The sequence below is a fragment of the Camellia sinensis genome, unplaced genomic scaffold, assembly GCF_055761805.1.
Source record: "Camellia sinensis isolate YWXY unplaced genomic scaffold, ASM5576180v1 Unanchor4, whole genome shotgun sequence".
Lineage (NCBI taxonomy): Eukaryota > Viridiplantae > Streptophyta > Magnoliopsida > Ericales > Theaceae > Camellia > Camellia sinensis.
The window spans coordinates 10021853-10086569 of NW_028129277.1; the positions used below are offsets into that span (position 1 = coordinate 10021853).

Below are 64717 nucleotides of genomic sequence, written 5' to 3' on the forward strand. Positions count from 1 at the left end.
GAGCTCGAGCTCGGGCTCAGATGGTGGTATTGATGACGATGCTCTTGGACCTTCGTCCAAGAAGAGGAGGAGGACAGACCTTCAGGCCTGAGACCATTTGACGCTGATCCAGATTTCTACTACTTTTCTTTTTTGTTTTGCTTTACTTTTTGTTGATAGCTTGAGTACCTTGTACTGCCGCGGGCAGGTTTTTTTTTTTTTTCTCCAAAATTGTGTACTTGAAAAGATGATGAAATGAAACAAACTTTTTGTCTGAAAAAGTGTTATATTTGTAAATTTCATACTACGCATTGCATTGCATCATATTACACCTCAATGTAAATGAGATTGATCTCCTGTCTGAAAATCAAACACTTGTACTGCAATAACCAGGTAACGAACCAGCTATTAATAAAACAACTTGTATAACCCACTGCTCATTCTGAACATACAGCCCTTAACACATTGCTTGGTTTATTCTGCACACAGCGGATCCACACAGCTCATACAACGCACTGCTTGTTCTGAACACTGCTCATTCTGAACTCATAGCCTATAACACAATATTCTGTTCATTTGCACACGGCGGATCCTGAACAAACAGTCCAATCTGAAAAGACGGAATACAAAGGTGGAAGCTGCTGAAGCTGAAACACGCTCAGATGCAATCTGGAACCCATATGTTCACTGTTTCCAAGTGACCCAGGTTGAACCCCTGCGGTGTTACAAAAGAACCAAACCTGTTTTGCAGAAATGTGGAGAATGACACAGCACTCTGAGCACAAAACGATTTGAGAAAAGGGTTTTCAACCGGGTATTGAGCCTACGACTGAACATAGTGAAAAAGACTCAATAACGAAAAACAAAAGGTAAACAACCTAAACACAATGAGACACGCCCGGAACTGACTCAAAACAAGAGTTGAGGTAAACAAAACAAAAGACACGAGACACAGACGTGCTACAAAGGCGAGAGACCTCAGATCACAAGGAGCCAGTTTCTTCGAGTATTGCTTCCCACCCTTCTTATCTGTGATTCTCACATCACTCGGCCCTCAGGCTCGGTTTTTTTCTCTCAAAACCCTTTTCTTACTTTTTCTCTCATCGCATATCTCTCTGTTCTTCAATCTCTCATTTTTCCTCCCTCCCCAGGTATGGTCGGTGAATAAACAAGAGGTTGTGGGTTCATGCCCAACACTGTTAGCTCGCAGCTATTTCCTCCGGTGACATTTAGTCGATGTTCCTGATAAGGGAATGGAGTATCTTGATCCATTCCGGTCCGCGCTTCGCACTTGGCTCGATACCTCGTTGCTCGGAGGTTGAGAGAGCTTTCAACCCTTTAATGACAGCTTCAGCTGTGCCCTTTTTGGAAAGTATGATGCCCTTTCTGGTAAGTGCATTGATAAAGGGAGAAAAGACAGAAAACCTGACTCAACTATGCCCCTAATTCATTATTTTGACCATTTTTTGTTTTGGTTTTCTATTAAAATAATTTTGATCGAAATGAGAGTTAGATTAACATGTTTGTTCGATTTTTGATTTAAAATCATGCAAGTCAGGCTATGAGCACTGAAAATTTTCCTTTTTTGGGTCCAAGAAAATGGTCCAGTTTTGGAAAAGATGGAATAATTTTCGCGAAAATTAATCAACCTCAGTAAAAATTCTCAAAAACCATTTTTTGCGAAGGGCCACTGCTCAACGAGCACGGAACCTACTCTCGAGATGCACAACCTCGGATCGGAGGCAATGGAAAATTGCCCCTTGTCTCAGAGGGCACAGCACGACAATGGGAAGTTGTCCCTGGTTTGGACGGCGACTCATGGCAACGGAAAGTTGCCCCTTGTCTGGATAATGCCGTAGTATACTGTAGTCAGTCTTCATTAGTGATGATCGCAACCAAACTCTCGGATACAGAGAAGACGAAGATGGTCAAAACCAATATATGGACATAGTCACTTTGAAAGTGCGTGGGGCTGGACTTCAGGATGAAGTTGCCTACGTATCCCAAACATGGGAATCAAGCCTTACGTAGTTCCGGTTTGGGTTCACTCGTGTATTGACCCTCACCTTCTACGCTCTAACTTTTGCCAAGGCCGCCCTTCTGGGTTTTCAACCTTGCGAGCTTTGTTTTTCTTTTTCTTTTCAATTCTTCTCTTTTTTAGTATCTTTTCATCCCTTTTTCTTTTTTTTCTTCTTTTCTCTTCTCTTTTTTTTTTTGCATTTTTTTCTTTTCTCTTTTTTTTTTTCTTCTTTTCCTTCTTTTTGTATTTTTCTCTTGCTCTAACTTTTGCCTGGGTCGCCCTTCTGGGTTTTCGGCCCAGTGAGCCTCTCAAAGGGTAAAAGTGTAACAAGTTCATGTCAAATGGTTTTAGGGTTTTGAAGCCATCCGTATTCAGGAGAGTGGCTGTTGTATTGATTTACAGAAAGATCCATCTTCGACTCTTCGAGCACATCGGACAATTTTGCCCCTAGTTCGGGGGGCGCTTCTGTTCTAGCTTCACAAGCTTCTTCTGATGAGGTCTGATCTTCTTGATCTGACTTTGGTGCCTCTTGTTTGAGGGCTACTTCAAATCCGGCCAGACAGGTCTTGCATTGCGGTTGATTGTTGAACAGTCTGAACCCAAGGTCCAAGGTTTGAAAGCAAGGGCTCAAGTCTCGAGGCTGAGAGCGATCCTAAGCTGTACAATCTCAAGAGCGATTCCACACAGGTCTTCGCAGGATTGCGCAAAACATTTTGTGTTTGAAAGTTTTTAAGAAAGCGACAAATCGCTCGCGCTGAAGATAGTGCGGAACCAATCTGGATCAAGCTAAGGTCCTTCTTAGTACTCACGTTAACAAACATGATTTCAATCATTAAGGGCTTAGCATGCCTCTCTTTCTCTCAGTTTGATCAAAGTTTTGCAAAACCCGAGGAATTCCTTCCTCTTTATTTTCATCACCGCAGTGTTCAAAAAGTTTTGAAAAACTTAGGTCAATGCAATGAGTTTGGGGTGCAGAAGAGTAAGTGAGATGCTCCGCCGTTTCATTCAAATCCTCTGGCACAACTAGCTCAAGGTAGTAATAAACACAGAAAACATGATAGTCGCAGCCGTTTCATTCAGATTTCCCTGGTTGCAACTGGCTCCACAGCAGAGACAGACTCAAAAAAGAAAGCAAAAGATAATTACAAAAAAAATGATGTTCGAGGCAACAACTCCGGAATCACCTGACATTCTATACAATGGGACTGACTCGATACAACAAGACAGACCTTTGAGCAAAAAGACTGACTCAAGACAATGAGACAGATTCAAAACAAAAACAAAGAACTGACTCAAAACCCAAGCCAGAAATTACAAAACTGCATTCGCAAATGCTCCCAACAGTGTGTGCCAAACGCCACATCTGAAATACACCGAGCGCCGCCCGCAAGTGGTCCAACCCCTAATCACATACTTGTAGTATCCTCGAAGTCCAACAACTCAGTGGTGACAGACTTTGCTGAGGTAGGTGGGAGGATGACCTCATTGTCGATCAAATCTTGCACTTCGTGGCGAAGGCGGAAACAACCGTCGGTGCTGTGACCGGTTTGCTAATGGTATGCACAGTACAAGGTAGCATCATGTGTAAGAGGGAGATTCTTCGGGAGAGGTCGAGGTTCGAGGGGTTTAAGATGCCCTTTTTTAGCCAAAATTTGAAATGCCCTAGACAAAGGCATGTAGAGGGCATAAAAGACTCTGCGCCCTCGAGGCAGGTACTTCGAAGTCTGAGGGTTCTTGCTAGATGCACTAGCGAAAGGGTCGGCAGGCACTGCCTTGGCTTTCTGATCTTTCCCTGGTGCAGGGTTGGGAGCAGAAGGAACTGTTCTGGCATGACGGGGCCTATCCTAATGTTCCGCCTAGCTTGAACTGCCCTCGGCTGGAGTGGGGAAAGCATCATCCACAGCTTTAGTCATGACTGCGAATACTTGTTGCTTATTCATCCCCCTGGCTTTTAAAGCCTCGATTGCCCACAGCAGTTGTTCAACGGGATCAACATTTGTTCCCACTTTGTTCTTACCTCTAGCCTCAGCCTGATCGAGGGTTCGGGTTGTTATATCAGAACGGAACCCGGTTGTTGTTGACATGTCATTGCCATAGCTTGGGATAGCCTCAGGCTGGCTGAGCTTGATCACAATTAGTCCCAGTAGCGAGGGTTCTTGTGGTATGAAATTCCTGACATATGGTGCATTTGGTGGCGGAGCCGACATTTCGTAGGCCAGATCGGCCACAGATCTCTGGAGGTTGCCGATCATTCCCATCAATTCAAACGTTGTGGGCTTACGAGCTTGAAACAACTGGGGCGTCCAGATCGGGTGCGCAACAGGTGACCTAGGTGGATGCGGTACATCAACATTGGTCTCATCCTGCAAGATGATTCCTTGGTCTAATGCGGCTTCCATAACCACAATTTCCTCTGAACTTTAGGTCATCATAAGTCCGCTGAATTTGAACGGTGACTGACGGATCAGATATCTGTCTTGCCTCAGCAAAGGAGAACACTGGTTATTCTGAACTAACTCTCTGAACTGAAAGAGAAAACATGTAGCGTTTCAGCCCAATCAGAACAGACACAAGCATAGTTGAATAACTGTACTCTACTACTGATCACTGTTCCCCAAAATCACTGCCCCAAAACTGAGTCTGATACCCGCAGATATAACTGATTCTCAGAATACCGATACTGGTGCCCTCGGGCCTGGTATTTGAACTTGCAAACTGACATGCGCATTCCCTGTAGAGATACACTCTAAAAGCACATAGCAAGTAAATGAGAGCCAAAACACCCCTATGTTGGGGTAGGGTTTTCCTGTCCTATTTTGTCAGGAGCTAGGGTTTCACTACGCACGCAGCGGTTTCAAACAACTTAGCATCGGGTAAACAACATGTTCTAGTTTGGAATTGTCACTGCGGATTTCGAATATGCACTAGGTTGAATGGTCAAAAGGGTGCCCTGGTAAAACCGGAGTTTGTGTTCCCATACTGGCAGAACCCGTAATCGGTCAACCTTATGGCACGCAGCCTCAGGCTAACTGCTCAGGAATAGCAGACGGCAAACACGGTATCCTAGGCACACCAATGCACATGCAATGCAAAGAAACACATAAGTGTAGTCAAAACAAGATATCATGAGTTCGAGTCAAACTCTCTAACTCCCCAGTAGAGTTGCCAGAAACTATAGACGTCCCCAAACGTCCCGGGAGGATGATCCCGATTTGTTCGTTCTGGGCTTACTACAGTTCGGACTCAAATTGTCACGGTTCTTAATCTGAACCAAAGAGTCCAAATCCAGCAAATTGTTTTGGAAAACAGATTTTTGTAAAGAAGTGCTAAACATGGACTGCTTTGCCAGATACAGAGTCGCCACCTAAATATTTTATTTTGGGAAAATTTAGGAAACCCTGACTCGTATGCCTAAGGCCACGTGTCCGTCATCACCAAAGTTGCCTCGGCTTGGGAACTTGGGTACGATTGGGGAAGGTTAGCTATGAGCACCCCCTTTCGCCCGATCCGAAGATCGGCCTCTACTAACTATGATATCTAGTTTTAAAAACGTTATGCGTTCTTATACTGGTTATTAGCCTAGATTTACTATGTGATGCGCACAGCATGACAAATATAGACTGAGTCGCCTGAATTGGGACAAAACATTTCATGTTTGTTTTGAAAACAGTTTGCTACTCGCAAGTAGGCTAAAAGACAGATTTTGCCACCCTCGAGTGGGCTTAAGACTCGCATTCAACGTATTGTTCCAGTTTAAGTAACCCAACCTTCACCCATAGGCATTCAGGCAGTTATAACACGTAAGCACATAGCCTCATGGTAAGCAAGCTATCATGGCAACATTCACACTTATGCAAGGATGCTAAAACATAAATGCTTACCGAGTACTCCAAGCCAAAACAGAAACTAGTTAGTAATCATATGCATGATCCTAGTTCATGTTAAGATGGCTAATGCAACACATACAAGATGCAACTACAATGGGCTCGGCTATTCTAAGACGGCATGTGATGATGCTACAGCTAACACGTATTCAACTTGGAATTGAAATACAATGCAGTTAGTATGATGCGCCGAGCCCGGTGCATGCAAGACAAATGTATGGATGCACGCATGCATAGCATAAGGTATGCTAATTTAATCATGCCCTAGTACTAACCATTGAAAGCAAGTAAGTAAAAGGGAGAAAGAAGTGGGGATTGGAAGACATACACACACTCACACACACTTATTACAAATTCGCCCTCGCTCGGAGGGACCAAAAGAATAATACACTTTAATTAACCTACAAGCTAATTAAATAATTTACAGACCATCTAATTAATTAACAAATCAATTAGGCTAAGGAAAGCATTAAAAGGCCTCGGGAAGAGGGATGCACACGTGCTCGGATTGGCTTCGCCCGGAAATCCAATGCCATGCGCAAGCTGCCTCTGTTTTCCCTACTCTGCTCCTCTGAAAATGGCACAATTCCCAAGGTACACCTCATGAACACTGGGGAATGACACCGGCCATGAGGAATGGTCACCGGCCAAAGGAAAGTGGTCATTGACCATCTATGGAGCAATCGGCCATCCATAATTGGTCGATCGGCACTTAATGTAGTCGACTGGCCAAAGCTTCCTGCAGAACCTGTTTTGACAGCAGCAGAGGGCAAAACAAGGCATGGCAATGTATTTCAAGCAAATGTGTGCACCAATACACCCCTTATCATGTTTATGACTCAAAGGGGGATGGTACTCGATTCTTGGACCGCCAATCGCGCATTTCAATGCGTGATGGCCCAAGAAACCAAGTATGCATTTTGATTTCAAATGACATGCAAACCAAATAAACACATAAAGCCCAACCTCTATCATACTCAATTCAAGAGGCAAAGCATGCATGCTCAATGCAATACAATCTAAGCATGCTAGCTAAATGTGCAATAAGAGCATGCAAGCAAACAATGTATGCTAGGTACACAACATATGCAAATAAGCATGCAAGGCATGGACCACTATGCTAATGACCAATCATGCAAGATGTAATCTAAACAAGCAAGCATGTAAGGCATGCAACATGTTAAGCAACTTAATCAAGGGAGATTGCATGCCAAATGCAACATGATTCAAGCATGCAACACATGCGATAGTCCGAGCATGCAACAACACACAAGGTGAGCATGCAACAACATGCAAACAATGGACTTATACCAATTTGGGCAGCTCTCAAACAAACCCAAAATAGTGGCCAAATGCTAAGGAAATGAGGTGCAAATATACATACAAACATGCATGCAAATGGACCAACACTTAAGCATCAAAGAAGCAACCTTTAAGCACACTTAAAAGGGGATAATCATGGACAAATGGCATGCATAATAAGCTCTGAAATCATGTTATAAGAGGTGCTAAACCAAGTAAACAAGACAAGCCAAGCATGCAACAATGCCCAAAACTCAAGACAAGCCAAGGGGCTTAAACCAAAGCTATATGAAGCAAGCCCCAAAGGGCCATGAGGGCCTAAAACAGGTCCAATGCAGGTCTAAACAAGACCAAAGACGCATCTAGATGGCATCTAAATGGTCTAAATATGGAAGCATGCACAAAGGTCCAAACATGGAGCATAAGACACAAGCCTTTCAAAACATTAAAGGGGCATCGAATGCAAGCATACAAGCATACCATGAGGACTGAAATGACATGGTAAGTGGTTCCAAACCACTAAAACAAAGCAAGTAAAGCATGCTAGAGGGATCAACACTCAAGGCTCAAAAGGGGGATTACATGGTAGCTATACAAAGCAAAGAATGGATGACCTGAGCAACCAAAAACAGACCTTAGGCATACTAAAACATGTATAAAAGCTTCACAAAGCTAAGCCAAAACAAGTAAGCATAGTGGTCTAAATGCTAGGCACATGTTAAGGCAATTCATGGCATTACAAGACAAGTATGCAAGGCAAGCATCGTGTGTCTAAACCAATTAAAAACAGTGCTAAATCATGGCAAAATAAGCACAAATAACACTTAAGACATGACCAACATGCACTTAAACAAGATGCTCACACATGAGACTAAAATGGCCATTTTTGAAGGCAACAAGGAGAGGGGATGGCCCTCTCCTTCTTAGGACCTTAAAGCACCATTCCCAGCACTGAAATCTTGAGGGATTTCAGTGGTGAGGAGGCCCAAACAAGATGGTCCCAGAGCTCACCAAAATAGCACAAAATGGGGGCCAAACAAGGCCTAAGAGGGGTCAAACAACCCCAAAGCTCAAAGAAACCCTAAACAACTATTTTAAGCAAGTAAAAAAAGACTTTTATATGTTGTACACTAAGCTCAAAAATAGATGCAAGGTAGGCAAAAAGACTATGCAAAAATGGGGTATTTAAAGGTAAAGTTCTTACCCTTGTAGATCCCTTCAAGGACAGCACTCCAGCCGCTTTCCTTAGCTCAAAACCAGCTCAAAACTTCAAGAACAACCTAATGGCTCCTCAGCAACCAAGGTAAGGTGTAAAACTAGGTGTTTGTGCACAAAAGTAAGGACAAAAACACACTTATACACAAAGAGAGGGAGATATAGAGATAGAATAGATACACTATGGCTAACCCTAATCCAAACCTCTAGAACTCAACCCTCTAACCTCTGAGGAGGGAGGAGAAGCCCTTCTTTTATAGAGGATCACTCTTACAAAGCTTACAAGACAAGCTAAGCAAGAGTGAAATCGTGTATGGAGGGGGTGTAAAGTGTATGCTAGCTAGCACAGTTGGCATAAAAATATCTGCAAAAGCAGATGCACAGTGATCGGTCAGCCAAAAATGACAAATTGGCAAAAACAATGGTCGGCCGACCATCAATAGTGCTGACCAGCCAAATATATGGCCGATGGCAACAAAACAATGGTCGGTGGCCTCAAGCCATGGCCGGTGAGGTGTGGGGGTGGCCAACAAGCCATTCCCTATCCTCCAAAGCAAAAACACAAGTGTTTGGTGCAAAACCAAGCACAAAACAGTCGAGTCGAGCAATCTTTGGGCAAGGCGCGTGGCCGAGACCTCCGAGAACTCAAGACGAACGCGAACATGGATGATCATCGAGTGTTCAAACGGTGACGCCCAAGTCTTGAGGACGGTAAAAAATGAGGTGTCTACAGGTGGGCACATAGCCAAGACCAAAGGCATGCAAATTATACGGCACATCGGCCAATGCTGTGACGCTTTTCCGGGCACTTCTTCCCAACCCCATTCCTAACACATGTTGGAGTTTGTTCATGAAATACACATATTGGGCGCTGACATACATACCCTCATCTACTGCCAAGATGTTCTGCACCACTCAGGCCTCGGCCAGAGTAAACCCTGAAAGGAATACATTATCCTCGCCATGAACAATCTCTAGTACTGGTGTAGTTACCACTGGCGGAGGATACATGGACAAATTCCTTAACACAATAGCCACTCCCCTCCCGTAAGGGTATTTCAACATTTGATGGAGGATAAAAAAGACTGCTTTCACAAGGTTCCAGGGCCTCCCTAGTAGTAAATTGAAAATGGTCGGCACATCTAGGACATGAAACTCAATATCTTGCTGCGCTGGGCCCACCTGAACTCGGATTTGTACTGCGCCCATCACCTCGCTGTTGGTATTTGTAGACACCCCATTTTTGACCGTCCTCAAGACTTAGACGTCATCGTTTGAACGCTCGGTGATCATCCCTGTTTGTGTTTGTTCTGAGTTCCCGGAGGTCTCGGCTACGCGCCTTGCCTCAGGATCTCTCGACTTGCTTGTTCTGTGCTTGGTTTTGCACCAAGGACTTGTGTGTTTTTGTACCTGAGGGTAGAGAGTAGCTTGTTAGCTACCCCTGACCCCCATCAGCCTTGGCTTGAGGCCACCGGCCGTGTATTCTTGCTACCGGCCATTTGTGGAACATATCATTGGCCGGTCGGCACTTGGTGTGGTCGGTCGACCATCTGTTTGGCCGATGGCCTCTTTTGCTGGCCGGTACCACCTTTTTGCCTTTTACAAGCATAATGCATGCCAGTTGTGCCAGCTGGAATGCACGGACCCTCCTCCCCATGCACGAGTGTGGCTGTTTTACCCCTTTTACACCTTTTTGGTCTAGCTTCTTGAGGAAGCTTGGACCTTTGTCTTAACTTTAGCTTCCTCAAGAAGCTTGAACCTTATCCCATCTTCCTCAGGAAGCCTTGGCCACTTTGCCTTGGCTTCTTGAAGAAGCCTTGATCCTTTTAATTAGCTTCTCTTGGAAGCTTAACACTTTTGTTGGTCTATATAAGAGCCCCATCCTCCTCCTTTGGTGGGGGTTCAAAAAAACCAGAGCAAAATACATATATATATCTGATATACACTTTCTCTCTCTATATCTCCCTCTCTCTCTTCATTTGTGTGGGTTTGAGAGCCTAAATGTGTGTTTTCTTCTTAGTTTTGCACTAAGACACATAGCATTACACCATATTTCGACTTGGAAGGCCTTGAGGGTTTGTTCTTGAAGTTTTGGGTCGATTTTGATCAGAAGAAGAGGGCTGAGCTTGCTGTTCTTGGAGTGTTCTTCAAGGGTAACATTATTTACTTTATATTTCCCAATCTTGCACTAGTCTTTAGCCTATCTTGCTTACTGTTTTAGACTTTGTGTATAACTAAAAAAAGTCTTGTATTTGCATGCTTAAGATGCTTCATTAAGGTTGTTTTGGTATTGGGGGTCGACCTCCTTCTTAGGCTTTGTTTGGCCCTTTTTGTGCTTTCTTTGTTGAGCCTTGGTTATCTTTGTGTATTGGCCTTCTCACCACTAAAATCTAGTAGATTTTCAGTGGTGAAGAAGAGGTTTTGAGGTCTTGCATAGGGAAAGGACACCCCTCTCCCTTTGTCTCTCTTTTGTCCTTGTTTTTGGCTCATAAGGGTAGCATGCATGATTAGTTGTTCTTGACTTCATTTCAGAGGTTTTTGGGTGTTGTTCGGTCATATTATGCCTATGTTTTTGGTCGGATTAATGGCCTCTTTCATGTTTAATATACTTGCTTTGTATTCCTCTCTTTGGCCTAGAAGTGCATCATGCATTTAACCTACCATGCTCTCATGTTTTGGCCTAACTTTGTGAAGTTCTTGGCCATATCTTACCATGCTTGAGGCCTGTTGAGTGCTGTTTTGATCATATTTGCCATGTTTGGTATAGCCTCTTTGCATTTTGGCTTGTGAGCCTTGAGGGTGTGAGTCATGAGCATGCCTGAGTTGGGTTGTTTCAGTGATTTGGAGTGATTTCCCATGCTATTTCAATCCATAACCCATGCTCGTATGATTGCATTTATCATCCCTTTCATGCCTTGAAGAGTTGTTTTGTTGTGCCTTGAAATGAGCATTATGCATTCTTAAGTGTTTAAGTCTTTGGGGCTGCCCTATCAGTGGGTTTTGGGGGCTCATTTTGCATGTTGAAACTCTGTTTTTGGTTGTTTAATTCATGCCATGTGTGGTCATGATAGTGGTGGTAGAATGCTCCTTTTTTTGTGCCTTAGTCTTAGGCTCATTGATGTGCATGTTTGCATGAACATTTGTCCACCATTTACACCATCTTTGGCCACTGTTTTGGAGAGGGTTGAGGCCTTCTCATTTCAGTATAAGTCCATCTTCGCATACTTTGCATGTTTGGCATGTTACATTGTATTGGTTGTATGCTTACATTGCATTACATTTGCATGTTTGCATGTTGTTTAGCTAGTTGCATTGCGTGTTTGGACATTGCATGCTTGTATGATAGATTGCATTGCATTTGACATGTTTTGCATCTTAGCCTTATGTTGCATAACTTGAGCCATGTTTGTATACATGCATTGCATTGCTTGGTTTGTGGTGTCAAACCAAGCATGAGGAGTGAGGTGTGTTCGTACTCAAAGTGACAAAACACGTCTCAACCCTTGGGTCGCCAATGCCCTTGATCTCAATATGATAGGGTGTTGGCATTCATTTGTTTGTTCCATGCATTTACATTAAGAGGCAAACTTGGCCTCTTAGGCCATCACGCATCAAAATGTATAATTGATGGCCCGAGGGTCGAGGGTCATGCTCCCTTGAGTCCATTGCATGATAGGGAGTGTGGCCATGCTCACATTTGCTTGAGAATTCCATGCCATACACTGCTTGTCCTCTGCTGCTGTCAACTGCAGGATTCTGCAGGAAGAAATAGCCGGCCAGCTACTTGGAGTGCCGACCGACCAAATACAATTAGCCGATGGCTCAACCGATGGTCGATGACCATTCCCTTCGGCCGGTGGTGTTCCCACTTGGTCGGTGATGCTCCCCAGTGTTCAGAGAAGCATCATTGGGACTTACGCAAATTTTCAGAGGAGCACGGCAGTGTAAACAGAGGCAACAGTGCTATGGCAGCGAGTTTCCGAGCGGGGAGAGTCAAGCATACATCATTTGCGCATTCCAAGGCAGAGTTGCGGCAGTCTCTTTAGCTTCACATTTAAATCATTTTTGTGATTAATTCGTTAATTAATTAGAGGGTCTGTAATAATTAATTAGCTAGGATAGTTGATTCATTATTTGGACTGTATTATTCTTTTGGTCTCTCCGGGCGAGGGCGAATTTGTAATAAGTGTGGGTGAGTGTGTGCATGTCTTCCAACTCCGGCTTCTTTCTCCCTTTTACTTACCTGCTTTCAATGGTTAGTATTAGGTCATATTTAAATTAGCATACCTTATGCTATGCATGCGTGCATCCATACATTTGTCTTGCATGCACCAAGCTCGGCGCATCATACTAACTGCATTGTATTTCAATTCCAAGTTGAATACGTGTTAGTTGTAGCATCATCATATGCCATCTTAGAATAGCCGAGCGTATTGTAGTTGCACCTTGTATGTGTTGCATTAGCCATTTTAACATAAACTAGGATCATGCATATAATTACTAACTAGCTTCTGTTTTGGCTTGGAGTACTCGGTAAGCATTTATGTTTTAGCATCCTTGCATGAGTGTGAGTATTGCCATGATAGCATGCTTACCATGAGACTATGTGCTTACGTGTTATAACTGCCTGAATGCCTGTGGGTGAAGGTTGGGTTACTTAAATTGGAACAATGCATTAAATGCATTGAATGCGAGTTTTAAGCCCACTTGAGGGTGGCAAAATCCATGTCTTAGCCTACTTGCGGGTAGCACCATCAAACCATTTTCAAATAAACAAACATGAAATGTTTTGTTCCAATTTAGGCGACTTAGTCTATACTTGTTGGCTGTGCGCATCACGCAGTAAATCTAGGCTAATAACCAGAATAAGAACGCATAATGTTTTCAAAACAAGATATCATGGTTAGTAGAGGCCGATCTTTGATCGGGCGAGCGGGGGTGCTCATAGCTGACCTTCCCCAATCGTACCCAAGTTCCCAAGCCGAGGCAACTTTGGTGATGACGGACACGTGGCCTTAGGCAAACGAGTCAGGGTTTCCTAAATTTTTCCAAAATAAAACATTTAGGTGGCGACTCTGTATCTGGCAAAGCAGTCCATGTTTGGCACTTCTTTCTCAAAAAAATTTGTTTTTCAAAACGATTTGCTAGACTTGGACTCTTTGGTGATTTATCAATCTCACATTGCGCATTGTGAGATCAGATTAAGAACCGACACAAAAGGAATCCAAACTGTAGCATGAGGCCCACGGGTGCGTCTACTGTCACGCTCCGAACTTGCCCCTAAAAGTTTGGGCATGACCTAAACAGAAAATGACACTTAACCTGGTTCCATAGAGGGGCCTGCCCGGAAGCTATAAAACATAATTGATAAAAACCAGAAAGTATGACATCCATTGAGCTATTAAGTCATGCCAGGATCAAAAACATTTCACAGGACAAGTACATCAAAAGCCAAAATACATTTAAGAGTTAGTTATTTACAGGCATATACAAAACTAACCCCGAGATGGGGTATATAACAAAATCATTAAGTACATAACAACTTAAGCCAATAGCAAAAGTGTGAGTCATCATCTAACAACTCCACAAAAGTAGGGTCCCGACCCCAATCTTGGCTGTGCCTAAGCTGACAAAAGTATGACGATGCCGAGCTAAGATCGACCTCCTGGTTGATTACCTACAGAAACAGACATAACATAGGGTGAGCCAAGCTCAGTGAACAATAGTACTAGTATGCTTGTAAACATATTTAATGCTGAAATCATGTAATTAGTCTGTCTCTGTACGGCTTGTTGGGACAACATAATCGGTTTATAATTGTCATAATGCGGCCCCTGGCCTAAGAACTTCACATAATCAGAAAAGAGTCCTTGGGTTCATAATTTACAATTCATCACATAGACCTTTGGTTTTTTTGTTTCACAAGCTTACATTAGTATAAGTTCATATTTCACACATCGGTCCTTGACCTCATAAATTCATCATTCACAACGGCCCTTGGCCACATTGGTTCACAATTCACAAGTGACCCTTGGTCACGTAGTTTCACATTAGGCTCGTAGCCAGATTGACTCACAAATGGCTCTAAGCCACATTGGTTCACAAATGGCTCTAAGCCACATTGGTTCACAAATTCACAATTGCCTTGATACATTCCATTAGTTACAAGCTTCCACATAAGATGTGTACAACTTCACAACCTTTTTCAATGTTTCCACAATTTCGTATTGAATCACTTATAGCAAATATATCATTTAATGCCAACACAAGTTTGGTAGTGAAATTCGTAATGTCAAGATATAACGTCTATATATAATGTGATAAAACTTTCAACAAGGGTCACAACGTCAATAAAAATAAATACTGAGTAGGGATACATTGAAGTACTATCACTCACTGTGTTGTGGCGGTGCACTTCCTTTTGAGGTGTTTCCTACACACATGAAAGATCACATTAGTCCCTTTTTATCCTTGTTAAATCAATATTCGGTTCACTTACTTTGATTAAATTAACGAACATTCAAACAACATAAATTGCAGGTTTTGACAACATTAGAGGACCCAACACGCAAAACGGAGCATCCCAACTTTTCTGCCTTTAGCCGCACGTGCGGCTAGGATCTCCCGCACGTGCGGCACACCTCTCGCACGTGCGGCATTGAGGCCCCGCACGTGCTTTTTTTGCAGTGTTGAAGTCCGAAATTTTGCCATTTTCCCGCACGTGCGGCAGTGACTCCCGCACGTGCGGCTGAGGTTCCCGCACGTGCGGCCTTAGGCCCCGCACGTGCGGCGATTCTGCACCACAACTCTGAAATTCTGTACAATTTCCTCCTCTTGTAGACATGGTTAGGGCCTCAAAAATCTAATTTTAAATTACCAATATAAGCTCAAAGCATGTAAATACATGTGAACAAGGATCAAATTACATCTTTCATTTGAGTAAAAAAAATCAAATCATAAATTCACAACTTAAATTTACTCCAATTCACAAGATTTCTACTTGTTCTCACATCTCAACTCATAACACAAATTTATATTACATACTTGAATTCAAACAAGTCAAGTGAAGACATAGAGTGAGGTCTCTCGTAGGGACTTCAAATTGAGTCAAAACATGCAAGGTAAGGTCATTTTGCTCATTTACTTTTCATACTCACAACACCACAATTCCAACTCTTAGGAACAAGATCATAGAAACATCTTCACCTAAATTATGACAAGAAGGGTTGTGGATAGAAATTAGACAAACATGTACATACCTGAAGCCCAAATCTCAACCTTCTTGAGGATCTTCTTTCTCTATCCCTTCACTTCTCAAGTCTAGAGTGATGAGTTCTCTTTTTTTTTTTTTTTTTTGTCAAATGACCAAGATCATATATATGTACATCTATAAAGAGAGAATAAGACGAAAATCTATCGTTTACATGTCCGAAATTGAAATTTCACAGAAGTGCTTAATATTACCTAAAAATTATGCTGATTCCAAATATATGATCAATTTTGATTTATTAAGCTGCTAAGGCCCTCAATTTCTACTTTATCATTCGAGTAGTAACAGATACATTTCTTTCCTAACAGATACAATTCATTCCACAAGGCATTACAACATAGTTACTTGACCTTATTCTCTTATACAGCTTCATCTTAGTCATTTAATAGCACAGAATAAAGGACGGACATACATCACAAGCATATATGAGGGTCGGGTTGTTACATCTACAGTATTATCATATGCCTGAATCACTTGGGTTGTGGGCACGAAATCTGCTAGTTTCAAACCAATGGCATAAGTTGTACGAGACGGACAAACATTGATAGCTGACCCAGTATCGACCAACACCACTGGTACCCATTTTTCTCTACACTCAACAAATATGTATAGAGGTTTGTTGTGTGCTCAGCCTTCTAGTAGCAGTTCTTTCTCGAAAAAGGTTAGGGTTGGGCTAGCACCACCTGGGAAAACTAATCCCACAAGCTGTTCAGGGGTGGTGTCAATGGACAGTTTGGCTTTATCCATTGCTAATAGTACAGCTTGTTGATGCACTTGAGAAGCCATGAGCAGACCCCAGATTGAGATATCTGCTTGGATCTTCTTCAGTTGTTTCAGCACTGCCTCTTTTTCCAACTGCTTCTCTTTCTGCTTCTCAACTTCTCTATCTTTCCTAGAGGCCTCAGCTTGGTCTAAATGTGGGGGCTTAAAATACTGCCCACTTTACGTCATGTGGTCTATCTCTTCAGCATACCATGTGTTGTCTGGCATCCATCCATCCTAGTCCTCATCAGTGTGGGCCAGATATAGATCATCATCCTCCTACCATACACCTCCGGCAACCAACAAATAATTGTCTAGTTTTGTTCTAATCATTCTCATATCAGGAGTATCCCCTGCAGGGTATTGGGCTTTTCCAGCTTCTTGTTTGTCTTGATCCCTTTCTTGCACAAACTGCTTCAACGCAGCTTCTTGTTCGGTGTCCGTAGTACTCACAGTGCTCAATTCTTGAGCTAAATTCATGACGCCGGTGCTTGCTGGCAGTTTCTCATTTTCATCAGCCATTCCGGCCTCTGTAGCAATTCCGGTTCTCTTTTCTTCTGGTTTTGGTTCAATTCCTTCCTCTTGTCAGGTTCATCACTCAAACACCCAGAGTTGTCCGCCGACCCATTCAAATCGAAAAAGTCAATCTGCACATCTCCTTGATGTTGTTCATCATAGAAATGCAGATTGTCTAAGCCCTCCTCTAGCTCAGCCAGATCATCCAAACCTTGTTTCGGGCCATCCTCTCTAACCACATTGACCTCCACTGCAATACCACTTCTGGCTTGATTTGGCCAATCGACACAATGTAGCAGCTCGGATCATACTCCCTCTCAGTCAAATCCTCAGAGCACTCTGGCAGTAGACTTGTACTCTTCTCTAAGGCCAGCCTCTCTTCTTCTACCGCTGTCACCACCACAAGTTTTGGTTAAAGTACGGACGTGTCCATCATGCACTAATCTGTGCTTTCAAGGATGAATACTACCGGTTTGGGTAGGTGAGAAGGGGTAATATATGCGCTAGGGTCATAGGGAATGGTCAGTGTATGGATTATGTTTAGATTGTGAGGTGGGGGAACTTAATTGTGGGCCGGAAAAGGGTTGGTAGTCATATTTAGCTTTTCAGGTGGTGCGATCACCTTATTATCAATGAGATCTTGAATCTTATGACGCAGCTTGAAACATTGATCGGTGTCGTGATCGTGCTGCTGGTGAAACGCAAAATACTTGGCTGGGTTGTGTTTTGGTGGGAGTGGATCAGGTAGTGGGCGAGGCTCTAATGGCTTGTGGTGCGCTTTTTTGATCAGCACCCTCAGGGGTTGTGATAAAGGCATGTAGAGTGGGGTAACAGTCCTCTGGGATCGGGCCTGGTTGTTTGAAGTTTGTGGGGTTGTACTGGCAAAAGGATTGACGGTTTTGGTTGTGGTGGTGACAACACTTACATCAGATGGCCGCGCAGTTGTGCTTCCACTAGTGGTTGCATTGGAACTGCGCACAAAAGGCCTCTTGGCCTGCTCTTTCTCATCAGTTATCAACCCCTGTTTCATGGTGTCTTCAATCTGAACTCCCATCTCATGGAGCTCGATGAACGTGAACAAGGGTAGGACTATCATTTTTTGTAGGAATTTTCCATGCAGATTACGGACTACCATTCTAATCTAATCTTTCTCTGAAGGTTGTGTAGTCATCATTGAAGCCTTGGCCCTCCATCTTGTTAATAAATCTGAGAAGCCCTCATTTGGCCCCTACCGCGTCGCTTCGAGATCATGGGTTGTGACCTCGATTTGTATGTTGTAGGAGTATTACGCAATAAAGGCCTCAGCCATTTCCTCCAAACTCTACTTCACAGAATCCTCGAGCTTTGCATACCAAATAGTTGTTATTCCAGACAAGGTCCGGCAAAAAAGAGACAACTTTTGAAGTCTGGTAAAGCCCATCAGCCGCAAGATATCGGAGAACAACCGCAGATGAACCATGGGATCTCCAGAGCCATCAAACCGATTGATGTGCGGCATTTTGAATCAATCTGGCAATGTCACCGCAAAGTCGGTATATCCATCTTCGATGTCAGGGATTGAGTTAACACCCTGTGCCCGCTTAAAAATCTTCTCCAGCTTGTTGACCTTAAGTACAATTGGGTCAGCTTCAAATTCCAACAGAGCCTCAGTTCGGTACACTGGTGCCTTGGAGGCTTGTGGTGGGATCAGCTCTGTTGGGTTACCCTAATTCTCAGCTTGGGCATTAGCGGTATAGACTGTAGCTACGGGTGCTGGGATGTCCATAGGAGGTGCATGAGATGCAAAAGCCGCTGCCGACTGCGGTTGTTGTTGTTGCAGCCTATTGATGACCTCAGCCTGACGTGCCGTGACCTCGGCCTGACGAGCAACGTCTTGTTGCATGGTTTCAACTGTTTGTTGAAGGTAGTGGATTAGGTCTTCCATTCTAACCGGGGGATATTGTGCCATTGGAATAGCTGAATAATTTCTTACTGGACTAGATGTAGAAGACTGAGCCTGACTAGATGCAGGTAAACTGAAGAGTATCTGCTGGACTGGTGAATGGTGCCTAACTCTTCTCCATCTGGTAACCGGTGGGAGCGAAGCAAACACAAGTTGTCCCCTAACAAGATCTCCAGATCTGTAAAGCCTCCTGACACGGGTCCAGAGCGCTTGGGGGATATCCGAACTGTCCGAAGCAATTATGTTATACTACCTAGCAAAAAGAAATAAAGCAAAAGAAGCAAAAAAAATCAGAAACCGCACAGCAGCTTAGCTCAGATGTGAACAACACACATATGTAATCAAAGCTGTAGGATTGCACTCAACACTAAATTCTGCCCCTCCAAAATTGATACTCAACTTGCAGCTGATACGTACGTTCTTATATAGTTTCACAGTAAAACACATACCAGTTAAGTGATAACCAAAACAACCCTATCAGGGGATAGGATTGCCCTATCCTAGTTTCTTCAGGAGCAAGGGTTCACTATTCAAACAAAGCCGTTCCACATAATCCTGCATTCGGGTAAGCATCATGTCCTAATTTGGAACAGTCTTTATGGCTTTCGATATGCAACTAGGCCAAATGGTTGAAAAGAGTTCCTTGGCAAGACTACCTAATATACCTCTTACTCCTAACATTGAAAAAGTGAAAGGAGGATCAAATAGTACAGCGGTAGTCTAGATCCAAGGGTTGTGTCCCCATCATGGCAGAGCCTGTGACCGGTCAGCCTTTTGGCAAGCTTTTCAGGGAAGCCTCCAGAAACCCGTCCAGGAATAGCAGATGGTAAACACAGTGACTTAAACACACCAATGCAAATGCAATGCAAAGAAACATATAAGTGTAGATAAAATTTCATATCATGAATTTCAAGTCAAGTTCTCTAATTTTCCCAGTAGAGTCACCAGAAACTGTAGCTCGACTTTTTTGCGCCTCCCTTTTCGGAAGTTCAAAATAAGGCCTACAGTTCGGACTCCCGCGGCTCTGAATCTGATTCCACAAGTGCAATGCGAAATAGATAATCACCAAAGAGTCCAAATCCGGGAAATCTTTTGGAAAATCGATTTTGAATCAAATTGCCAAAAATGAACTACTTTGCCAGATACAGAGTCGCCACCTAAATATTTTTTGGAAATTTAGGAAACCCATGACTCGTGCCAAAGGCCACGTATCCGTCATCACGAAGATTGTCTCGGCTTAGGAACTTAGGTACGAGAGGGGAAGGTCATGAATTAAGCACCCCCGCTCGCCCGATCAAAGATCGGCCTCTACTAATCTTGATATGATTTTTATCAACATTATATGCTCTTGTTTCGATTTATTAGGCTAGCATTTACTTTGTGATGCGTGCATACAAGATATAGACTAGTTTGCCCAAATTGGAACAATTCAATTTCATGTTTGCTTTTCGAAAAGGGTTTGATTTTGCCACATAACAAAGCGGGCTTAAAGTTTGCGAATTTGTTACTTGACAAAGTGGGCTTAAATGTACATTCATTGAATCATTCCAATTCAAGCAACAAGCCTTCATCCACAGGCACTCAAACAGTTTAACAAGTAAGCACTTAGCCTCATGGCAAGCGTGCTAGTCATGGCAATCACTCACACTCATGCAAGTATGCTAAAGCACTAAAAACTCACTTAGTACTCCAAGCTAAGATAAAACAAAAGAGTTAGAAAAATATGCATGACACCTAACTATACAAGATGGCTAATGCAACACATGCAATAATACAACTAAAATAGGCTCGGCTACTTAACATGTTATTTGCAACAATTTCATAGCATGCGTTTAAACACGTATTCAATGAGGTAATAAACGACAATGCGAGTTTGACTGATGAACCGAGCCTCAATGTATGCAAGACAAATGAATGGATAAAAACATGCGATATGCTAATTGAAACGTGATGCCCTTAACCTAACCATCAAAAGCGGATAAATAAAAAGGAGAAAGACGTGGGGTTGGAAGACATACACATTATTACAACATTGATGCCCTCGCTCAGGGGGGTCCGAATGAATAAACTAGCTAAGCTAAACTACTTAACTAATTATTACAAAACTTGAATAAATAAGCTAGCTATCTAAGCTAATTAAATAGTACGACAATTAAATAATTAATTATGTTAAGCTAATTAATTAAATAACAATAATGAACTAATTTAATTAACTACTTTAAGCTAATTAAATAAGTACAATACGAAGCTAATTAGCTAACTATTTTAACTAATTAATTACAAAGCAACTAATTAAACTAGTTAACTAATTAATTACAACATGAATTAACTATCGCTAACTGGTCCCTAGAACGAGGGAGGCCCAATGCATGCTCGGTTTCCACCCGAAGAACATCCACTGTTTGCTCCCAAAGGCCTTTATTGCACAACCCTTGCACTGGTTTTCTTCTTCTAGATCAACTCTGCTCTACTTTATAAACATTCTGCTCAAAATTCACTGGTGGCCGGCCGGCCACCAGTAAGGGGTTGCCGTCCAACAGTGATGGCCTACGGACCAAAAGCAGTGGTCGGCCGGCCACTGATGATGCATCATTTCTTGCTGCAACATAGAGCAAACAGAGCAAAGAGAGGGTATTCTCATAAGTTGTTTGTACAATGTATCCCTCCTTATCATCAAAACAAGCTAAAATGAGTGATACACTTGGTTTAAAGACCATCAATCAAGCAATTTCATTGCATGATGGCTAAAAAACCAAGGTGTACAAGTTAATAAATGCGCAAACAAGACGCCAAACCTTCACCCTATCATGCATGATCAAGGGCAATGGTGACCTTAGAAAAATTGGCACATTTCGTCACTTTGAGTATGAAATGCCCCAATTTTTCTTGTGTTCAATTAACGTCCGATTCAACACACCAAAACACAACCAAATTCTTATCTTGCACAATTTTAGTTTCCATTTTTGGTTACTTATTTTAATTACACTTCCATTCTTTAACCAATTAAGTCCATTGGTGAATTAACTCCTCTAAAAGAGAAGGAAGTGTTAAACAAGGGGTAGTCTAAGGCAAGAGAGATGTGTCATGCCATTGATAATGAACCACCAAAAGAGGATTAAACAATTAAGCATGAACCTCTATCTCAAGCTTAAACAATCCTAAGGTTGAAACAACCCTCAAAGCAAACAAAGAGTCAAGAAATGAGGGAGGTTACAGAGATTATGCTTGCTGAAATTAAGTGAGAAAAGCGCTAAAACAATGCAATCAACTCAAACAAGTGGTGTCTAAAGGCCTAAAACACCAAGCTTGTGAGGACACCTACACCAGAAGCATGCAAAATAAGACTCAAATGCAACAACCAGCCAAAAATAGAGGAAAAACAGTCCAAAACAGAGGTTAAAACATGCTGGAATTGAGCAATAAAAGGCTAGAAAAATAAGCTAACACATAGAGCTATCTAGGCTAGCAAACAAGGCACAAAGAGAGGAGGCTAACCCCTCCAAATTTGGACTTCAAAACACGATTTTCACCACTAAAAATACTCTGAAATTCAATGTTCAAAAGCCCAAAAAATGATGGTTTGAAAGTGGTAAACAAATGTGGAAAGGCCTTACAAACAAGGAAGAAAGAAGGGTGAACCACCCTCTGACCTTAAATGGCCTAAAATCACAAATTTCAGCCCACAAAAATAGAGTTTTATAGCCCAAAAACAACCCAAAATCAGTGGAAAAGATAAGAAAACAAGTATGCAAAGCAAGTTTAAAACGCAAGTATTATACCTTTTGAAGCAAAGACCAATTTTAGACAACAATTTAAGCCAAGACCACCTTCTAAAGCTCCAAGAAGGCCTCAAGGAACCTTAGCTCAAAGATGAACAACTTTGGTTAAGGAGCTGTAAGCAAAAGTGTGGTGTATCTAAGCTATTATGCACAAACTTGCAAGAGAAAGAGAGAGAGAAATATATATATATATATATAGAGAGAGAGAGAGATAATTTTTTCTCCCAAAATTCTAACCCTCAAAAATGGGAGAGGAGACCTCCTACATATAGAAAAACATGCATTTGGCTGAGATACATCCCTCCATACACGTGTAGGGAGATGCAGCCAATTGTGATAACAGTTGGAACAACTGTCAACAAAATATCTGAAAAAAGACACTGATGGCCGGGAGGCCACCAATAATGGCCGGCAGGTCCCAGGGTCTTGAGTTTTGAAGCACTAAGGTTTTGGTCCAAAACAAGGCATAGAATGGATAAGGTTTAAAGGGTCAAAGACATGGCATTTCACCGAGGACTTCAGGCACTAAAACGAGCACATGCAATCATAATCATCGAGTACACAACCGATGACGTCCAAGTCTTGGGGTCGGTCAAAAATGGAGTGTCTACATCTGTCCTTTGTGCTTTATCTGATTTCCTTTTTATAGCTACTTGGTTCTCATTGTTATCGTCTATTTCCCTTCTGATCGGAAGGTTCTGTCCTTATCAGAGTCACTTGGGAAAGTTGCCAACTTGCTTTTGTTATTGATCGTCGAATCCATGCTCATCAGATAGTGAAAATGATGTTAGATCATAGTGACCAAGTTGCATTGCATGATGATCGTTGGATAGAGAATGATCAAACAACTCTCTTGTCTGTTAGATTTAGTCTATTCCGTAGCTCTTTTGCTATTAACTTTTATCAATTAGATTGGGACATAATCTAGCGATCTGTGTTACTTGTAATGATATTGCTTTTAGAAGAATAGCCCTGTTTGGTAGAGCTGTGGGAAAGTGTTTATAGCTTATGCCTAAACAGCTTATAGCTTATAACTTTCAGCTTAAGCTGATTTCCAGCTTATTCTTAAAGCATCTCCTGCCCCACTCAAAGAATAAGCTGATTTCTGACTTCCACAAAGCTATAAGCTATAAGGTATAAGCTAAACCAAACACATCAAAATAACTTAAATTTAGCTGAAAGCTGAAATAAGCTGTAAATAATTTCTGCCAAACAGGCACAATATCTTTTATCCTCAGAACCTTACGCCCTAACTTAAGATCCATTTTGGGCTAACACTCTTTTTGGGCCCTATTATCTTTCGGGCGTTGCTAGTTGGATTGGGATATATTCAATGTGTAAGAATTGCAGGATATATATATCAGGTATTAAAACACTATAATAATTTGATTAAACTAAACAATTAAAATAGATTTAAATCACTACTACAAAAACAGTTAAAGATCATACTTTGATAAATAAAAATATCTTACTTTTATTGAAGTGTGATGAAAAAAAATTAGATTGATATTTTAATCACACTTGATTTGATTAAGTGTGATAATATTTACTTTTTATGTCACTTTTCAATTAAGTATGATTATATATATATTAATCACACTTTCTAATTAACATGTAATTATATTTACTTTATACGTGACTTTTCAATTAAGTGTCATTATATATATCTTCTATACTATTATAAAGTGAACAGTTCTTATGGTGTCCTGAAGTTTTACTCTCCCCATGCCATGTGGCAGTATTTTTTTAAAAAAAATTAAACAAAGAGATCGGCAAGGCTTGAACTCATGATCATGGGTTTAAGTACAAGGACTCATACTACTTAAGCTAAATACATATTATAATATTAATTTCATTATTATTTTTTTTTATTCTTACTTATTTAAATTACACACACATCGTGTGTGCCACCCACTAGCGTGTATATATATATATTTTAATCACAGACTCTTTCTTTCCATTTCTCCTTGCCTCACTTTCTAATTCATTAGCCCTAATTTAGTTTTCTTAGTCTAATTTAGGCCCCGTTTGTTTTGAGTTATAGCAAGGGGATTAGGATTACTAGTACCTTGGGATTAGTATATGGGGTGTTTGTTTTGAGAGATAGCCTTGGGACTATTAATACCTTGGGACTAACTAATACCTTGGTATTACTAATACTTTGTTTGTTTTGAGAGATAGGGAGGGTACTACTAATACCTTGGTATTACTAATACCCTTGGGGAGGGGATTCATAGTGAGGAGGTAGAGATGGTATTAGAAAAATAGTGAGGGGATTAGAAATTTTTTTATTTTTTTTTATTTTTTATATATTGGAAATTTTTTTTAAAATATAATTTTTAATTTTTTATATTTTTTTATTTGTTTTATTATTTTATATAAAAATAATTTAACAATTCCTCACTACTAATCCCCTCACTATCAATCCCCTCACTACTAATCCCCTCACTATCAATACCCTTACTAACAATCCCCTCACTATCAATCCCCTCTATTCTATCTCTGAAAACAAACGACCCTCACTAACAATCCCCTCACTATCAATCCCCTCCATTCCCTCCATTCCATCTCTGTAAACAAACGGTGCCTTAGTTTTCTTAGTTTGCTATCTATGAAACAACCATATCTCTGGTCTCTGGAATCACCTCTCTCTCTCTCTCTCTCTCTCTCTCTCTCTCTCTATATATATATATATATATCGTAACCTTTTCTAAAAACATCTTCACAGGCATGGCCAAATCAGATCTCCTAAACATTCAACCCCAAATGGTACGATCAATTATCCCTAAATTCAACTTCAATTCCTTATCAATTTGATTGATTTCGATTTTGATGTTTATGATTTTGTTGATTAGATTTCTAATTATGTTGTGTTATTGTTGTTTGTGTTTAGGGTGAGAGAGAGGAAGAAGAAAGGTTGAAGTATTTGGAGTTCGTGCAAGTTGCTACAATTCACGTTTTGATGTGCTTGGCGAGGTTGTATGACTATGCCAAGGACAACTATGGGCCTCTGAAGCCTAGTGTTGAGATCGTTGAAGGCACCGTCAAAGGCACCATCAAGACTGTCGTTGGCCCTGTCTACGATAAGTTCCATGACGTCCCTATCGAACTCCTCAAGTTCGTCGATCGCAAGGTTCGTGATTTGCCTTCTTTTTTTTTTTTGATTCTGTGTTGGTATGATCGATTCTGGATAATTGGAGAATTATATTAATGCCTAATATCTTGTTACGAATAATAGGATTGATTATGATGATGATGATCATTTAAAAAAGTTGAAGTTTATGTTGCTATTTAGCCAGCATAGAATTCATGCCCTTTGTCAGGGATTTGAGGTTCTAATTCAAATTTTGATTAACGATTGTCTCCGAGTTGAATTTTCATTCATTGCTAATTCAACATAGAATCTTACCAACACAAGAGGATGATATATATTTGCATGTGGTTAACCTAGGAAGTATAGACACATATATGGGACATGGAAATTTTTTAAAATTTATGTCACCCACATGGTTCGGGCATGTCACACACAATTGAATGTTGATATTATATTATATAGTTACATATGTAAGTAGATCTTGCATCTAACAATCATATATAATTGCATCATTTTCTTATCCCCTGCCATCTACTTGTACTTCTTTTTTATTTTCCAACTGTTATATACATTGCATATTTTTAAGAATTGTACATTTTTTAAGAGTACAAGATATTTATGTCAAATGCTTTAATTTTGAATATCATACGTTAGCAAATGTACAAGAAGTGCTAATCTCATGTTTATATTTTAGTGATACACATGCCCAAGAAGAGACGGACATGTCGCAAAATGAGTGTCGGATACATATTCAAAATTAAGATTTTTTTTTTTTTTTGAAAAAAAATTATGAACACATAAAAAACATTGTCCAATATGTGCCCAACATGGACACGTCACTTTCTTAGAAGTGTTCGTACTTCTGAGGTTAAGTCATGTTCTGCAAGATACTCATATTGATAAATTCCACCTTCTTTGAAGTGTTCGTGCTTCTGAGATTGAGTCATGTTCTGCAAGATACTCGTATTGATAAATTGACAATTATTAGATTGTATAGTTGTTACAAGATCCAATTATTACTTTACTTAAATGATCAAACATGATAACAAGTTCATAATATTTGGGAGCCAAAAACTGAGATTATGGTTACTTTGGAAAGGTCAAAGACCAAAGCTTTGTTACACAATTATTGTTACATTGAAAATTTGCTTATTATATTGTCTTACATTAAGGCCAATGCTTTAGTTAGTAAATTTATGTGATCAACCTTTTGATGTGTGTGAATAGAAACAGAAGGAGCCTATTTCTGCAGTTGCTTCTATTGCTATGATTGCTTGGCTTACAATGATAATATTAGAGCTAAACCCCTTTTCATTTGGCTGGGGTGATTTGAAGAGAAAATAAAATAAAATAGTATCTTCTCCTAAATTACTCTTTTGGATGAGAGATTTGGAGAGGAAAGAAAGGGAGTTAATAATTACTACTTTTGGCCTTCATTTTTTTGCATAAAGATTATTTTTGTGGAACTATTGGAACTGGTCTTTGTTATTATGATTGAAGATCAACAGTAAAGAAAAAAATTGGAGCATCGATTACCTATGCGGTGAAGCTTGCAGATATATATTTTCATCGCCTGCTGCATCATCGACCATAAAAAGTCTGATCTATATTTCTCTCACTCTCTGGTTTTTTGTCAACATGGAGACTTCCAGTCTCAATCCTTAAAGAGGCACCCCTATTTGATCTATTAATTGTTTCTTTCTTCTTTGTAGTAGGTTCAAACACTCTTTGAGTGTTGGAGCTTATTATCTCTAGTTTGAGTGTGGTGAGTTTACAAATTGAGGGTCGAGTGATGGGGAGCAGACACTTTTTAGTGATATTTTTATGCCTAATTATTTGTCGTGCAGGTTGACAAGCTGGCCTACCTTTAGGAATGGAGGGATGAGTGTTTGTGGGTATATATTTAGATATATGTGTGAGTGTGTAAGGCTATAGGCCTAGTGATGTGAGTTACCATATTGTTATTCTAAGTGTTTATATGCAGGTACTTAAATATGCTGGTACTTTTGTTAAGGGAGTCCATTGTTATGAGTCAAGTGTTGGGAGCTCTAAATTTTTGGAGTGTTTTTTTCTTTTCATTCCCTTACTTGCTTTTGTTGCTGAGTGTGTGCATGCACCTTTTTTCTGTTCCTCATCTATTGTTTTCTTTATACCATGGATTTGATCTTGGCTCTTGCAAATGATTATTTTTGTTGCAATTTCTTACCTTTTTGTTTCTTGTGTAGTGGTGTAAGGCCTTTTGGTGTTTGACTGCTAGTTGCTGGCTTTCATGACAAAGGTCCACAACTATATTGGGTATGTCATTTGGGTCCTCATTGGATATTGACCTTAATTGTGTTGGAGTTGCCTAGCTGATTCATTCATTTTCATTTATGGTTGGATTACCTTCTTTATTTTTATACTTGGATGGATAACCAGCCCAACTTTCGAAGATTTTGGGATATAGCTTGTTCTATTAGATTATTTTTTAATGTGGGTTGGGATATCTCTAATCAAAGGCTATCCAATTTTTATTCTTCTTTCACATGTGCCACTACCCAGAAATTATTTTGTAGTCAAAGTGCGTAAAGCATAATAACCACATTATCTCAATTATTTCCAAACACACATCTTTGTGAATTTCTTGCCTTTATTTTGCCTTTAGCCCAAAATTATTTCTAAAGAAGAGGCAAATTTTGCCTCTAAATTAATTTGTGCTTTCATTTTTTAGATCAAAAATTGTTTGGAGAGATGCAAAATATAGTCAAAGAATTCAATAATTTTGTGCTTCAAATTTTTTCATTTTTTAATATATGTAATCATAGTTAAATTTTTTATTTTTATTTTTTATTAATTCCTTTGTATGTACTTTTGAACATTCAACTTTCATTTATGAAATATAACATTATTCCATTCAATATGTGATTGTGATTGAAAGGATAATATATAGTGTGTATTACATTCTTCAAATGCGTACAAAAATAATATTGATTATTCTTCAAATATATTGAACTCTTTTTTATCACACGCATTAACTGTGATGAGAAATGCATATAACGTGTAATCTTATTTCATTATTAATCACATGTTTTATTAGATATTAATCACGTTTAAAATATTTATTATCACAGGTTTTATTAGTTATACATCACACATAAAAAGTGTGATCTAAATGTTTATTATCACACTTAAAAAGTGTGATCTAAATATTTATTATTACACGCATAACGTGTGATGAAATCATCTTTTAATAATACTCAAAACGTGTGATTAAAAATGACTCTTTTTAATCACTCTTAAAGATCACACTTTCGTGTGATTAAATAACATACATCACACATAAAAAATGTGATCTATTTATGATTTTGTTGTAGTTAGGCCAAGTTTGGCATGATTGAAAAAAGACAAAAAGTCAAAAAGTCACTATCCTATTTAAGTCACATCATCTTATTTAAGTCACATCACCTCTCTAACACATCACTTCAAACCCAACCCATATTTCATAAAAAGTCAAAAAGTACACTTATTTAGTCTTCCCAAACTAGGACTTAATATATACCATTTAATCTCGTCATCACTATGAGATATTAAGGAATGGTCTTCACAATTGGAAAATCCTAATAGCGACTCTTCCCCCCCTTCTCCTAATCTTTATGTTGTCTTTGAATGGGGCTGACAACCTTTTGACCCACTTATATAAAAATATATATAAACCCTAATAAGATAGGAGAGGGGACCGGACCTAAATAAAATAATCATAAGGCCCTCCCATTAAGGAGCCCAAATAACTTGGAATAGGCATTACACCTCCATACCACATAGCTACATAAAATAATAAATACACTAAGATGGACCATGATCTAAAACCGTATGGATCACTATACCAATTTTGGGCTCATACTAGTCAATCCGTCTTAATCACTTTCAACCCATTTTTCATTGTGACAATTTGTTTTGGGTGACCGCTCAAACAGTGGAAAGACTGCTCGAGCGGAGCTAAGGTGCTCCCAGTAGTTTGTTTTACTGGTCGAGGGAACAAGTGGTCACTCTAGCGAAGATGAGAGGGTTCTCAGTATCTCATTTTGCAGGTAGGGATACTGAGAAATCTCATTCACCGCTCGAGTGGTCTGCGCGATATCAGTCACTTAAAAAGTGACTTTTAGATCATTTTCTTCACTTATTCTTTTCTCTCTTCTTTCGTCTCTCTCTAGCTCCAAAACCATTAGCTACTTCTCTCTAGAAATCTTCCATTTCTACTTAGATTCACAAACCCATTGGTTGATAAAGTTGAAGTTTAAGTAAGGACTAAGCTTTCTACTGATTGGATTGGGATTTCGCGAAGAGTTTGTTGATTATCTATCTTTTTGGTCTTGAAATTTAAGGTATGACTACTTTTAACTTTGTATCTCTTTGATTTGGAAATGATTATTTGGCGTTGCCATGACATTGTTGAGTTGATGGATGCTGAAGTTATAAAATGAAGTTTTTCTTTCAAAAATAGTATTTTCCCTACAATTTTCTTAAGATTTCTACTTTTAGCCATGGATTATGGAAGCTTTTGATGAAAATTAATATTATATATAGTGGAGGGGAAAAAGGCCCAAATCTTATAAAAACCCTAATTTTGAAATTTTAGAAATGATGTAATAAAGTGAAATTGACTCTTAATTCTTTAGATTGATGATTGGCTTACGATAATAAAGATGTATTTGAATGGAGAATTGTAAATCTGAAATCTTCTTGAGATATTGGATATCCTCACTTTATTTTTGCCATAATTGCTTGGATGTGAAAGATTACTTTTAATTTAATGAATGTATGAATACTTGGAAACTTCAGAAAAATTGTTATGGGGGGAGGTAAATAGCATGTGAGTCCGGGTAGAGAGTCAGTTTTTAGAAAAATAGTTGTGTTGTGTTGGTACCCGCGTAGGGAAGTTTAGGTGCCCAATTGCCCTGTCTTGAACTTATCACCGGACAGATATGGGAAACATTTTTGGGTGTCCTCTGGTCCTGCCGTGTTGTAGTTGGTAAAAGTGGAAAAAGAGATGATTTTAGGTGTCCATTTCCAGCTGTATTAACAGCCGACAAATGTGGGAATATTTTGGTTACGAACCTAGTTATATGTATGTATAGGGACTCTCCTTAAGGACTTAATGGCTTTTTTACCCTCAGTTTGGAATTATCAAATTTTATGGAAATGGTGGATTCTTGTATTCCCTTTTATAATAACACTAATAGTTGAATTAAATATGTTTTGGGTTGTGATGATGATGCCATATGGATCTCTAAATAACTAGTTACTTTGTTAAAAGTTTTTCTAATGGGTATCTAGCTCATTCCTATCTAACATTTTAGGACTTGTGGCCACCGCCCCAATGAGAAGGAGGTGGAAGTTTTGTGTTGACCGGAGCATGAACTCTCATTGATGTATTTTGTGGGAGCTCTAAGCATTATTGTTTTGGGACCGTGAGACCATTTTGTTGTAACAAGGCATGGCCTTGATATTTGTGAGCCACTGCGGCATTTTGTATTAACTCCTCTAACTTCTTGAACTATGCTAATGTTGATGTAACTAAGAACTGAACATGGAAATTTGTATTTTTGAAGTAATAGTTCAATGAGAAAGAGGGTACTGGATTAATGTTGTTGGTTGGTGATGAATGGATTAACATTTATTATATTGTGAGTAATGTTTTATGATTAATAATTTGGGGGTGTTACAAATTGGTATTAGAGCTAACCAGGTTTGAATACCTTGTGCTCGTGGGAAGTGGCTAGAAGCATAACGGGTTTGCCATGCTAGGCAAGGATGTTAATTTCTTAACATGATTATGTGTTTATGTGACTATGTGTGTATGGGATCAAACTTCTAGGATACAACTTGGATTCACTGCACTCATTGAAGTCCTTTTGGAACGGCACTTGACCAATACTTTTTCCACTTGGAAATCTTTGAGCATTGTGGAACTTGTTGATATCTTAGAGGGATGGTTCGTATGTGCTCTATGTGACAAGGTGCTTATGTGGTTTGCTCAATGTGATTTAAATGTATGTATGGTCTCATGCTAGTGCATGTGGTACGGGTGAGATTGTGGAAAGGTGAGTCACGAATTTAATTCTATCTCTATTTCTTATAGGATGTCAGGACGTGGTAGAGGTTGTGGTACACCTCGTCGGGATTGTCAGGATATTCCGGCTCCGACAGAGATCCCTCATTAAGAAGATTATGGCCGTCCAACCGGTCCAAGATGCAATAGAGGTTTTGGCCTGAGAGATGACAGGGGCTCTTAGAGAGTACATGGACATATTAAGAGCCGAACAAGTGGCTAGGAACGTAGAAAGAGAGACTAGAACTACTTTTCTGAAGAAGTAATTCTTCCGTTCCAACCCCACTGAGTTTAGTGGCGGTCCCGACCTTATGAAAGTAGATGAGTGGTTAGAATAGGTAGTCAAATCTTTTGAGATCTTGGACATTCATGAGGGTGAGCTTCAGGTGGCATTGGCAGCCTATCAATTAAAATGGAAGGTCGGGCAGTGGTGGAAGTATGCCAAGAATCGAATTGAGCACACCTAGGAGGCATTTTGTGACACCCCAAATTTTGGAAACATCGATAATATAATACAACGATACACCGGGGTTTAACTAGTGGATACACAACATTTTTAAGCACAAAATACAAATAATTACACTAAAAGAAAATATTAATAATAGTTATAGATAAAATTCTTCAAGCCTTTAAATATAGATCAGTTTCTTAATACAAAAAGATTATCCAAAATACAGGAAATATAAAATCTAATCTCTAAGGCAGCCATGGTTCCTCAAAGCTTTTAGGGATTCCGTTCTTGGTGTAAAACTCGCCTTCACTTGGCATAAAACGCCATGAGCTTGAAATGCCCAGTAAACACACACACCCTGTCCATTTTTCCATTCCAAATACACAAGTAAAATAACGGCATGATCATAACATACAGCAAAAACAATAATTAAGCAAAGCTTATAATAAATTTCAGTTCTCATGAATAACAGTCAATTTATATATATATATATATATATAGGAGATATTTGTATTTATTAGCATATAATAATAGGCACAAGTACATTAATTAATAAAATATTACAATTATAGTTTGGAATAAAATAAAATAGAAGTATATAGGGACCAAGTCTAAATTTATGAAACCTTGATATTTATTATTAATATATTAACATTAGAAAACAGTTAAAATAATAAATTCGGGTCTCGTTAAATTAAAGCGCAAAGAAATGCGAGAAACCGAGTGAAAATGGCATTATCGGGAATTAAGATTTTAAAGTAATTAATCTATAAGTATAAGGTCTAATAATTAATACCAGGGCTTTAAAGGTGATTATTAATCTACTGAGATCAATTAGGGTTTACTCAAGTTAATCCGCAATGCTTCCCGATTCTAGGGTTTAAAATGCAATTAAGCGAAAATTCAAGGGCTTTATTGAAATAAGCTCAAGGTTAGGGATTTAATGGTAATTACAAAAATTAGGGTCTCTACACATTTACACACCCCTTTCAGGAGAAATTTTAGGTTTCAAAGCAAAATCAAAATCTCATTTAACTCCATGATTGAACTCTTTTCATGAACTCAATGTTTTCAAAACTTTTTCTTTCTCTTTTTCATAGTATAAAATTGAATGACTTAAATTCCTTCAAAATTCATGCTGCATGCAAACATAAAACCCAATTACATCAAAGTGTTCAAAATCAAACTCAATCTAATGAAATCTTAAAATTATTTTCCGTGATTATTAACATAGCTCATGTTCTTCAATTTAGTCTTAATTTCTTCCAATTACATGACGTTGATTCCAAACTCATCTTTAATTTCAAGTGTAATACAAAGATTCTACAAAAAATCTAGCATAAATTTCATACCTTAAACTTTAATTTTAGCATGTTTGGTTGATTTTCCTCTATTTTCCCTTGTTCTTCCTTCAATTCACAAGCCTTGAGTTCCTCTCTCTCTCTCTCTCTGCTCTTCTCCAGCCAAGATGAATACACTACATTCCTTTCTTTTGTTCCATGTACTCTCGACTCTTCTCCAGCCAAGATGAATACACTACATTCCTTTCTTTTATTCCATGTACACGTTCACATACACACTCCAATACAACAAATTAGAAGACCCTACACACTTCTTCTCAATTGACTAAATGAATAAATTAACTTAGTTATTAATTTATGAATTAACTTAATTAAAATCCACTGAATTTTAACTAATTTTAATCAACACCACACTGATTCGTATACGATTGGTCGCTCGAGTGGTCTGTAACAGAGAACAAGAGCTTGTATTTGTTATTAGTCACGACCCAAACCACCCTATAGGTTAAGCATCATAACTCGTCATCTGATCAAACTTAACAGTTATAAGGTTATTGATAGAGTAAACCGCTCGAGCACTTTGTCAATAACCATATAACTGTTAAGTTTTAATGACTGTTCATGACCAACTACTCCAAATTTAGAATTACCTTTCTTATTTGTACACATGATACCTATCGGAAACTAAGATAATTACTATGTGATAATATTTCCATATAAACTGAAAATTTCTGTTATAGATTGACATGTGAAACTTTGTTTGAGAATACTACATTATATGCATAACTTTAAAAAAAAAAAAAAAAAACAAACAAACAAACAAAACAAAACAAAAAAACCCTTTGACATAGTCAATAAAGGTTAAATGACTGTTCTTTTGGGAAATAATGGATTACGAATTGCATAGGAATAATGTAAGGACCATTATTGTCAATAGACTTGAAAGACCAAGAACTTGTATTTGTTATTACTAATGCATTGATTATTAAATTCAATTTGAAGAATCTAGCATGTCAATAGAGAAGTACTTTGACTTATTTGAAGTTAAGAAGGATTATAAATATCATTTGTGATCAATTCTCAACTATTTGGAGACATGTGGGTTATTTGGAAATATGTGAATTATTAGAAGATACGTGGTTAGCTAAATAAAGGTATATGAGTTATGTGATTAATGTGTTTTATGTTATGATGTTATAAGGTATGTTATGATGATACGAGGTCAACTTCAAGATCCACTCATGTTATTGATCATTATTGAATGGCCTTTGATGATAATAGAGACTGTGATGAAACTTCAATTTGGGTTATTAACCAACAAATAAATAAAAATGAGTTGAACTCCTGTGATGAGAAAATCAAATGAGAAAATCAAATGGTAAGGAAGTTACTTGGAAAAGAGAAATGAAATAAAGCAAACCTATATGATTGGGTTTCAGGTACAAGTGCCTTAAGTTTGGAGGACCAAACTTTCTAAGGGGGAGAGACTATGATGACCCCACCATGTATAATAATTGGCATTCAATTAATTAAGAAGATTTAGGTTTTAATTGTCCAATATGTTGAATTAGTTTGGGATTTATAAGAATTATGGAGTCTAATTCGTATATGATATGATTAAGGATTTATTTTGGAATTAGAAATTGAATGCCTAAAATGCTTAAAAAGATAAAATTGATGAGTTGAATCAGTTTAATTGCAAGTATTAGACCATATGGGAGTTTAATTAAATATTTGATTCAGTTTAGTAAAATTAAGATTCGATTAATTGGGTCTGAATTGGAGTTAATTATGTTAATTAAGTTTGAGGATTGAGAATTATGATTATTATAGATTAAATTTACGTATAACGTGTCCAATTTGAGTATGTAATTTATTAACGAAGATTTTGAGTTTGATCCGAAATTGAAGGTTTTAATGTTTTGGGAAACCAAAATTGATGATGGTAATAAGTTTAATTTGATATTTGGAGCTTTTAGGGAGTTTGATTAAAAAGCTGATTCAGATTGATAAATTTAAATATAATGGGCAAATTACATATACACCCCTCCAGGTTTGACAAAATTACAGATACCCCCCTGAGGTTTGAGAAATTACGAATTCCCCCCTGAATGCTATATTTGCATAAGAAATTAGGGGGTAATTTGTTATGAAATATAAACCTCAGGGGGTAAATTGTTATGAAAATACAAACCTCAGGGGGCGGGATGTAATTTCCGAAACCTCAGGGGGGTATCTGTAATTTAACCAAACCTGGAGGGGTGTATATGTAATTTGCCCAAATATTTAATTAATTGAGCTTTAATTGAAGTCAATTAAACTAATTAAATTATGTGGGTTTTGTGATTAGTTATGATTAATTAAATTATATGCTAATCAAGATTTATTAAGACTAAGTGTTGCCTAATTAAGACAATCTTAATCATAAATGGAATTGTGGAATGGTTTATAATTCGAGGGTGTATGTGGGTGAGAGTGTGCTAAGAAATATGTGTGTATGCATATGAGTGATGTGTTGAATTCAAAGAAGTGTGCATGTGTGCTTGTGTGGTGTCAGGAGGTGTAGTGTGTGTATATGTTATTTGCTGGTGAGTTATAGATGAATTGTTCATTTGTTTGTGCTAATAGTTCACTTTAGAGAGAGAGAGAGAGAGACTAACTCTAGAGAGAGTGAGTTCCAAAATTGTGAAGAGAAGAAGAATTGTAGGAGAAGCTGAAGATTTGGCTACAACTCTTAAAGCTAAAGACTCTAGGTAAGATTTTAGTCCTTAATTCTTGTAGAGGAATCATCTAAAGGTTGAATTTATGAAGTAATTGGGTTTAATTACATGAAATTTGTTAAGAAATGTCAAAAAGATGATGAATAGTAAACTAAGTTCATATCCATGGTTGTATGTCTCGTGTTTCATCATTTTTTTAACTTGGTTTTGAAGTTCCTACATACATAAGAGCATATATCTTGCACGTTTTCAGAAAAATTCATGGCTCACATGTTTAATTTCATGTTTCGAAAATCAAGAAGAAATAGAATCCAATTGTAAGAAATTTTGCATATAATGAAAAGAAAAGAAAAGAATTAAGGTCAAGAACTAAGAAACTAATTTAGAAAATTTATCGATTGAGTTTAATTTGTGTTATTTTTCATGAATTTGGACTTCATCTTTACATGCATCAATGAATTTTTAAAAGATTTGAAGGATTTGAGATTATATTCATGAAATTAGAAAGAAATTGGGTTTTGAACATGAAATGGGTTTCATGCATGTTCATGGTTATGGAAACTAATTATTTTGGATTTGATTTTGAATATCTTACATGGGTTTGAGTCTAATTCCTACATGCATGTAAAAATTCTACAAATTTTGATACTCTAATTGTACATACATTAAAGATTTCTAAGAATTGATTCCATGTGTTGATGAAGCAAGAACTAAATTTTGGACAAATTATGAGTCTATGAAAAATGAGCATAATTTTTATATTAAAGGAGTTTTGATGTAAATGGTTTAAAAATGATCAAGTTTTCTTAATTATTTAAGGGGTTCTACATTTTTAGACAAGCCATGTTTAAACCTAAGTTTTGGAATTATATTTTGAAAGCTTAATTCATATTTTAGGACTTATGAGTTTGAAATTGGGTTTAATATAAAGGAAATGAATTAAATTTCAATTTGGACAAATTAAGAAGGTTTTTGTATTAAGAATTGGAAATTAGTCATGTGTTCATATTTATTAATGACATAACATGTTTAAATTGAGTCTTGCATGAGTCTAAACTTGAAATGAAATTTGGAAGCTAAATCTGCAGTTGTGAAAATCCAAAAAATTTACACACTGCTCGAGCGATCAATTAGTGGCTCGAGCGAACATTACAAGCTTCTAGTATTTTTACAGATAATACAGTCTGCTCAAGCAACCAAGTGGTGGCTCGAGCATTCAGGCTATTTTCAGCATGTTTTGAAAAATCACACTTTGTTCATATTGTCATCTCATCTCCTCCAAAACATTTCTAAGCAAGAATTATGACTCAATGAAGATTAATAAGCTAACAATCAACATAAATTAGTTGGTTAAAGAATAAATCATTAATTTAGTAGTAATTGATTAAGAAGCCAAGTAAGAAATCCGTCTATTTGGAAAAGAACGATTTAGTAATGAAAAAATATGTGAAATGAGAATATAATTCATTTGAATAAAGAAAGAATAAACATAGTAGAACTTCAGATTACTTAGATAGAAAAAGACAAGAGAAGTCAAGTTTGATCAAGGAGGTGATATTGTGTTTCAATGTGTATATATTATGTGTTTGTGTAGGTCACGTGCTATCGTCTGTCTAACCTATCTGATCTGCTTCTAGAGCTATCTATGAGTAGAAACTTTGTAAAGATATGTTTGATTATATGCATTTTCTGATTATACGTTAAACTCTATTTTCTAAAATGTTATTTTCTGATTAGAATGAATGATTGTCCAATTTCTTAAATGTATTCGTGGCATCCTTAGCATTATGTGTATCTATCATGTGTTATTTGTTATCTGGTACCAAGGTTTCACGTGGGTTTCATTTATGGAACTGATTAAGCATAATCAACTATTTGATTTGCATGTGGGTCTTTATAACCAATCTGAACTGTTACTCTGCACTGGGAGGTGAAAAGTCGAAATTGTCTCTGAAAAACTTGACATGACCCACTGGACCAATTCTTGTTCGGCTAGCTAATTTTGTGTCCGGCGGCCAAATAAGAGGACTAGCATAGTTCTTTTGTACAGGCAAAGTCTTGTTTTGCTCAAATGGTCTTTGTTTCTATCTAGGAGGAGAAAACAGTGTTCAAATCAATTTTAGAGGATCAATGTGCACTCAAAAGGTCAACTAAACAACGGTCGATTCCAATTTATACATAAGAAGTGTTATATTAAACACGGGAGGTTTACAAGAGATTCACAAGGGCCTCTAGCCCATTACAGTTGGTATTTCACAAAGGGGTTTCATTATACACAAGTTCTAGCTATCAAAACTATACAAGGAACCCTTTATCTCTGAGAGCAGAGAAAAGGCACTACCGAGGCTAGTCTAAACTGATGAGGCAAGGCTACAGTTCTCCAAAAGGTATATGAGGCCCCCCAGTGCATCTTCATCACTACTGGAATTACCCCAATCATTGGGGCTTTTCCAACATCAGAAATCACTTGCATCATGTCCCCGTCATTGCTACTACAATGGGAAGTCCGAAGTAGGAGGTTAAAGTAGCTCTACTTCTTCATCCTGGAATTAAGAAAGGTGTCCATGCGAAAAGAATGAAAAATAGTGGTATTAAACCAGAAATGGGACAAAGATGAAAAATTCAACGAAGTAACCTCCAAGAAGTTTGGGAAGTATAGAGGAAAAAACCTAGAGGTGGAGGGCCTTAGCCATACCCATACTTATGTCCTAGTGCTTGATCGAGTCCATAGAAATTACCTTGAGCCCGAGCATAACTCACAGATCGTCCATAGGCTTCACCGCGACCTTGGACCTTTCTTCCATCATTGTTATTGGTCTCTCTCGAGACGACTCATGGTTCATCCCTACCTTTACGGATGAGTCTTTGCCTGCCACCACAGCCTCTGGAACGAGCTCTTGCATGCTCTAAGTCTAAGTCTAGAACTACGACGTCACTTGAGCTATCATCAGAGGAGTCATCGTTGTCTGGGTAGTGAGGGAAATCAACCTTGAGAGGAGAATGAGGAGAAAGAGGAGGAGAAGTATTCCCAGCTATAAGAATATAGTGAGAGTAATGAGGCCACCCACAACAAAGGTTTCAAGTGGCCATAAAGAGCCTTCAAATGGTTTCGAGCCTTTTTCATAAACAGTCAAAGGTTGAAAATTCAAATCTTCCCCAAGGGCCACCCGAATAGTTTGACCAAATTGATGTTTGACCGACCGGACAGAATTGTGTTCGGCATCTAGAAAATCTCCTTGGAGTGATTCAATGTGCTTCAATATATAAATGGATCCAGTTTCAACTAGAGAAGGGAAAATGATGTGTTGTAGATCTCAGAATGACAATGTGTGCTCAAATTTAGAGCAAGACGAGAGCCAAAGGTCATCCATTTACAAAAAGTAGTTATATATATATTTATGAGCTACAACCACGAAGTTGATTACGAACAAATGGCTACAAAAGATGTTTTTTGCACAAAGATAAAAAAAAAAACATCTAACTATACAAAGGGATAAGAAGCGAAAAAGGATAACAAAAGTGAGACTGATCATATGCAAGAACTAAACAGCAGGCGCAGTTATCCTGAGGGATAACGGAGCGCTAACTCCATCGGGCCAGTCATCGTCATTGCTGGAATCATCACCGAGGTCACCACTACTATAGGAAGGGTCACTGAAGTAATCGTCAAGCTCATCATTCTCCTCATCCTCATCGCTACTGATGACAATCACCTCTGAAGGGGAAGCAACCTCATCATCCTGCAAAAAGAAGAAGAAGTGAGAACCGTTAGCAGAAGAACATGTATACAAGTAGTTCAGAAAAGGATCAGCTTCGGGCGTTAAAGAATTTAACCTCATCAAAGAAATCAGGGAAGTGTTAAGGGAATGGACTCGGAGGCAAGGGACCTCATCCTCATTGTCCCCTGCATCCTTGGCCTTGTCTCTCATCTAAAGCTTGGCCTGGCCAATAGTAACTCCCCCGCCACGAGCCTAGTTCTGAACAAGCTCATGACCTGCTGGCCATCTGTGATTCCTGCTACCATCACGAGCCCGTCCTAGACCATGCCTTCTTGCGTAAGTTGTGGCATAGGCAAGCTCCAAGTCCACATTCTCTGTTATGGCAATGGAGATCACTTCTGCCATAGTGTTCCCAGAAGGAGAACCACTGTCCTCCAGAGTATCTGGTTCATTGAAACCAATGGGCAAATATGGAGGAAAGGGGAGGAAATCATCATTGTCCATAGGTAATGCTTAGAAATGGTTTTACAGAGAGTGAGAGGTGTTTTCAGATGAAAATGAATGGAAGCTGGATGGTCACGCCTTTTATAAAATTTCAAAGATGTGAAAAGTCAGTTTTGTCCCTAAAATGGCCCCGACTAAGCCGACCGGTTAAATATATATTCAGCCAGATAATTTATGATCTGGCTAAACGATCATCAGCAGTATATTGAGATGAAGATGTTTAGAATAGTTGTTATCTCCATCATATTCTGAAATGCAGTCATTTAGTGGCTCCAATGAGGGAAAGGTTTGCCCTCATTGTGTTGTGTTTCTCCTACATTTGCCTCAGCGATAGGATGCTTCTGTTGTTGCAATCACCCTCTGCACGTGTGAGGTGTTTTGGTTAGCCACCCTTGGTTAATACCATCTCCTTCTCGGGTTGATGGTTAATACCCCGCTTGATTAATACCATCCCCTTCTCGGGTTGATTGTTAACACCACCCTCAATTAATGCCGTCTTCTTTTCGGGTTGATGGTTAATACCATATTTCCTCCAATCACGTTGTGGCGTGTTTGGAATGTTTAGGGATTCACCTTTGTTGATTACCAATCAGAATTGGAGTTCGCTATCGTTGTGACTGCTAGTCATGTACAAGTTTAACTTCAGCTCTCGGATAATACCATCTCCTTCTCGGGTTGATGGTTAACACTACCCTCGACTAATACTATCCCCTTTCCAAGTTAATGGCTAACACCACCTTTCCTCCCCTCGTATTGCGACGTGTTCGGGGTGTGTTGTGAAGTTTTTTGTCGCTGTGACTACCGGTCAAGTACGACTTTGGCGGAGGCTATCCTTTTGTTCCTCCCTGTGTCGCGGCACGTGTGTGGTTTTTTGCATTCCTTTCATTCGTGGAGCATACTTGTATTATGCATAATATTCTTTACTCTATCCATGGTTGTTTGCATGCTTTATGTAGTTTGCACAAGGTTCACCTCTTTTATGTGCGATCTTTGTAGCTTTATCACTGTTGCATCTTGTTGCATTGCATAGACCATTGATTTTCAAACTGGCGGTGTATTAGTAAGCCCAACTTTCAAACCAAAATTGGTTTCACGTGGTGTGTAAATCCAATTCTCAAATTGCATTTCATTTACATTTTGCACTTGAACTATACTGGTTTGATTCCTTGTAAAGGGATACATAGGCAACCCTCGGGTTCAACTGGCTTCACATGGCGTGCAAGTCCAATTCTCAAATTGCATTTTTTCCCTAAACTACACTAGTTTGATTCCTTAAAAAAGGATACATAAGTAACGCTCGGGTTTAACCAAATTTTAAATGCATTTTGTCTGTTTGCCCAAATCTTGTAGCCTCGTCAAAAGGGTCATCTTCGAGATTTGACATTCACTCATGTCACGAAATGACGCATCGAGATCTATCAAAGAAGGGCAACTATAGACACTCCATGTTTTACCAGCCTTAAAACTTGGGCGCACTTTCTTGGGTATCCAATGATGAAAACAAGATGTGCTAGTTCTATGGATCTATCAGCAATAAGTCTAAGGTTTAAGTCTTAAACCATCCAAACACCTATTTTGGCCAAAATTCTTTTCGACCAAATGGAAACCTTTTTCAAAATGAGTTTGGTCTTGTAGTTCCAAACATTACCAATATGTCTTGAGGTTCATTATTTCTCAAACTAGAGTGTCATTTACTTTCAAACAAACTAAGCAACGAACACAGTTGGAATGAATAGAAGAGGTGAAATCCTCTAAAATACCTATTTCTCCTTTCAATTTGTGCTACCTTGTTAATCCAATGATGCATTTTCCAACTGGCCAGACAACATTTCATGGCCGACTCAAAATACATTCAGCCGAAAACAAATGGTACGGCTGGCTGAATTGTCCAAGTACAGAGTATTTCGGGAATTTCAGCTTGTTCAACACACTTTCCACAAATATCTCAGATATTTACACCTGAAGCTCTATAAATAGAGTTTAGTGGCTCATTTCAAAGGGTTGAAAGTTTTTCCCAAGGCTAATACAAGGCTTGAGACCTCTCCTCCTCTCTTTTCTTTATTACCTACCTGCCTCCTCCAACTTTCAACAACCAAACACCATTGAAGCTTAATCCTAAGCTTCTTGCTGAGGTTCTTGGACATCTTAAGACATATTTAGAGGATCTTGAGGGAACTAAGAGGGAGTTTGTAAGACTAAAAGACTCATCCTCTTTAAGAGGTGAGATTATTGCACTTCCAACCATTTTTCTCCCTTTTTTTTTTCATTTTTAACTCTATTCTCATTATACAGTTGTTGTAATCATGTAATAAGTCCTCATAAATGTGGTTGGGAGTAGAAATTAGCCACTCAACTATTGATTGATAGTTTTTCTCTCTTTTCTTGCTTTCTCTAGTTAAAATCTATTGATATTGTGTATTTTGGAACTTTGTGGATGTGATTGGGAGTAAAAATTAGCCATCCATTCACAAGTTTGATATGTAGAATAGATTTTTTTTTTTCATACACATCTTCTCTTCACATATCTCATCATTTAAGCATATTTCCATGTGTCTCAACCCATGCTCAACATTAATGAGTGATAGGGGTTGTTTCATAGGATTACTTGGGTAATCCTTGGGATTTGATGTTGAAAAGATTGTGTTATTTCCTTCTATTGATTAGTTTGGAAGTAAAATATAAGAGATTTTATGTCAAGTGCATTGAGATCTCTCTTCTCAATCATTTGTGAACATAGAAAGGGGTGGAAACACCCTTGTTCCATGAATAGAAAAAGAGTTTCCAATAGCTTTTAATGAATCCCTTATTTTCAAAGCAAAGCTTCCACTAATAAATGATGTGCATTAATCTACTCTCTCAAATTAATAGCATAGAATTGGGCATTAACCTGCCCTTATTCACAAAGAGATGGTGTAAGTTTACATCTATTTCTTATGCTTGAATTTGGTCTCCCTTTAATCCCTTTAATTTGTTAATTTGTTGTGAAATATATGTTGCATTTATCTGTTTATGCTTTTGATTGAGGGTTGAGGCCCATCTATCTCGTCCTTAAGTAATTTCCGTGAATGGAAGTGGTAGAATGGACAAGCACCCCTTAGGAAAGGTCCTAGGCTTTTGTTTTGGATTTTCTGCACCAACCTGAATCTTACTTGGAAGAAGGGTTCGACTAGCAATGTTCATGTTCGGCCAGCCCATTTTGTGTCTAGCCGGAGGATCTTCCCAAGAACAGAGCATATAGTTTGGGGGGAGTGCTCTCCAGGGTGATTTTGGAGCTACTGGATAAATTATCTTGTTTATTTATTATGTTTTGTTAGATTCAATAGTAGTTTGGCTGAATTCATTTATTGATGTAATAATTTCTCCAACCCTCCGTCTTTTCTTTTATTTTCTATTCAATTGTTGTAACAATCTCTCTCTTCCCTCCCTTCTTATTCAAACTGTTGTAATAATATTCCAACTCTACATCTTTCTAACCCTTTTATTTAAATGTTTTCTGTATAGCATTGTCACGACCCAAACCCACCCCTATGGGTTTAGCACCGTAACCGGCCAGTAATCCGTGGATTACCAAAGGCCTCTGAACAGATTAACAAATAATAAGGGGCTGCGGAAGTAATAATACAAAATAGACAAGGTCCAATGAGTTGTGATAACATACATGGGACAGAACATTTTAAAACTTACTATAGATATATAAGCATGCCAGTCCGGATACACAATATTTACAAATATTTACAGAAGTGAACTTCCCAAGATCTGACTTTACAAATAGTTACAGAGACTAGCATGAAAATAAAAACAGCCTTGGCGTTAGACTTCAGACGGAACCTCCTCGGGAGGCACAACGGTTGGCTGACCAAAAACAGTACAAAAGGGTGTCAACTCTGGCCCTGGTCAAGTGTCGGCTCACCTACATACATAATATAAACTGTGAGCGAAAGCCCAGTGAATAATAACAGAGTAAAGGGGTTATATGAATGATGTCCAGCACAAGTTAGAATCCATCATTTAAATCAGAGCATAATCAGACTTCAAAACAAAAACAGATTCATATACATTTTCATATTCAGATTTTGCATCAGATCATACGTGGTACACCCATTAGCTATCAGAACAGATTAGTCCCGAGACCCATATACACAGTTGGTACCAACGACCACAAAGGTCCATAACTTACGCGCAAGTAGCCATGGTATTGTTACCCCCAGGCAAGGGCCACGTGCAGATTGGCCGCAGTATTGTTACCCCCGGGCGAGGGCCAGATGCAGATTGGCCGCGGTATTATTACCTCCGGGCGAGGGCCACATGAACTAAGGGTGCCACAATTACTTTTTAAGAAAATTGGACATTCATTCATCATTAGTAAGATAGCATTTAAGAAAACAAATTATACCATACCAGTCAGAAAATACTTAGGTTAAGCATAACTTTACAGAGTTATTACTCACAGTGGGCTTGGAGACAGACAGACAGAGCAGATCGATCAGACAGGACGCGGCACGTGACCTAAACGACACATAACAGATACACACTTAAAACACACGTTCTAAATGTACAAAACTTATGCCGATAGTTCTTAGTGTGTTTCTAACCTTAAATCCTCACTATAGAGTCTTAAACATGGCCTAGGAATGCCTAGGATGGAATGAGGATACAAAGATGCACTTCAAGACACTTTACAAAATTTTGCTAAAACAGGGGTCCCGTTCGAGCGTGGCCTTCTATGCTCGAGCGGACATGCAGACAAAAGGAATCCGCTCGAGCGTGGATTACTCCGCTCGAGCGGACTGCAAGCTACAGTAAAAGTACTGGATGCACGAAATTCACGCTCGATGGGCGCTCAATACCCGCTCCAGCGTTAGACATAAGTCCTCGCTCGAGCGTATATTACCCCGCTCGAGCGGACTGTAAACACATGCAAAGTACTGGATACACGCATTTCCCGCTTGAGTGCTACTTTCCCCGCTCAAGCGGACTGCATGAATTCAGTGTGTACGCTCGAGCATGGAGTTCCCCGCTTGAGCGTGAGTCCAAAATCTGGAATTTCCAGATTTGAACCTCAAGCTCAAAACTCAACTACAATGCATCAAATTCGATCTTTTTGGGCTAATTTTCTGGAAAACTTTTGTAAACTCATAATATGACATGTTTTGAAGATCAATTTGCTAAATCAAAACCCAAAGGTAGTTCAATTAAACACAATTTCAAGAAAAACTTCAAGAACAAAACAAGAGCTTACATGCAAGTGTTCATTTTAAATCCAATGTTCTAAAACATGACCAAATGTAAGATTGAACTCAAAATCATGATGAACTCATGGACTATAACTAGAATATGGTCTTGCATGCAAGAATTTCCATGAAAACACTTCAAAATGCTAAGATATGAACATGCATGCATGATACAAGCTTCAATTCAACATTTCAACCAATTCTTGTCTTCAACTCTAAACTTCCATGAACCATGCAAGAATTAAACTTAAATGCAAGCTCAAGAAGTTGGTTCTCCTACCTTAGACCTTGAATTACAAGTGTAGAAGCTCAAAAATGCATGACTCCTTCAATTTTTTCAAGTCTCCAAGTTAAATTTGATGAATTCAAGCCTATCCTCCCACTCTCTCTCTCTCAATCGGTTTGTCTCTCCAAAGAAGGCTGATGAGAGATGCCTCTAAATGTAATAAGGTGTAATGGGGAGTGGTCTCAATACAAGTCACTAAGTGGCATAAGTGTAATAATTCAAACTAGTGTAATTTAATGTTATTTAATCCAATTTAATCATACCAAATCACATTTCAACTAAATTTACCATAAATTCACATAAAATCTAACTAACATAAAACATTAATCAATTTCGAAATCGGGCGCCGATAAGGCTTTCAATTCGCAGTTTTAAGTCAAAGACATGAACAGATCATTTTATGGCAAACAGATAGAAACACATAAATAATGCAATACACATGAAAATAAATCCCAAATCCTTCCTAAATTACTTTTAAGCATAATTAATCATGAATTAGCATTAATTGGAGGTCGGGGTCATTACAAGCATCATGTTTTATTTATCACACCCATGTATTACGTCCACTTTTCATGCATTATAGTCCGGCTCATTTGCATTTGTGGAGTTTATCATTTATGAGCTAAATATATGTGCTACCTCATGTCTTGAGATGATATCCATATCATATCTTAGTATCCGGACCTATAGGTGCATGTTATATATGTATTGCATTTAGTTACCCATACATAGAATCATGCATATACTTTAATACTTTCTTTTGATTCACCACGGAGTACTAGGCGAGCATTTCTTTGCTTTAGCATACTATAAGTGCATGTTACTATTCATATGTATTGCTATACCATGAGACTAAGTACTTAATTGAAACATCTGTATGAATGCCAGTGGATGGAGGTTGTGTTGCTTGTATTGGAATATAATTGATTCTTATGCTTTTGAGTTTGTACACAAAAGGGCTTTTCCAAAAATTGCATGAAATCAAAGCATAACCAAAATTAGTGACAATCTATACTTGATTACCTCAGATAGTAATATTAGCATTATTAATAAATCAAAATATGAACATATATCAATCATAAAAGCCCCATCATGACTTATTAGGGGCCAATCTTTTGATCGGGTGAGCGGGGGTGCTCAATTAATGACTTTCCCCCTTCATCCCTAAGTTCCTGAGCCGAGACACTTTGGTTATGACAGACAGTGGCCTTTGGCATGAGTCACAGGTTTTCTAATTTTTCCAAAAGATTAGGTGGCGACTCTGAGATCTAGTGATATAGTCCATTTTTAGCAAATATCTGCAATAAAATAGGTTTTTTTTACAAAAGTTGCTAGATCTGGACTCTCATCTTCTATTTTCACATTGCACTAGTGAAATTAGGTCAGGAGATTAGAAGTTTGATCTGTCAGGCACGTGGGGTAACCCTCAAGGCATCCTATAGTAACCTAGTCATAAAGTCCATTGTTACATGTTCTCATTTTCATTCAGCTATTAGTAGAGGCTACAACATTCCTCTTAGTTTCTGATGTTCTGCTTTCACCAGTTGGCATGTAAGGCATCTCGCCACAAACTTAGCCACATCCTTTTTCATACTACTCCACCAATGCTGTCGCTTCAAATCGTGGTACATTTTAGTCCCTCTTGGATGTACCGCATATGCTAAGTGATGAAATTCCTTGAGTATTTAAGTATCTGTTTGGCACAAATAGCCTGCCTTGGTACCTCAATTGTCCATTCGAGTGAATTGACTAGTTGGGCACTGGTTCCCCTAATTCCAAGCGTGTCTTGATGAAAACTACTTCTTGATTGTGATCTTGAGCTTCCATGACTTTACTTATCATATTTTGTGCACCAAGGTATGCCTTCTCCTCTTGAACTTTGATTTCTTTGAGAGTTTTAATCATATCCCACTCTTTCACTGTCAATCTAGCTATCATTCCCTTACTCTTGCTACTCAATGCGATATGAGAGAGTAAATTGATAATCTTCGAGATACTCCTTCCATCGTCTCTGCCTCAAGTTTAGGTCCTTCTGTGTAAACTGATACTTCAAACTCTTGTGATATGTGAAAATCTCAAACTGCTCTTCATTCAAGTAATGTCGCCATTGTTTTAGGGCAAAAACCACGGCTGCCAATTCCAAGTCATGCGTTGAACAATTTTTCTCATGCGGCTATAATTGCCTAGAACCATAGGCTACTACATTTCTATTATGCATAAGTACGCAACATAACCCTTTCTTAGATGCATCACAATACATGGTGTACCTTACATCTCGTTCCGGAATGATTAATATTGGTGTGCTGGTTAATCTTGTCTTCAAGTCTTGGAAACACTTTTCGCAAGCTCCATTCCATTCTTACTTTACTCCTTCCTATGTCAAATGTGTCAATGGCTTGGATAATTTAGAGAAATCTTGAATGAACCTTCGGTAGTACCCAACCAATCCTAAGAAACTACAGATTTCTGACACAGTCTTTGGTTGCTTCTAATCCAAGACTGCTTCTACCTTGGTTGAATCTACTGCAATCCCTTTCTCAAATACTAAATGTCCCAAAAAATTTTACTTCTTTTAACCAGAACTCACATTTACTTGCGTTAGTGTATAGCTAGTTATCTCTAAGGACTTAAAGAACAATCCTCAAATGTTGTTTATGCTAACGTGCTAAATAATGTATATTAAACTCAGAAATTTGGATTGAAGGTATGCCTTTAGAAGTTATGAAAGATAGTTGTAGAGAAAGATAGTTTTGCACCGATTAAGGGAAAACACAAGTAAGGGTAGAACAAGGCTCAACTCTTTTTATTTTTGTCACGACCTAACCCCCTTCCCAATGGATTAGAGAGGTGATCGGTTAGTAATTCGAGATTACCAAAGGCCTGCTTAACAGTAATACAATACTAGGGGCTGGCGGAAGCCTTAAATAATAAATTATAATGTCTAATGAGGTGTAAAGACTTAAATGAACAAAATAACCCTTTATATATACATAAACATAAGCCCACGTCAAAATTAAGTACAAAAACATAACTTAGGGATTAAGTCCCAATAACAAATCAGTCTTAAACATATTCATAACACTTGTTCACAAATATAAAAGGGTGAATTCTAAACCACCCATGTAAAGCTTGACTCGGTCAGAACCTCAAAATGAGGCATAAAGGCTAGCTTGACAAAAAACAGAGTTCAGCTCAACACCACTAAGTCCAGTCTTGCACTTGATCACCTACATACATATATAAAACAGAGTCCAGTGAATAATAACGGTGTAAAGGGGTAATGAATGATGTCCTTTCAGTAATTTTAAACAGTCAATTTCATTAGTGAATCAGTATCTCATAACATATCAAATCATATTGAAATCATAGTAGTTATACGTCGTACATCCAATAGAAAAACAATACAATAGGTCATATAAGACCAGACAGTTATAATTGATGGCCATCCATATATTCAACTTCAAATTACTCCATAAAACTACCAATTAAGCTTGAATTCTTCTTAATTAAAATTAGATTCCATGAACTTATGAGTGAAACAAGTCAATTTCATGAAATTAGAAGAGAATTCCTACCTTGAGTTGATGAATTAGAAGATTAGCCTTACTTCTTCTTTGTTCTTCTTTCTTCCTTTTCTTGAGTTCTTTCTCTAGATGTCATGACCCGAACCCACCCCTAAAAGTTTGGGTCATAATCGGCCAGTAACTCGTAGATTACCGAAGGCCTCGAACGATCATATAGAATATTTATGCTAATGGGCCATAAACGGAAGCATATAATAATGAGAAGTCCATTGAGTTGTGCCAATCATGAGCAAAATTATAAAGATAACCTCATAACACATCAATACATTTACATGCCCAAGCAAAAATATAAGTGCCATAAGAAATTTGCACATATTGTTTATAAACCCAAGACCATAATGGAAAAAACAAAATAAGTTCAAGGTATGGTGTGAGTCAAAGACAAAACTCCATCTCGGAGGCATGACTCGATTGGGTCACAAAATAGCTTCTGAAGCTGACTCTAGGGGTGTGTTCCATGCTGCTTATCACCTATATGTGCATACATAGTATTGGGTGAGCGAAACTCAATGAGTAATAATATAGTAAAGCAATGTAAATAAATAATGATAAGGTTCTCACAATATCCATAGTCATATAACAATCGGTTTCGGGCCCAATCATATAACAAGCGGCCTCAGGCCCAATCATATTACATATGCCATATAACATTAGTCAATTTTCTTCATTTCGGTCAATTCACAATATCAGCACCATTCACCATTCATGGTTCGAGGTACCTAATAAAGAGCATATATGTATCATACTATTACTTATAGTGTGTTTGAACTCGCGGCGTCTCCTTTGCCCTACGACCTACACAAACATTTCACACATACATTTGATAAATCATTTGTTTCAATTTGTACACTTATTTTTCATAAATCACCACATTCTTTAATGAGTTTCTAATCATCATTTCACTCCCAAAAGGGTTTAAATAAGGTTGAGAATGCGTTCCGGAGGTCGGGGTACCAACACGAGAAAACAAGGTTTCCTTTCCTGCCTGGCCACACGTGTGGCCGGCCAACCGCTTGAGCAGTCTGGCTCTACTCGTGCTGAAGCTCGAGCCGCTTGAGCGCACAAAGTGGTCTGGTCCAAGCTTGGTTCATGGGCCGCTCGTGCCGAGCCTGCGGCCGCACTAGCGGTTTGGGCACACCTAGACAATCTGAAAATGGCACAAAGATGGAAACCTTCCAAACTCATTTCCAAGCCCAAATCAAAGCAAAACTCACTCGAAACATGATATATAAGCATGATTTAGGTATAATTCCATATTACATGCATCAATCTTGCCTCATCATTAGATTTATGGTCTCATCTTTTCACAAATTCATGATTTACATATACAAGTTTAAAATACATATATCCATGAATGATCTTCCCGCAAATCTTGTTTGTATAAACCATCTCAGGTTTGTTTCATGGATCAATCACGAAAATGAACTCAAATCAAACAAAGATGAAGAGATTAGGATTCAATTCCATGCATTTAGCTCTAGCCATTACATAACTCAAAACCTTAGCTCAAAATTCCTAACTCCTTTTTGATTCCGTGACAAAGATGAGCTAAAGACAAAGATTATAAGTAAACCAACATACCTTAACTCAAATCTAAGGTTTGCCCCTTGATTCTCCTCAAAATCCCTAGCTCTTCCTCTTCCACTTTCTCTAACTCACTCTCAAGAGCTTTCCACCAAGAATGAAGAACAGAAGGCTCAACACATATATAATCCAACTCATAAAACATGGTTTAATCATTACAAATCATAATTTTTCAAAATTTCACCATAAGCTGTATAAACCATGCTAATCACAGATATGAAGTCAGTTTTTGTTTATCACACCTCTAAGGCTTTCAATTTCAGTTCAAAGTTTCAATTGCAACAGATATTCTTACTTTCAACAAATATTTTTCTAAATTCACATATTTCCCATACTTAAACTTGCAAATTCATATCAAACGCATAATCACATGCATAATTAAGCATAGTACGAGTTGGGTTATCACACTAGAACTCTCTTTCTCTCTCTCAAGTTGTATATTCTCCCAACAAAACCCATCAACTTCTCATTTTCCTATTTAGTTAATGAATAGGCTTAGGTAGTATAAACAATTCACTAATTTTTCCTAAACCTCAATTAGTTATAAGTTTAAATTAATAAATTACATTGACTTTAATTACATCAAATTCACTTAAATTAAACAATTCTCATCATAATCTAAATTAAATTAAACTAAATTTAATCATACTAATATAAATTAGGCTCTAATTACCTATCCAAATATTTAATTTTAACCTTGTATAAATTACTGATTCAGACTAGTTCAATTCATATCCTCTACACATCTGTTAACAATAGCACACTACAAATCACACGTGGCACATATTAACACATAATCAATGCAAATCATATAATTAGCATAATTGATCAAGGAGGTGGCTATCACAATTGTTAACCCAAGAACACTATTAAAACACATCTAAAATTAATGGTTAGAAACTCGAAGACACGTATTTGAAAGAGGAAAATAGAAGAGAATGTTGTGTTGTGGCTTACTTGTTACTTAGATAGGATGTTTGCACAATTCTTTATTCTCCTTTCTTCTTTTCCACCACCAAGCTCTCTCTTCCTCTCTTTTCTCTCCCTCAATAAAATATATAGTGTGTCAGTGTGTAAATGTGTTCAGCAAATGGGGATGGATGATATATTTAAAGAGGATTTGGTGTGAAAAGTCCAAAATGCCCATTGGTTCCAATTTAATTGAACAGTGCCTTGATTTAGTTTGAATGTAATAGAATGAGGGATGATTAGGACCTTAATTATATTCTTAATCATGATCTAGTTAGGTTTTGGACTAATTAAGCGTTTCTAGTTACAAGTACATATATGCATATATATAGCAAAATCTATATTTGTACCCAAGATAATTGCTCCAAGAGTTAAGGCATTTTTGTTCTTAGTATATCCTAGTAATTCCTAATGTATCCTAGGGGGGTGGCCGGCCATCATGTGGATTTTGGAGAGATTTTTTTGATTTGTTTTTGTGTACAAACGATCTTTTATGCACAACTTATATATTTTGGAAAATCAGTACAAGTATGTATGCATATATATAATGGTACTAATCTTTGGGTCTTTTTGTGATTCAAGAAAAATATGATGGCTAAGGCCTTAATTTATGAATTGGAACATTTATTTAATTGTAGTATTTAATTTAATTAGGATTTGGAAATTTGGTTAAAGTTTCTTTGTTTCGAATCAATCGACGAATTGTAATGAGAGCTAGAAACCTAGGGTTTTGTGCAAAAAGTAGAATTAGGAAATTAATTTAATTATTATTAGGGTTTTGGAAATGATCCCTAAGTTCCCGGGTTTGATTAGGGTTTGTGAGTTTTTGGTTGGCACGCGTTTTCAACTCTAGGGTTAAAATTGAAATTAATTAAGAAATCAAAGGTCTTCATTGAAATAATTTAAAGTAAGGGTCAAAAAAAGAAATTACAAAAGTCAGGGGCCTCAGAAAAAGCCTCGACGAGATCTTCAATCTATCTCAAAGGACCAAGGTAAATGGATGACCCGAAGTGAGTAGATCTAGAGATTTAGGTGAAAAAGTTTGAGTTTAGAGAGAGACCATGGTGGTTGTAGCAGTCTAAAAATTTTCTCTTCGCTAAAGCGCAAGAGTGAGCGCTCAAGCGATCTTTTGAAAGGTTCAGTACATTGGTCTACAGTCCGAGATTCTAAGAGTTTGCAATGTTCACTCGCGTACAGATTCTAAGAGTTCGGAATGCTTAGGTATAAGTAGAGTAGCAAGTTTGAGAAGTGTCTTGGAAGGGTTCCGTGAGTGTGGAGTATCCCATATGTAATGGCGAGGCTTGTATGAGGCTTGTCTTAAGTTGATGGAAATTCCTCGGGGTTGAGGGTGAAACATCAAAAATTTCTTGGTTTAGTCTGCATGTAAATGAAAAGTGGTAACGATAAGTATGAACTGTGAGATGTGAAAGGGTGTGTGCTGAATCCAGATAGGGACAATTGGTGTTGGTTAGTATGCCAATTTTTGAATTATGAGAGTAGAACATGGGTGAATTGGATTAAGTCGCGTAGAGGAGATGAACCCTTGTAGTTGCTTCCTCTGATGGAACTTAATGATTGATTTGGGATAGTTTGGTCAGTTTTGTTTCGATTTGCAACCAATTTTAAATGAATGTTATTTGAAGTGAATTGACACCTAGTCAATTTGGGAATTGCTATGGTTTGGATAAATAGTGGTACGGCCGAATAGTACTTTAAGTGGTACTAGTAGACATGGAGTTTGTTTGTGTATGTATGTTGTTGATGTGAATTTGTGAAATTACCTTAATGGAATTAAAGTGTTTGAATATAAAACATTGTGAGCGCTGTAGCTCGACTTTTTAGCGCCCCCTTTTGGAGAGCTCAAATTGGTCCTACAGTTCGGACTCCTGTTACGGTTCTGGATCTAATCTCACAAAGTGCAATGTGAAACTGATAAACACCAAAGAGTCCAATCCAGCAAATCATTTTGGAAAATCGATTTTAAATCAAATAATGCCAAAATTGGACTGCTTTACCAGATTACAGAGTCGCTACCTAAATATTTTATTTTGGAAAAATTTAGGAAACCCTGACTCGTGCCAAAGGCCACATGTCCGTCATCACCAAAGTTGCCTCGGCTCGGGAACTTGGGTACGAGAGGGGAAGGTCCTGAAATGAGCACCCCCGCTCGCCCGATCAAAGATCGGCCTCTACTATCATGATATGTTGTTTTATAAACCTCATGTGTTCTTGTTCCGGTTATTTAGCTAACTTTATTGTGTGACGCACACAAACAAATATAGACTAAAATTGCAAATACTGGAACGAATTCAACTCATGTTTGTTTTCAAAAATGGTTTGAAGATGCCACCCTCAAGTGGGCTAAAACGTGGATTTGCCACCTCAAGTGGGCTTAACACATGATTTGCCACTTCGCAAAGTGGGCTTAAAACTTACACTCGTTGAATTGTTCCAATTCAAGCAACAAGCCTTCATCCACAGGATTCATATAGTTAACCATTTAAGCAAACAACCCCATGGCAAGCATGCTATCATGGCAATATGGCAATCACACTCGTGCAAGTATGCTAAAGCGTAAAAGCTTACCGAGTACTCCAAGCCAAAACAAAAACTCAGTTACAAAAATGCATGATCCTAACTATGTTAAATGACTAATGCAACGCATGCAATAATGTAATAAGATAGGCTCGGCTACGTAATCACAGTATTTGATTCATTTTGATAGCATACTTTGAAACACGTATTCAAATAAGTATTGAAATTGACAATGCAGTTTAAATGATGCGCCGAGCCTCAGTGCATGCAAGACAAATGAATGGATGCAAACATGCAAGCATAAGGTATGCTAATTGAAACATGACCCTAAACTAACCATCAAAAGCGGATAAATAAAAGAGAGAAGGATGTGGGGTTGGAAGACATGCACACACACAGGCTCCCTTATTACAACATTGTGCCCTCGTGAAGGAGGGTCTGAATGAATAATAGCTAAGCCAAGCTCAGCTAACTAATCTAATTAAACTAATTAGACTAATTATTACAAATCAAATGAATAACTAGAAAATTAATTACTGATTATTACAACACTTAACTAATTAGCAACTAATTAATTAAATTTCAACACAAATGTACATAAACTAATCATGCGAAATATTAAACTATGCTGCCATAGCTCTGCTTCGGAAAGCGGAAGATGCATGCACTCGATTTTCGCCCCGAAAAGCCTTCCGTTTTGATTCCGAGAGGCTTTGTTTGCAAGGTTGAGTACACTTCAAAAACTTTCTACTCCACCTTACCAATTCAATGTTGAGGATTACACCAGTGGCCTGCCAGCTATGGTTGATTGCTGCGGGCCCCCTGCCAGCCAAAAATGTGCCCTACTAGCCAAGAATGAGCCACTGTCGGCCACCAATGAGCCACTGCTGGCCACTGGTGTTTTGAATCACCACACTGTAACAGAGCACAAACAAAGGGAAATTGAGGGTTTTCCAAGGGTATGTTTATGCTGTACCCCTCCTTATCATCTCAAAACATCAAAGGAGTAACGCTCTTAGATCCAAAACCACCAATCAAGAATTTTCAATGCATGATGGCCAAAGATCCAAGGAGTACATTTTCGATAAATGCACAAAACAAGACTCGAGGCCATCGCCTTATCATGTGTGATCAAAGGCAATGGAGACCAAGGAGATTGGCTCATTTCATCACTTTGAGTATGAAATGCTCTAATCTTCCTTGTGTTCAATATAACGTCCGATTGAACACGTGCAATGCAACACAACATGCTTAACTTGCTCAAGTTTTACTGGTCCAATTTTATTTACACATTTTAAGTTACCAAACCATTCTTTAGTCAATTTGTCCAAGGTGAGTGTCCTCTAATAAGAGAGGGGTCAACCAAGGAAGATTTAAGGCATGAGAGAGATCATGCCGTTGGTTAGAAGAAACCCTCAAAAGAGGATTAAAACTATTAAGCACAAATCTCAATCTCAAGCTTAAACACAACCCTAAGGTCAACCAACCCTCAAAGAAAATGAAAAAAGTGATGAAATGAGGGAGGTTGTAGAGATTGTATGTGCTGAAATTACATGCAAAATGACACTACAAAATGCAAGCAACTCATGCAAACCATGTTTAAAAGCCAAAAACACCAAACTAGTGAAGATCACTACACTATAGGCATGCAATACAAAGCTCACAAGGTACAAACACTTCAAAAAAGTCCTAAAACAGCTTAAAAAGAGTCCTAAAACATGCTTGAAGTAAGCTAAAAAAAGCTAGAATAAGAGACCAACACATAGCACAAACTAGACTATTAAGCACAATTGCACTACAAGCATACAAAACAAGCCTCAAGTGACTTACTCAGTCCCAAACAGAGGTAAAACAAGGTAAAATAGTAGCAAAAACATGCTGAAATCAAGTTACAACATGCTAGAAAAACATAGTCACATGTCAAGTTATCTACACATGCAAACAAGACACAATGAGGGGAGGCTAACCCCTCCACTTTTAGACTTCAAAACAAAGTTTTTGCCACTGAAATAACTTTAATTTTCAGTGGTTAGAAAGGCCAAAAAGTTTGATTTAAAGAACTTTGAAAGATGGCACAACAACTTAGCAAGCAAGCTACAAGAATGGTGGACCACCCCTAACTCCAATCAAACCTCAAACCACCATTTTAGACCATAAAACAAAGATTTTCAGAGGTTAAAACTAGACTCAAAACAGTATGTAAAGATGGCAAAACAAGTATTTAAATTAAACTTAAAACACAAGTGTTCTACCTCTTGAAGACAAGCTGCAATCTAAACACCAAAATCAAAACAAATCAAGCCAATATCCTCTTCTAAAGCTCAAAGGGGGTCTCAAGTATCCTCAACTCAATGGTGATCAAGTTTGATCAAGGGCTTATATGCAAAAGGGTAGAGAATTTAGGGTTTAAGGCACAAAATATCAAGAGAGAGAGAATTCTAGAGAGAGAGAGAATTTTTTTGTCTTCAAAATTTTATAACCCCCTCACATGCAAGAGGGGGCTTCTATATATAGAGAATGCAAAATCCCCTCAAAGAGATCTAGCCATACATGTGCAAGTAGATGGCTCAATCTGTGCAAACAGCTGGCACAAAATATCAGAAAATATCTATTGATACAGTGATGGCCGGCAGGGGCTCATTGATGGCCGGCAAGGCACATCAATGGCCAACAAGACAAAATCCATGGCCGGTAGTGCCCAAACATGGTCAGCAGTGCATCAAAAACAACATGTTGAAAGAACCTAAACATGGTCCAAAAATGAGATAAAATTAATGCAGGGTTTGGAAAGCTCAAACCTATGGCGTTCCACCACGAATTTCGAGCGCTCGACGAGCAATCAAACTCATCACTGGATATACCTGCAAGAACATCCAAGTCTTGAGGACGGTCAAAAATGGGGTGTCTACAACCGCACTTGTGTTAATGTGTATTAATGACTATTTGTGCTCCCAATTTTTGGGAAGTCGTATATGTTTTATTACTCCTCTGATGTACCGGATTGTTTCTGTTCGTTGTTATTACAAATGTGTATGATAAAGATGCTGTGATGTCACCGGATGGGTAACGGAAATTATTAGGTGATGGTTGAAATTCACCAGGTAAATGTTAAGAATAATTTGAAAAATGAACGTTTTGTTTCTTTGTGTTGTGACCTGTGATGGCACGGTTAAACTAAATGCTAAGGATTTAATCAAAGTTGTGTTAATGAATAGCTTGTTGATTGAATGGAAACTAAATATGGACAAGTCATGAGGATGTAATTGGTTTAATGTTCTCAATAACACTTTTGATGGTAAATGTAATTGTTGTGAAAAATTTAGATTTGCAAATGTACTTTGATGGTAAATGATGTAATCTGGAACACCATTTGAGAAAGAAAATTTTATATATATACATATACATGAACGATTTTTATTGTTTTATCTTTAAATGTCGGGCTGTGTAAATAATTGGAAATATTGCTAAGCTTGGTGCGAATTGAAATTGTTGTGATGGACCATACATTGTAGTGTGCCGTTGGCTTTTGCTAGTGTTGGCCGAATTTTTGGTTTAATGGGGGTTTTCCTTCTCTTCCAAAGTGGGTATTGGTTATCCGGTGGTAGTGGTGCGTGTTGTTGTCGGTTGAGGAGTTGTTAATTTTCCTTGGACGTTGTAATAACCCAACTCTCTTCTATGCTTTAAGATTTTAATTATGTGTCTAATTATATGCTTGATGTGAATTTCTATGTGAAATTGTGTTAAATTATGTGAAGTATCTGATTACGGGATCATATCTGTCGGTTGTAGGAAAAATCTGTTGAAACTGAGACATTTAGACAAGAAATTGGAAGCCTTGGAAGCACGATAACCCAAAATTGACTTTATAATTATGATCAACATGATTTTTAGGACATAATATCAAGTTTTGTAAAAATTTAATTCGTAATGAATTAATTGGAAATATTTAGGCTCAACACTCTTAAGACTTTAACCTTGATAGATATAAAGGTCTTATAAGAGCCTTAGATGAGTGGGTATCAAAAATATCTCCTGCGAGGGAGAGAGTGCTAGAGAAGAAGAAAAGGGAGAGGAGGCTTCAACAAGAGTGAAGATTGAAGAAATTAAAAAGAGTTTTAAAGATTAGAATTCAAGGTATGTATAATTTAACTAGAATATCCTAACCTCTCTCTCTCTCTAATTGATTTGAGAAGGAAAACTTTACATTCATGTAAGCTAGGGTTTTGCAATGAGAGTCTTGCTTGGTAATTGGTTGATTTGAAGGATGATTCTTGAGTCTTGGGTTGCCTTAAGCTATGTTGAGAGGAATTACTTCTTATTCTTTAGCTTTACATGCTTTGAACTCACACATGCATATAGATGTTTATATATATATATATATATATCTTGATAGACCAAGTAAAGATGAAAATATAAAAGATTTGGGTTATAGATATGAATTTGAAAAGGGTTATGACCTAATTATGCTTGTAATTCATGTTTATTGTAATGATATATCATAATATAGAGATAATTTTCCCTATTTTGTACCTTGCATGTGTTTGGTCAGTTACATTTTGTCTAAGTTTCGGACTGCTCCAAACAGAGCATACGACTGCACGTGCAGGACCCATAGCCGCACGTGCGGAAAACATGGGAGGAGAGTTTGAGGTTCTGAAATTAAGGCGCGTGCAGCACACCTTTCCGCATGTGCAGTAGAGGGCTTCAGCACGTGCGGTCCAAGGAAAAAAATTATGTATGCTTCTTTTTCTCCGTTAGACCCTCTAGAACTACTAATATGTACATGTGGTCCTTCTAAAATGCTTATAATTAAATAAGAGGTGAACGAATCGAATATTGAGTAAAAGAAAAAGACTAAAGAAAAATGGCTTACTTATGAGTTGTATGCTATGTGTAGGTCACGTGCAGGAACGGACTGTTGCTCATCCACATCACAGTGAGTAATAGTAGTGTAATGTTATGTTTCATTTACTTCCGTTGATTATCATTTATTTATTGTTACTTACGAATGGCATATGTTCTTGATATTGTGGATGATTGGAACATTGAAATGAAATGATTGAACAATGGCATTAATGTGGACCCAAGGTCATTTTGCTTCCATTACAATAATGGGCCTGAGGCCGTTCTGACGTGAACTACTTATGATTGGCGGCCCTAAGGCTGAGGGAGATGGAGACATGCCGATGTTCCATCAACTCTATAATGATATAACTTGTCTATGACTCATGGCCTAAGGCCGAGGGAGGTGGAGACATGTCAATGTTCCGTCTACCCTCTAATGTTCCGAACAGCTGTTAATATATTGGGCCTAAGGTCGTCCTATATTATGATGGGCCTAAGGCCGTTCCATATGATATTGGGGCCAAGGCCGTTTTGGGAGTGAATTCAGAACCAAAAGAAGCACATGACTTATAATTTTATGTTCATTGTGTCTTATGCTTATTTATATGAACCTCCTTACATTGCTATTATTCACCGAGCTTTGCTCACTCTATATTATGTATGTTATGTAGGTAATGAACCTGGGGGCCAGCCCTAGTCTAACTCCAACAGCTCTTATGTCGATCCCGTTGTGTCAAGTCAATTAAAGTGAAGCCTTTTGCCTTTTGTAGAGTCCCTTTTAGAGCACGCAATGTTGGGTCATCAATACTTTTGTCAAACGTTGATTAACCTGTATAACTTTTAACTCTTTGACGTTTTTGGTTACACGCCCATTTATTGGGCTGGGCTTGTATATGTATGTATGTGGGTGTGATTTATGTATGTAATATCATATGTGATGAAAATGTTTTGCGATCCTGGCATTTAAACACTACTCAATGGGCGTCTTATTTGAATATTAAAATTGCTTCCATTTTAGGCCCCGGTATTGTATAAGATGTTTATGGATTATTTGATTATTTGGTTTTGATGCCTATATTCAGGCCAGTCATGCTCAACTTTTAGGAGCAAGTTTGGGTTGTGACAGACGTACTAGTAATTGACGTTGTTCCTTGTCTCTTGGACTCTGATAAGTATGTTGGTCGAAAGAGTGATCATGATCTCTTCCTTGTAGTTCTTCTTGTTCGGGTGTTCTCAGAGCGCTGCGATATTGAATCAGAATCTGGGAATCTATCCCAAATATGGATCTAGTTGTAGGTTAGAGGTTGTGTTTCCTATTGTGCTCATGCTACTTTTTGCTTGGCCTTCTTCAATTTCGTGGGTGAAATTTCCTAAGGTGGAGAGGTTGTAGCACTTGTACCTTTTAAAGCTTTTGGGAAGTGTATTTGAATCATTTATTTTATTTTGGGAATCTTTGGTGTTGCTATATCTTGGTTTTAGAGGAGTATAAATCGATTTAAATTTATTGGGATTGTTTGTTCACGCTTGTTTACGTTGAAAAGTTGTTTGGGAACTTAGAAATCTTGTTCTGGGGTCGGCACCAATTTTGGTGGTGTCGACACTTGCCTTTTGTTGTTGACCTCAAGGGTCGACACCGGTCTAGAAAGGATCGGCCCTTTGTCTGTTGCAGAATCTGGGGTTGCTTGCTGGAATTTAGTGTCGACACTAGCTTGGGAGGTGTCGACACCTTGTCCTTTGCACACAATGGTGTCTCAGCTTTTCTTCCTAAGGGTCGAAACCTGTGTGTAATTTTTAGATTTTTGGGTCGGTTTGGGCCCTACTTTTTGGGGGTTCTTGACTTGTTTTTTTCATTTGACTTTGGAGCTATTGTTCTATTATTATCTTGCTACTATGAATAGGCTCCAAACACTTATTCATTTCACTTTTTCCCCTCTTTTCTCTCTCTACATCGTGAGTTTCTCTTTTCTCTCTCTCAACTCAAACTTTTTCACTTAGATCTTTAGATCTACTCACCTAGAGTGATCTTTTCACCTTGATCCTTTGAGAAAGATTGTAGATCTCATCAAGAGTTTCCTTTTGATCTAAGAGTTTTGTGGTTTCATCGCCGATGATTTTTGGGTTGTCATCTCTCTTTGCTTCAAGAGGAAGGGTTGGAATAAAATGTGTTTTGTGAAGAGCTTTAATTTCTCTTAAAAATCCTAGTTTGGTCCATGAAGATAGATGATGGTTTTGCTTAAATTGAAAATAATATTATGAAATTGAGGCGTCAAATTACACATATACAAGTTTAATTGAAATTTTAATGAGTTTGAAAATCTATGTAAAAATTGCGATTGAACTCTTAATGTTGATATTTTAAATTATGTTATAATATGAAACCAAACTTAGGGGAAAGAAATTACTAATGGTATGGATGATATGAGCTTTGTGATGAAATGATAATGTGAAGGTTTAAGAGTTGTATTGAATTATGCCGAATTATATTGAATGGCGTCAAAATGGTTGTGTTGAATTTTGTTGTGTAATGTTGAATTGTATTAAGTTATGTTAAATTATGTTGAGTTTAGTTGGGCTATGTTGTGTTGAGTTTGGTTGAGTTGTATTGTGTGGAGTTGAGTTGTGTTGGGTTGAGTTAAGTTGTGTTAGGTTGTGTTGTGGTTGGCACCCGCGCGAGAAGTCGAAAATGTTTTTGGGGGCCAACGTCCTACCGTATAATAACCGGCAAATGTGGGGGTAGTTTTGAATTAAAGGTGCGCAAATGCCCTGTCTAGGCTTATCACTGGACGAATGTGGGAAAAATATTTTTGGGTGTCCACACAGTCTTGCTGCATAATAGCCGACAAAAGTGGAAAAATGTTTTTGATGTCTACACAGTCCAACCGTATAATAGCCGACAAAAGTGAAAAAACGGATGGTTTTGAAAATGTTTTTGGGTGCCCACTTTCTACTGTATAATAGCCAGCAAATGTGGGGATGGTTTTAAAGTTGAAAATGTTTTTTTTTTTTAGGTTTTACGTCTTGCTATATGATAGTCGGTAAATGTGGAAAAACATGATTTTTGGAAAAATATGATTTTGAGAAAAGGGTTTTTGGGAGCTCACTTCTCGCCGTATAATAGCTGGCAAAAGGTGGAATGTGCTATGAATTGGGTGCCCACTATCCCACTGTATCAAGTCGGCAAAAGGTGGAATGTGTTGAGAAATGTGTTGAGTTGGTGATAATATGTGTGACTTGTGATGAATTGATGAAATTACAATTTGATGTGTGCCTTGGTATGGAAGGGTGATGCACATAGAAATTATTTGAAAAGAATGGATAAGGAAATAGTAACTGGATAAGGGGTTGGTGATAATGAATTTACCGGGTTGTTTGCAACTATAATGAAAGACTAAGAGTTTTGTTTTGTAATTAATGAAGAAATTGAATTAAAAGGATTTATTATCCTTATGATATGTTGAATTATAATTGATAATGCAAATGTGGATGTGATGTAGTTATGATTTGTTGGATTATAATTGATAATGCAAATGTGGATGTGATATAACTATTAGACAAGTAGGAGTTGAATGTAGGAGAACTGTTATTGAACATAAAAGAGATTTGGATTTCTACATTAAGGAGTTATAACAAATATGAATAGACATGTGGGAATGGAGTATATAAGGGCTGTTTTGGAGTATTAAGGGAACTTGAACACGAACTTGAGGTTATGGAGTTATAATAAATGTAATTAGTAAAAAGGGAAAATGGAAATAAAAAGAGGAATATTGCAATGGAAATTAAATGAGGAATATTTTAGAATTGGTTAATAAATTTAAATTAATGTTGTTCCTTAGACATATTTGTTTTCAAAAAGGATTTATGGTTTTCTGACGATAAGGAATAATTTTTATGGCTGAAGGTTTTCCTTAAATGTTCAAATAAATTTTGAGGAAAAGGTACTCTACGTATGATATTTTGAAATTACAAAACAGTACCTTACTATATGGTATCACTCTGCATGCATGATCATTTCTATCTATAGGATGGTTATTGTTTTAGAACTATGAGATTTTTACTGGGCAATTGTGCTCATCCCTTGTTGTTTCATTTTTTTTTTTACAAGAAGAGAATTTGGATTGATTGGTTAGAGGGTTAAGAAGTTCATGTATCTTTTATGTGTAATTCCATAGTAGATGTGAAAGAAATGAATTCTGTACATTGACGTTTGTAATTTTTTATTTGTTACTCCGTAACGGAAGCTTGGCATGTATTATTATTATTGTTGTATTCATTATGAGAGAGAACATGTACTATTATATTTCTATTACATAAGGGTAATGGATATTTGTTATTTAAAAAAAAAAAAAGGACCTAAATTACAGGCTTTTGGTAATGTTTCTGAGTAATTAAAATTTGGGATGTGACAGCTTCTCCTCAATACCTTGCTATAGATAGGCTTGTGGTATTTTTCTATTGCATAAAATCATGTTTTAAAGGGGAATCTGTGAAAAACATGTAGATGTGGGTTAGGGTTTTGAATCCAAGGAATAAATCTTATGTTTTAATGTTGATTATGATAAATTGATAACAATAGAATATAATTATGATAGTTAAAATCAAAAGCCTTAATTTTGTCTATTTAATCATGTTGACAAATAAGGTTAATCGCTAATATCGTGAATTCTTTGAATCATATTAATTATTATGATAAAAGATGCGATATGAAAATAGGAACAAGAAATGGATTAAGTTATGTGTTTAACATGATGGTGGTTAATGTTTATATATGGCGAGTAAATGATCAACGGTCATGATTTTGAAAGAGTTATAATGTAAGATCAAAGTGCTGATTTTCACTTTCTCTTCACTTATATTGCAAGATCTAGGATGTATTCTTTGTAAAAATGAGTGAAATCAAAGGTTTGAGACTAGGTTTTTCCGGGAATGGAGGAAAGAGAGAAAGGAAATGAAAAAGTTCAGAGAAAATAAGCAAAAAGTTGATTTTTAATTGGCTGAATCCGAACAGACCTCTCGAGCAGACAATCATGCGCTCGAGCGGTGTGAGAACGAAGACCGCTTAAGCAGTAACTCCATTGCTTGAGTGGAGAACTCATTCTCCCATAATCTCAAATGTCACAACCCAAACTCGTCCCTA

The 64717-nt window shown here is 38.0% G+C and overlaps 1 protein-coding gene across 3 annotated transcripts; it reads left to right on the top strand.

Annotated features, from left to right (window-relative positions):
• Window positions 1-25278: 25278 nt before the first annotated feature.
• LOC114259225 (stress-related protein) lies at window positions 25279-60599 on the top strand. Of its 3 annotated transcripts, XR_014358770.1 has the most exons (5): window positions 25279-25438; window positions 25563-25802; window positions 27989-28058; window positions 59633-59671; window positions 60252-60599. XR_014358770.1 is itself a non-coding variant. In XM_082912580.1 (4 exons), exons 1-3 carry the CDS (start codon window positions 25400-25402, stop codon window positions 28034-28036), a joined length of 327 nt encoding a protein of 108 aa, XP_082768706.1. In that variant the 5' UTR covers window positions 25279-25399; the 3' UTR covers window positions 28037-28058; window positions 31100-31385. The 3 variants fall into 3 exon arrangements, 2 of the variants coding, with proteins under 2 accessions (XP_082768706.1, XP_082768707.1); XM_082912580.1 differs by lacking the exons at window positions 59633-59671; window positions 60252-60599 and adding an exon at window positions 31100-31385; XM_082912581.1 differs by lacking the exons at window positions 27989-28058; window positions 59633-59671; window positions 60252-60599 and adding an exon at window positions 27611-27943.
• The last annotated feature ends 4118 nt before the right edge of the window (window positions 60600-64717 follow it).

Coding starts and splice junctions, on each gene's coding strand:
- LOC114259225 (XM_082912580.1), top strand. CDS start 25,400: ATGGCCAAATCAGATCTCCTAAACATTCAACCCCAAATG. Junction 25,439..25,562: donor TAAACATTCAACCCCAAATG/GTACGATCAATT, acceptor GTTTGTGTTTAG/GGTGAGAGAGAGGAAGAAGA. Junction 25,803..27,988: donor TCAAGTTCGTCGATCGCAAG/GTTCGTGATTTG, acceptor TTTCTTGTGTAG/TGGTGTAAGGCCTTTTGGTG.